This window comes from Acipenser ruthenus, chromosome 1, assembly GCF_902713425.1.
Source record: "Acipenser ruthenus chromosome 1, fAciRut3.2 maternal haplotype, whole genome shotgun sequence".
Taxonomy (NCBI): Eukaryota; Metazoa; Chordata; class Actinopteri; order Acipenseriformes; family Acipenseridae; genus Acipenser; species Acipenser ruthenus.
In genome coordinates, this window is record NC_081189.1 from 103326550 (window position 1) to 103396379 (window position 69830).

At 39.0% G+C, this 69830-nt stretch overlaps 1 protein-coding gene across 2 annotated transcripts; it reads left to right on the forward strand.

The window, feature by feature from the left end:
• The first annotated feature begins 23557 nt into the window (after nucleotides 1–23557).
• On the forward strand, nucleotides 23558–60594 carry LOC117421516 (cytokine-dependent hematopoietic cell linker-like). 2 transcript variants are annotated; one of them, XM_034036013.3, is made up of 18 exons: nucleotides 23558–23720; nucleotides 32428–32477; nucleotides 42899–43062; nucleotides 47042–47103; nucleotides 47582–47627; nucleotides 48505–48558; nucleotides 48798–48826; nucleotides 49175–49194; nucleotides 49447–49554; nucleotides 49852–49873; nucleotides 51128–51146; nucleotides 51843–51902; nucleotides 53188–53251; nucleotides 53801–53841; nucleotides 55752–55870; nucleotides 56326–56403; nucleotides 57031–57186; nucleotides 58928–60594. In XM_034036013.3, exons 3-18 carry the CDS (start codon nucleotides 42927–42929, stop codon nucleotides 59069–59071), a joined length of 1158 nt encoding a protein of 385 aa, XP_033891904.3. In that variant the 5' UTR covers nucleotides 23558–23720; nucleotides 32428–32477; nucleotides 42899–42926; the 3' UTR covers nucleotides 59072–60594. The 2 variants fall into 2 exon arrangements, with proteins under 2 accessions (XP_033891904.3, XP_033891905.3); XM_034036014.3 differs by lacking the exon at nucleotides 23558–23720 and adding an exon at nucleotides 31852–31912.
• The last annotated feature ends 9236 nt before the right edge of the window (nucleotides 60595–69830 follow it).

Genomic DNA, 69830 nt, shown 5'->3' on the forward strand with positions numbered 1-69830 from the left:
AAGAATTACTGGGAAACAATACGCTGATTTTACACTTCACAATTGTTTTGCAATACATTTCTCCCTCTTGTAATAGTGTGGAGACTAAAGCCACAGTTAAGAATGGTTTGTGTTCCACCTTATAATGAGTTATATACCAAGACTATACTGCCTTACAACTAGTTCTATGGCATAGACGGTCACCTTATAATGGGGGGCACTGTATTACCCAGCTAGTCATTATTATTATTATTATTATTATTAGAAATAATTTATTAGAAATCATTTATTAGAAATTCTGTATTCAGGATGAGTCCACTGAGATGCAAGCACCTAGTTCATAGGGACATCCTGACGGCAGCAGCATGACATGTTACCATAAAAGACAATCAATAGATCAATTATATAGACAGGCACATTATCAGAATTTGAAATCAATCACAAACAAAACTAAATCCTTTAAAACTGCTTGTTTAAAAGTACAAAAAAAACCCCTAAATATCAGTTATTCCAAGCACATGATTCTGTGCAAGCAAATAAATGAGCATACCAAAATCTGTTTGGAAAGTCAGGGAATGATGCATAACATCTGTAAGACAATAGCCTGTGTGAGTTGGGATCAGGAGATCAGTCAAATAGGAGCAGTCAGAGACTGTACAGTTAAACACAACTGTTAGTAAATGTACATGATGTCTCATGCTCAGAATAGTCCAGTTTAAATATTGCATAACACATTGATATGGTACACAAAGATTACCTTGCAGAAACCAAGCTTTCATTTCAAATGTGCTTCTGAGGAGTCTGTAATAAACATCCACCCAAATGAACACACATACCTTTTTACTCTACACAGAAGAAAAGTGCATGCACACATTGTTGGCACACATACTGTACATGAAATGTTTTGTACATAAATAAATGATTTACAAGAAAATGTGTTATTAATACTTCAGCATAAATTGAAGATTTTCATCACAGGCAAAACACTACATGCAGAAATAGTGGGGCCTGTACTATACTTTTAATGGGCTGTGCTGATACCCCCTTCAAGATGAAAAGTTGAACTACAAGATGCATACAATATCCCTCACACTGACAACTGTATGTTTTTAATCAGCTATCTGCATGCAACTTTGAAGCATTTTGCAATATATTTTTCAGCGCAATGTCTCAAAAACAGATGTGATGAGTGTCTTGGTCCAAGTTGGATAATACTCAATAATAATGCCTTGTGGTAAACCCTTGGTCAAAGCCAACCATCTGTGCAACATTTTAACTTTGGCCAAATGTACAGTATGTAACAATTCCAAATACAATGTTTGTGGCAGTGCAGTATATGTAACAAATATTTCCCAAGAGATATTTCCACAAAAAGATCAGAAATTGGATTCAAAAGAACATGTTTCCAAGCAACCAAAAAACAATGAAAATGATTCTGGTTTTCAGATGTGATGATGTAAACAGGCCAAGAACACACACAGTGATTGGTTTAGTTTATGTGCAAATATGGTATGGAAAAATGTGTACAAAAAAGAGTTAAGGGAAAGAGATAAAAAAAAAAAAAATCCTAGGTTTCATTGGTCAGCTAAAAATATTCCCAGAGGGTAAACACAGGGCACGCCAAAAGCAAGTTTGTTGTTTCGACCAAAAGGGAACATTTTCAGCTAACTAACAAAACCTAGGCATCTTTAATTAAAATTCTGTGTGACAGTTTGCCTATCTTTTATAAAGGTAGTAATCTGTCAGTGAAGACTACTGTCTTGACTAGTGACTACTGTCAATGATCATTAACTTATTTAAAAACAAACACAAATCCACTTTCTTACCTCTTATTTGCACAACCAATATTATTACTGATCTGGTATTTTATACTTCAATTTGTAATAGGCAGATATCTCAAAGGCAGCACTTTAAATGCTCTAGCACTCAAATAGCCCAATAGTCTAGGAGCAATCAAACTATGTAACCTACAGGAAATGATCTAGCCATTTGTCTATTTTGTTGTCTTTGAAATATTAGCATATCTTAAATTAACAACAAAGAACCAAAAAATCCTCAGCACCATCGATGGAATAATATTAATATTAAGTCTTAAGAAAGTGGTAGGGACATTGGTTTAATAGCATTGGTTAGCACTCAAAACCAAATCACAATTCAGCATAATAATCATAGGATACATTTGCAGACAGATTAAAGAAAGGAACGCTAAGGAATGGGTGTTGGAAACACTCACCCACTATAACAGTGGTCCAAGAGGGTTGTGGTAATATTTTGCCGCAGTTTGTACAATATTATCACTCTTTTTTTTTTAATATCATAATTGACTTTTTAATATACCTTTTAACACTAGAAGGACTGGAGATATACACACTCAAGTAATATCTGTTAGAAACAGTGTTGGAACATAAGAACATAAGAAAGTTTACAAACGAGAGGAGGCCATTCGGCCCATCTTGCCCGTTTGGTTCTTAGTAGCTTATTGATATCAGAATCTCATCAAGCAGCTTCTTAAAGGATCCCAGGGTGTCAGCTCTAGATAACAGGAACCCATCTAACTGTATTTACAATTGTGACAGTGGGCTTATACTCTGTAGTTTGATTTTGAAACCTTCGCTATAAAATGTCTATCAACAGGGAGCAGTTCAAAGAAAACAAGGAGAGGAAAGAGGAAGAAGACGACGATACATGCCAATGCAAAGAATCACCACCAGGAGTCAGACATACCGGTAATCAACTTATCTGACTATACATTAACTAAGGAACAACAAACAGTTTTGAGGAAGGGCCTTTCTTTTGTACCCACTAATACATTGAATGCCTTTAATCTAAAAATAGACTGTTACAAGTTCTTTAGACAATTGCATTAAAAATATATATATTGCAACAAAATGTACAGGTGTATTTGAATGTAATCCCTTGAATAAGTTTAAGAAATTTTTTTAAAAAAACAACATTTTTTCCCAGTAGGAGTTCTAAATCCTATTATAAATACTTTTTCCAAACTGGTAGAAAAAAACTGGTAGAGACCATTAAGGAACCACAAGAAAATAAAACGATGGTTATTAAATCTGTTGATAAAGGTGGCTCCATTGTTATTCAAAATGCAGATGATTATTTCACTGAAGTGCTTAGACAGTTAAATAATAGAGATTATTATGAGCCCACCAACAAATCCAATAACACGTCTCAAACAGGAGAGAGCTAGCAACTTGATAACACAGCCAAGGCTAGTAACTTGATAACACAAAATCAATATGATTTTCTTAAGATAGAATATAGTTTCAGGCAGATTCAATTTCTGAACCTTTAAGTCTATTCATTGATTATTTCATTAAAGAAATTGCAAAAAAAATACAATTTTATCTCTCAGATACACGAGATGTTATCAAATTACTAGCCCAATACGCTGTTCCTGCTGAATTTTGTGGTTACATTTGATGTGGAAAGCCTATTTAGCAATAAACCACACAAAGAGGGATTAGAGGCTCTGTCATATTTTCTCTTAAAAAACAGTGATTTACCAGCTCAATTTTTGTTGGAATTAACTGCATTTGTATTAAGATCAAATTATTTTATGTTTAACAATAGGTTTTACTTACAAACTCAGGGTACAGCAATGGGGTCGTCTTTTGCACCCAACTATGCAAATTTATACATAGGTTATTGGGAAAACTTCTTTATTTATGACAGGGCATCTTCCTTTGCAAAACATGTTGTGTTGGAAATGATATATTAATGATATTCTGATGATATGGACTGGCTCTGAAGCTGATTTAATTTTATTTATTGAATACATTAATACTAACAATCTTAATCGAAAGTTTACAAAGGAATATACATTTTTTAGATCTATCCGTTTTGATTGGTAGCAATGGCACATTGGACACCTCGAAAAGCAACCGATAGAAATATGATTCTGCATGCGAAAAGTGATCACCCTAAACATATGATTTCCAATATACCATCTGGGAAATTTTTACGCTTAAAACACATTTGTAGTGGTACAGCAGATTATAAAATAAAAGCTTTGGGCATGCAGAACCATTTTCTATCTAGATGATATAACAGCTTAACATTAAAAACGTCCTATAATAAAAATGGAAAAATTGAAACAAATAGATCTAATAGAACCAACCAAGAATGTCTAATCTAGTGATGAAAGAATTACGTTTGTCATGGAACATAATCATATTTCCAATGAGGTTAAAAAAATAATTTTGAAAAATTGGACAATATTGCAATTTGATCCTCAACTTAGTTCACTACTACTCCACCGAGATTTTGTTTTAAAAGAGGCAAAAATATGAAAGATTCAGTAGTTCGTTCTATGTATAAATTGCCTTCTAGTGGTAATTGGCTAATGATAACAACACAAGGAAATTATCATTGTGGCAAATGTGTACACTGCTCTAACACTCATAACACTAAGCCCCAGATTTATAAAACGATTGCACATGTTTTACGACTGTTAAACGGGTACTGAGGGTTCTGAATTCTTGGATGGGATTTATAAAATACACGCAATGACACACAATTAAGACGAGATTTGCAAGGACAGTGTCTCTGTGTGCTTTAACCCTTGATGCATATGTAATTCTGTACGTGCATATGTAATTCTGGGACGTTTCTGAATGAAACCACTAAAATTGGGAGGGGATTTTGCAAATGAGGTCTATTAAATCTTCTGTCTAATTTATTAAAGCTGCCGGTAATTGCTGGTCTCGTATTTGCTTGATTATTCTAAGAACTCTGAAAAGCAGGTGTTAATTTGCTGCAGTAAGACAGTAGGCTATATAAAAGGCAAGGTGATGTGGGAGACTTGTCTGCAGCAAGAGGGAGACATCGTTTTCAAGGACAAAGAAACATTTAATAACATTTTGCAAATAGCTAATTTTTTAACCCTTCTGATGAAGTCAATTTGTAAATTGCGGTTTATAGTACTGTGTTGTTTTGCAAACTCCAATTTTCATTACATGTTTTATAGCTTACATGACAAAAAAGAAAGTCTGCAAATAGAGAATATAGAATCCATGTAAAAAAAGGTTCTTAGAGGCACCGAAAAAGGTCTCCCCACAGTGGCAAAGCAACGTTCTAATGAGAGCCTTTACTTCTAGAGTGTAGGCATTATTATAAGAACAGTGGAGAAGGTTAAAAAAAAGATGGAACGATATTCCGAGGCACACTAAAGAAAAAGTCTCATATACATGTAATACAATGAGGGCTCATCCTCCACCGTTATTTTAGTAATGCCTACTGAATTTATGTTTTGCAATATGGTTCAGGCAGTATGTTAAATTTGAGTTTGAAATAAAATGGTAAAAAAAGGACAGAGGGACAGATGATGCAGTTAGTTTGTAGCTAGAGCAAATGCAGTACAGCTGGTTGTAGGCACATCTGAATAAAGTAGCTATATTATAGACCATACAGATATGCTTTAAAATCACACATAGAGTCTAATACAGACATACATAAGAAATAGGAGAGTTGTAACTGCATAAGAATTTAAGAAGATATAAGTCGTAGTTAAACTGAAGACTGTTCGTATGAAGCTGTATGGAGTTATTGTTGTTGAACAAATTTCTGTACAATAGAAGGACTTTCCACCCGTTTGACTGCCATGGATGTAAGTACATATGACTTATTGTTTCTGAAGTTTGAAAAGTCTATACGCCTGGAATTATTCTATATGAAATAAGAAGTTTAACTAATATGTGAAGCGCAGTAACTGGATGGTGTGTCGTAATGTATAAGCAACCTACTACAAACTCTGAAGTGGTACATCTGTTTATTAAGAAGCCACCACACATTCCATATTTTATTCCTTTGTCCTGGTGATGTATTTTGAGCTTGTAACACAGCTTCATGTGTTACAAGTACTGCTTGTATCAAAATCTCCACTTCCATATTGGTAAATTTCAGTTTTCGCTTCCACGCATCCTCATCACCACGGCTAGTACCAGGCTGAGGTCTTTGTGTGCCATTCATTTTCTTTTGGAATGTGTAGCCTACACATGCAGGGTTGACCCAAACCCGCTATTTATTATGAAAGGTGTGTAATTCTCCACCGCTAATTGCAGTGAGGGGTATTTAGATTGTTTGATTAAATTGCCTGCTTCACCTAATTAGTCTTATAAAATAGGTCGTTATTTTGACGCTGAGTGCGGCCGTATTGAACATGCACATTACGTGGCTTTTTGCGATCAGTTTTTCCCCTTTATAAATTTGGGCCTAAGTATTTTAACCATCCATAAACAGGTAAAAAAAAACAAAATTCCGGGATTGATTAATTGTAATACAATTTATGTCATTCAGCAGGTTCAATCCCAGGTGCTGTATACCTTGAGCAAGGTACTTTACCTAGATTGCTCCAGTAAAAAAAAAACAACTGTATAAATGGGTAATTGTATGTAAAAATAATGTGTAAAAAATAATGTAATTGTATGTCAAAAAAAATAATAAAATAAAAAAAAAAGTGATATCTTGTAAGAATTGTAAGTCGCCCTGGATAAGGGTGTCTACTAAGAAATAAATAATAATAATAATAATAATAATAATAATAATAATAATAATAATAAAATGCCCATGCGGCTTAGCATATATTGGTCAAACAAAAAGGAATCTTAAAATTCGAATAGCGGAACATAAGGCAGCTATTCGTAATCATAATTTAGATTACGCAATTGCCAGACATTACCAAAAGATGAAGCATGGTTCAGCATCCAGTTTGAAATGTATTGTTCTGGAAAAAGTTTATGTGCCAGAAAGCGGGGGGCATATAGTAAGATTATTATTGAGAAGGGAGGCATTCTGGATATTTACTTTAAAAAAATGGAGCCATACAATCTCAATGAAAACTTAGATCTCAGTTCATATTTGTAATTATTTTTATTAATATAGGAAATATTTTCAATATCTATAAGTATTAAAGAAATGTATGATCACATTAATATCTATAAGTGTTAGGGAAATTTATGATCATTTTTTGAAAAATTTTAATTAAGGATCTCATGTGAAGTTTTATTTTATATTAGTAAATGCAATCTGATTAAAGTCTCGTGGTGACTGATTGGAGATTTGAGAATGATATAATTAATAAGATAGGTGGCTCTTTTGTAATTAGACTAAGCGATAATACTTTATGTTAAGGTGCTGCTTATTAATGTTTTAGAGCGCATTATGTTATAGAGTTTTAATAAAGCATTATAGATGGTTTATAACCATGCAATAGCCATAGACAGAATTATGTTTAAACATCCCAAAGTACAATAGGTGGCTAAAAACTGTCCCCTTTATAAAAACGTAATTCTGTCTATGGCTATTGCATGGTTAAACATCCCAAAGTAGAATAGGTGGCTAAAAACTGTCCCCTTTTTAAAACTATAATTCTGTCTATGGCTATTGCATGGTTATACACCATATGATGCTTTATTAACACTCTATAACATGGTTATTAAGAATCTCTTAAATTTATAAATCATTTATAAAACATTAATAAGCAGCACCTTAATATAAAGTGTTACCGACCAAGCTTTAATACTGGATGGAAATTCATAAGATATGCCCTACATCATTTTTTTTTAATCTTTACCAATCATGTTGTGATATATTTGATCTAATGGTATTGAGAGTACCCTTTTGTAATTAATAAACTTTTGTAATTAATAATGTTTTACCCAATTTGTAGATTTAATTATACTAGTAATCGATCTAAATCTCTAATTTAATATTACATATGAAGATGAGGTATATCAACAGATTGTGCTCCAATTAATAACAAGGTCTGAACATATGAAGCCCCTCCAATACCTGTTTTCTAGTTTAAGTCTTGTTGTGATAGGTGGTAAATGACTCTTCAATTGGTAATAGATTAAAAATGAATTATAACTGTTTTAGTGTTAGTTAAGTTATTTGTTATGGCATTACATTTTACATCGTGCATTTTGGCCCTTGGCCAGTTGTCTTTTTCCTGATCTGCCACTCACAAAAATTACATTGTGCACCCCTGGTCTAGATAGATAGATAGATAGATAGATAGATAGATAGATAGATAGATATAATAATGGCAGGATGCACCATTTCTCCACTGGCTTTTACTATGGCAATGGAAGTAATCATTAGGGCATCAAAATGGGTAGTGGGAGGAGAGCGCTTGGTTTCTGGAATGCAACTACTACCAATTCGAGCACACATGGATGACATGACAACCATGACTACAACAGTAGCCTGCACTAATCGGTTATTGGGCAAATTAACCAATAACATGAATGCAATTCAAGCCCACTAAATCAAGGAGCATCTCTATAATTAAAGGTAAAGTAGTAGATAAAATGTTCTACATTAACGGTGAGGCAATACCAACAGTGTCTGAGAAGCCAGTGAAAAGTCTTGGGAGATGGTACGACGGGGATCTAAACGACACAGTTCGTGTGGGAGAAGTTAGACAACAAGCAGTGGAAGGGTTGAAGAGCATAGACAGCAGCACTTTACCAGGCAAACTGTGGCCACTGACTGTGTATGAGGTTTCTTTGACAACAGTAGAGAAGCTGGAAGCTTTAATCAGTTCATACATCAGGAAATGGTTGGGAGTTCCACGCTGCCTCAGCAGAGTTGGACTTTATGGTAAAGGAATACTGCAGCTACCAGTCTCCGCTCTAACCAAGGAGTTTAAGTGTGCCACGGTTCGATTGAAAATGACATTAGTAGAGTCACGTGACAAATGCGTAAGGGAGGCAGCACCTGTGTTGAAAACTGGAAGTGGACGGCAAAGAAAGCTGTGGAAGATGCAAAGGCTGCCCTTCGAATTGGTGATATCATGGGGCAAATTCAGCATGGAAGAGGGGGTCTTGGTCTCAGTTCAGCTCCTCCTACGTGGCACAAGACAGCCCCAGCTCAACGGAGGAAGCTGGTAGTCAACGAGGTACAAAAGCAGGAGGAGAGGATGAGGTCCGTAAAGGCCGTTTACCAGGCCAAGCAGGGAGAATGGACGAGATGGGAGAGTATGGAACAACACAAGATTGGCTGGCAAGACCTATGGTCAATGGAACAGAGTAAGATCAGTTTCCTCATCAGGTGTTCTCCCATCACCACAGAACCTAAACCTCTGGGTAGGAGAGGATCCCTCATGTCCTTTGTGTTCATCACCTGCAATATTCAGGCACATTTTGACAGGATGTAAGGTGGCTCTTAGCCAAGGACGGTTTACTTGGCGCCATGACCAGGTGCTGCGATGTTTGGCCTTAGCATTGGAAGACAAGCGCAACATGACCAATAAATTGCCACCAGTCCCATCAAAACATTACATACAAAAGACAACATTCCTCCGCCCAGGAGAGCAACCATCAAGAAAAGGTGTTAAAACCAAGCCTCGCTCAGGACAACTGGAAGCGGCTTGAGATTGGAAAATGCTGGCAGATGTTGGTCAACGGCTTATTTTTCCACCTGAGATTGCCACCACTAACCTTCGACCAGATATTGTCTTGTGGTCTGGATCAGCACGTCTTGTTCACCTGGTAAAGTTAACAGTGCCATGGGAGGATGCTGTAGATGAGGCGTATGAGAGGAAGAAACTGCGGTATGCTCAACTAGCCACTGAAGCGGAACAGCGAGGATGGAGAGTCCGGGTTTACCCAGTGGAAGTGGGTTGTCGAGGATTTGTGGCACACTCTACAACCCGGTTTCTCAGAGATGTCGGATTCAGTGGCCAAGAGTTGCGTCGCACAGTGAAGAACTTATCTGAAGCAGCAGACAGAAACAGCAACTGGCTGTGTTTGAGACGGAAAGATTCTGGTGGGGGATCTCAAGCACAATAGAAAGAAAGAAACACTGATGTACGGGTAAGTAAGCTGGGCTAAGTTGAGTGGGGGACGGAGTGGGGTGATGCTGGGATGCCAGAATCACCGTCGAGCCCTCTTGAGGTGTTGTGGGCTAGTCGATGAAACACTGAGGATGGAAGGTGCCCACTTGAAGACCCCAGAGATGTACCCTACTTAGCCCAATCCAGACGGTTGTCATGCTGATGCACTGGGGAGACCGCACTGTGGTTGATCCCCGCAGTCAGCATCACAGCCGTTGTGTGTGCTGATGCGCTAGGGAGGCAAAATAAGCTGATCCCTGGAGCCAGCATTACACTTCAGCCATCAACACCAGGCATAAGGATCTATACTTCATCATATGGAGAAGGATATCTATATCATCATATGGAAGGAAACGCAAATGGATGCTTCGTCTTAGTTGGTGCTTATCTTGGCGAGAGCCGAGTTCAAATCAGCATGAAGTTTTACATCTACTCTCATGTAATGGAAATCAAAACAAAACTGTATTTGACTATGTTTGTTTTGGTACATTATCTTTTCCATGCTGTTTGCCCCAATAGACACCTGCAGGAAATATTTTGTTTTATTATCTAAAGAATTGCTTGTGCAATTGTGATAAAACTTGCTAAGGACACTGTGCTGGATAATCATAAGCCTAACACAAAAAGAACACTAGAAGAAAGGAAAATGTACAAAACAGAAGACAGCTTCAATGCTCGTTCATTCCTTGTAGCCGACTGATCTCAAAACTTTGTCAAGGCAGGCTAAGAAGGATCTCACCGATTTCAGCATCAACAACATGGCTAGATAACCTATTCCATACCCTGACCACTCTCTGGTAAAGAAGTGTGTTTTCAGTCTTTCTCCACTTAATTTCCTCTGGTCCAGGTTTCAGTGCTGTGTTTATACAATACAATACAATACAATACAATTTGGTTTTATATAACGCTATTCATAAATAGCATCCCAGGGCACTTTACAGTAAAAACTCCTCAACTCTCAACTCCTGTTAAGATTTTAAAGATTTTAGTCAAGCCATGCTCTAATTCATCTTTGTTCAAGGTTAAATACATGTAGTTCCCTCAACCAATCCTTGTTCCTTTAAACCCTGGGATTAGTCTGGTTGCTTTTCATTGGACTCAATGTTTTTTGTAATGCATTGTCTAAGGCCACAATGTTTTTTGTAATGCATTGCTGAGGTTGATTGTTAAACGGTAACCTAGAAAGCAATATAGCTAAACGGATTGAATAATCTGGTACTTTGCAAATACCTAGACTTGAGTGAGAGTTTGATCCCAAATTTACCCTGAAAACTCAAGAGATTTATTTGTTTAATTTTCAGTGACAGCAAAGTAGGTCATAAACATCTCTGTGTCAGATTCATAAAATTCTGCAGTGGTAGTTTAGAGTCATAAAACACTGTTCAGTGGTTTCAGGACAAAACTGCCCAACACAGAATATGTGTTTAAATGTTTTATTTATGATAATGCAAATGCAAAAGAATGCGAGGCATGCAGAGGTTGACTGGAAAACAATTTGGCATCAAACCTGCTTGTTATGAGGGACCACTACCTGGCCATTTAGATGAGGCAGGAGATCCCCTAAAGATTGTGCAGGTTCCAATGCCGCAGGATAGATTTAAGTATGGAGCTAAGTTAAGCCTTTTTATGAACGTTGATGTCAGTTCTGATATATAATTGATGTGCTTTTGATGACCACTGACCGAGTTGTTTGATGAGGTGATCTGGAATTCCGCAATGGGAAGCCGATGAAGCTGCTCCTATTCGAAAAGAATGACCTGAGTAGTTCTCTGCTAGAAACCCCGATCCGAACAGGATCTGGCGGAGGTGAAAGATAAACCAGTGGTGGGTGACGATAGTTCCGTTTTCGTTTACAAACAAGGGATCTGAACTTGAAGCACCTTGCAACAGATGAATTTCATGAAAGGGAGAGAGGGATTCGTAAGGACTTACTGCATTTAGTCTGAAATAATAAATCAAGTAGCCTTTCCTTTCTTGATCGGTTTTGCTCTTTTTAAAAGGATGATCAGAGTATCGTTTGAGAGAATAGGTAAGTCATTTACGCATGGATGAATGAGAGAAGGCCAAAGAAGGCCAAGAGAAATAAAACTTAAGTAGCTAAATTGTCTGAGTGGATGAGGATAGATTTTTTAGCCCAGGAAGACCCCCAAGGAAATATAGCTACTGCAACTGGGTACATTTCATACAATGCAGATCGGAATTAGGAATAGATTTAAACTCTTCAGGCCAAGAAGCAGCAAACCATTTCCCATTGAAGTACCCTACAAAACCATGAAAAGGAGAAACATCAGTAAAAAGCTGTAAATTGTCGGGTCGTAAAAGACATTCGTCATAGAAAAAGTTATTCCATAGGCATAATTATTCACGACAAGAATCAATGGTAATAGAATGAAAGAGAGAATGGACAAATGAGGCAAGCTGAAGATGATATGAATAAATGCACAACCCTGTGGAATAATTATCATTGCTTAATTAAGGTGGCCGAGAAGAGACAGAAGTTCGCATCTGAGAGCCTCTAAACAAAAACGAAGAATTAAAATAACGATTTTATTTGAGAATACTTAGACTCTGTGGGGGGGGGGGGGGGGGGGTAGCGGGGGGGGGGGGGCATAATGAAAATCAGTGACTAAAAATCATCAAGGAGATGAAGCAGGAAGGGAATGTGATAATTGTTTAACAAGATCCATCAAAAAGCTTCTGATATGGTGTTAAATATTTTGGACTACTTCTGCATCTGAGCGTTAAATGTACTGAAAAAAAAATTGTTATGCCACTTAACTCCGAAAAGTCTCCAATAGCGAACGATCTATTGGCATAATTTTGAAAGTGTTACAAATATCTGCTTTCCAGAGTATTTACATGTCGCCATACTTAGTGGGTGTGGCAAAGTGGTTTGCAGTGTGCAGGTGTAGAGGTGATGCAGTGCTCAAGACAATGACAAACAACAAAGTGGTGGTTTATTTATAATCCAAAGTCTGATCACAACAGTAAAGAAATGCAGAGCTGGTAATACACAGCGATGTGTATTGCACAGTTCAATAAACAATGGGTTGCAGTCCCGAAATAAGACACTAAATACACACACAAAACTCAGACACGGTGACAAGTCCAAAGTGAGTGCTGTAGTGCTCGTGGGGAAATACAATTGTAATCCATGAACAATGGTGCAGGGTTGTCTGGGTTTGTGCTGCCCTTAAGTGACATCTCCGGATCATGTTAGCTATCTAATAAATAAAAACACTCACGGTTATTTTATACTCGTCCTTAACCATAAACAAAGGAACAGATCATCTAGCCACGTCCCCTTGGTTCCCCTTTGTGGTCCTATGTTGGACCAGGTCCGACATTACAATTTTCCCTTTCCGTTCTGATGTCGGACCCTGTCTGACATCATCAAAAAGACGTAAAGCACAGGTCTCTACTAGTTTTTTCTCTGGAAAAAGCCAAGAAAACCATTCAATGGCCGAGTGAGATCGATAGGAGCTGAGAGAAGCCAAATAAAAAAGAAAAAAAGGGGGGCAGATCTGAGCAATACACATAGCCCTGCCACCACAGAGATAACACGGCCATAAACAAACAAGATAGCTGCTTCTGCATCCAGCACACAAAGAATATCACAGACATTTGCAGAGCTTTTTGAGATGTTCTAGTAATAAAATAATGACTTATTATCGCATTATTGAGGAGTTTGGTGATAAAACGAGTGATCAGGATATGATTTATCGGTATGCACGACTATGAAGAGGTATGTGAAAAATACAGTGAACAAGGGGTGGGGCAGGGCTGGAGATGCAGTACTGAGTGTCCTGTTGATATACAGTGCCTTTTAAACCTGTTTACTGTTAAAAAAAAACAGCGCGTGTAAAATAAATAGCGTGTGTGAAAATAAATTGGACCTGGCCTGAGATGCGCTGAATAAATGGACCGCTAAGGGTTAATGTACCGCAGTTGTGCCCCCTTTTTAGATGGCTGACTTCCACCTAACCCTGGGAATGAATTGTCAGGCCAACCAGTCCAGGGCAGTCTGTTCCCTTTATACAACGCCCTCAGAGGTCGGGAGAGAGATTTATCACCAAGTAGAAAAAGGAGGTGTGTCGAAGGGACTGATCATGAAGTTGTTATCTAACTCTGCAGTAAAGAATCTACTGCTGCAGGATCGGAAATGGCAGATTGAAGATTATTGCATAACATGGGGGAAGGAGTATTTCCCAGTTGAAACCCTGTTAGATAAACCGTGAATCAAATAAGATACAAACTGAGGATCAGGGTGAAAAGTTAATTTGGAAGCAAGTGCTTGAATTGTGGAATTTTAGGAACGTCATTTAGGAACGTCTGGTTTGGGAGGTTTGTATTTTTGAGTATGAAGATTTGGGTCGACGGGGGCATACTGTTTGGGAGTGAGCTCCTCCACAATGTCTGCAGATGTGAAAGAAATTGCAAGAAGAAAACGTTGTTTGCCTAATAAAGCGCTGCTGTCTATGCTCTTCAAACCTTCCACTGTTTGTTGTCTAACTTCTCCCACACAAACTGTGTGTCCTTTAGATCCCCATCGTACCATCTCCCAAGACTTTTCAGTGGCTTCTCAGACACTATTGGTATTGCCTCACCATTAATGTAGAACCTTTTATCTAGTACTTTACCTTTAATTATAGAGATGCTCCTTGATTTAGTGGGCTTGAATTGCATTCATGCCCATTCAATGTTATTTCTTAATTTGCCCAATAACCGATTAGTGCAGGCTACTGTTGTAGACATGGTTGTCATGTCATCCATGTATGCTCGAATTGGTGGTAGTCACATTCCAGAAGCCAAGCACTCTCCTCCTACTACCCATTTTGATGCCCTAATAATTACTTCCATTGCCATGGTAAAAGCCAGCAGAGAAATGGTGCATCCTGCCATGATTTCTAGGCATTGCCATGTAGTGCTGAATTCTGAAGTTGAAAAACTAAATTGCAAATCTCCAAAGTAGGCTTTCACTAAATTTGTTATTGTCATCGGTACACTGAAAAATCAAATGCTGCCCAAAGAAGTTCATGTGGCACTGAACCATATGCATTAGCCAAATCCAGGAATGTCACATGGAGCTCCTTCCTCTCCTTTTTAGCTGATTGAATTTGTTGCCAGATCGCATTGATGTGTTCTAAGCATCCTGGGAAACCTGGAATGCCTGCTTTTTGTACTGAAGTGTCAGTGAAGCAGTTCTTTAATAAGTAAGCTGACAACCTTTGAGCAATAATGCTGAAGAAAACCTTGCCTTCTACGTTTAATACGGAAATAGGGCGAAACTCACTGATGCTTGTAGAACCTGTTTTTCCCATGGCACTTTCATCAATTTCCACAGGATTCGTAGAACTCCTGAAGCACTCTTGTACACTCTGTACGGAACTCCATTAGAGAGGATTACCCCCTTGATGTTTTCATAGCTTGCTCTACTTCTTTTTTTTCTTTTTTTTTTAAATTTAGTCGTTGCCAATTATTTTTATTATTTTCTCCCAATTTGGAATGGCCAATTATTTTATTATGCTCAGCTCACCGCTACCACCCATGCGCTGACTCGGGAGGGCGAAGACGAACACACACTGTCCTCCGAAGCGTGTGCCGTCAGCCGACTGCTTTTTTTCACACTGCGGACTCACCATGCAGCCACCCAAGAGCTACAGCGTCGGAGGACAACGCAGCTCTCAGGCAGCTTACAGGCAAGCCCGCAGGCGCCCGGGCAGACTACAGGGGTCGCTGGTGCGCGGTGAGCCGAGGACCCCCTGGCCGACCTAACCCTCCCTCCCCCTGGGCGACGCTCGGCCAATTGAGCGCGGCCCCCTGGGAGCTCCAGTGCTCGGTCGGCATAGGAATAGCCTGGACTCGAACTCGCGACATCCAGACTATAGGGTGCATCCGGCACTCTACGCAAGTGCTTTTACTGGATGCACCACTCGGGAGCCCCCTCAGCTTGCTCTACTTCTTTCCACTTAGGTGCACAGTCCTCCATTTGATATTCTGGTGGATTGATTGGTGGGATGTCAGAAGGAATTGACATAGGCTCCTGCCTTTTTTAATCTGTATGTGTTTCCTCCAAATATCTCTCGAGCTCAAATTTAGATGCTTTTAGTGTGACATTTTTCTCACTGGTGAATAACTGCTTTACATATTTGAATGGGTCTTTATAAAAGTTAGTTCTCACACGCTCCTTCTTTTTGTAACGTTTCTGTAGGCACTCAGCTCTGTGCAATGTTGCAAGCTTATCTTTTATAACAGATTGAGTCCCTCCTTCCTTCTGACTTTGTTCTGCTCTTCTCCATTGCTTCCTCAGCCGCACTTTCTCTAACTAAGTGTTCAATCTCCTGCTGCAGTCTAGACTTTCCAGGGATAGTTTGTACTTTTTCCTTCCTTTTTTCAACTCCATACCTCTTGTTTCTATATGCATAGATGATGTCCCCAAATTTATCCAGTTTCTTTTCAACTGTTCCACTTAACCTTTGCAACGCAAAACAGAGATCTATGTTTACTGTGTCCCACGCAGTTTTCTCACAAGCTCTTGGCCATTTAACTCCAGGCTTGTGCCTCTTATGCTGGTTTGTCTGACCAGGTTCATAAGGATCATTAGGTTAATCACTAGCTATATCCATGCAAGTCCTCCTCATGTCTATGACAGGGGTGCTGATATCCTGCGAACTGTGGTTTGCTTCCTGTCGCTGTATTTCATTCGACTGACTTGATTGACTTCGTAAGAAGTACTGATCAATGCGAGGCCCTTGTCCCTTCTCCCTGAAGTACTGAATTCTCCCTTGATGAATCTTCAAACCCCTGACCATTGTCACCTTGTTCCATGTCTTTGCTAACTGCAGATCTTGAACTAATCTTTTGTGAAGTACACTCCATTCTCATATCCGTTTCCATTCCTAAGACATTAACCGTGTTGTCCAACACTGAGTCATCTTCCGCCCACGCTCTTTAATTTCTTAGAAGCCTTGGGCGGGTGTCACCAGCATCCTGTAAACACAGAGCTGGATACTGCCGAAAAGGATAACTAACCCTTGCCAGCCCCAATGGGGTCTCTTTCCTCCTTTCAGCCGTCTCTCCAGGCTATCACAAGGTCTTTCCCTTGTTGCCAGCTGCACTATTCACAGCAGTCACTGGACGTATCCAGATCTTCATGATTTCTATTACATGAGGGTAGATGCTGATTTGAACTTGGCTCTCGCCAAGATAAGCACTAACTAAGACATAGCTTTACAGTAAACTGTGTGGAGCAGTGTGGAGTAGTGGTTAGGGCTCTGGACTCTTGACCGGAGGGTCGTGGGTTCAATCCCTGGTGGAGGACACTGCTGCTGTACCCTTGAGCAAGGTACTTTACCCAGATTGCTCCAGTAAAAACCCAGCTGTATAAATGGGTAATTGTATGTAAAAAATAATGTGTAAAAAAAATAATGGAATTGAATGTAAAAATAATGTGATATCTTGTAACAATTGTAAGTCGCCCTGGATAAGGGTGTCTGTTAAGAAATAAATAATAATAATAATAATAAACTAATGTGATCCATCTGCGTCTCCATCCATTTGAGTTTCCTTCCATCTGATGATATAGATATCCTTCTGCCTGGTGTTTATGGCTTAAGTGTTTTTTTGCCTCCCCAGCACATCAGCACACACAACGGATGCGATATATCAGCAGATTTTGGCAATTGTTGTACTGTATTAACTGCTGTAGCTTGTAAGTTCTATATAAGTAACATAAAAAAGGGAATAATGTAGGTGAAATGCCGGGTAAAATTCCACTCACAGTTGAAATTAGTTCCTAAATGCTTGAGACCGGAGATGCTTGTGTTGTATTTTTCTGCTTGCGTAGCAGAGTGTCCTTGAACATTCTGTTGGGTGCATCCCATGTTATCAGATAAGTATGGTAACCACTGGAGGAGCCTGGAGGAGGCTGTGTGCTAGTGGCTATAAATATCAAATGAAAAGGTGACTCCTTTGTAATCCTCTGCACCGTGGAGTTTACCCAGCATGTTATGCTAAACATGCTGTAATACTATGAAGATTTCAACTGAATAAAAACTATTGTTGAGACACAATTAACAAGAGACTTTGTGCATTTTTATACACAACTACACCTACAACTAATATGTAAATACACAGTAATTAGAAACACAGCTGTATGAAGATATACAAACTTCTTGGGTAAGTTGTGAGTCATAAGGGAAAGAATTTAAGTCAGTGATCAAGATTTCATAAATCTATTTCAGAAACAGAAGGCACATCTGGAATTTACAAAATCACTTTGTTAAATAAATGATCTCAATGTATGAAGCTCCATGCTCGTTGCATGTATAGTAGTTCAAGTGCATGTATTATATATTCAGGTACCTGTAAACAGTAAGACAGGGTGGTTCAACTTTAAAACCAGTCAGCAGGAGAGGGAGGAATGAGTGTAAGTTGCATGCACTAAATGATTTAATTTGGAAATACTGAAATTGAGAAAGACTCTTATGTCAAAACATTTTTCAATTCTTTTAGTATCTCTTACATGTTCCTAGTTCCTTACATGTTCTTGTTGGCACTGATGAAGTTTAAGAACTGTGATAACTGATCAAAAAACAGATTCAGGCATTTGCTCCTCTTCGCTCCCCCTTGTGCCAACCCCTCCAGGTGGCAGTATATATTATAAAATTAGACTACGACACACGCCTAAACCTGCGACTTCCTGAGTGATCAATGCTCCAGGAAATGTACAACCACACTCATATCAAAATGCACAGAAATATACCACTGGTCAGTGTAACAACGGCTGGACTGACTTCTGGTATGTTCGTGTTTTGTCTTCTTTGCATAGCCATGTGTTTTATTTATTTAAAAATTACGTAAACGCTGTATTATACGTTAATAGTATTGGTGAGAACGTTAATATAAAATATGTGTAATAACTAGACCTTGAGTCAATATCACAAGCTGCCTTTTATGATATGCAATGTCACTTTTTTATATACAATTTGGTAACACTCTAACACAGTAGATGTTTGTAACCAAGGACTGTATGAGTCTATCACAAATATTATGTTGATCATAACAAATACATATACCTGTTTGCAGGACATTTAGGTGATAGGAAGGTTGTAATCATATGTAGTATCAATGGCTAGTTTTAAAAGCATATTTTTAAAAATGTTTCTAAAAAACTAGTCTTGTCTTAGATATTACTGTAATATTACAATGTCGACTTTAAGTAGCAAGACAAAATGTGTGTTGTTGATGAGGGATATATATATATATATATTTTTCAAATACAGTACAGTATACCTTAATTTCAACTGCAGACATTTAACAGTATACTATTTAACAATAAATGGTAACAGAAACAGAATTTACAATCCGGTGCTGGACTATATTCACCCCTGTAGTATACTTATATGGTATTTAATTTATACCTTATAACTTTTTATAATTTTATAAAAAGTGGAGGGGCAATAACTCTGTCTTACCCCCAAATTCCACCTATATTTTACCATGTACTCATTAAATGTTTTTTCTTGAACATTTTGTATATATTTCCATATAGAATAAAAGTTAGTACCTTATACAGCATGTACCTTATAACAGGCATTCTTTGGACAGAAGTCTCATGTACCTGAATGCTGCTTAACTTTTTCTCTATTGCTACTCCTCTCGCTTTGTCAGTTTGTGTAAATGTAGAGAGCCCTTAATGAGTCCTGACTTACAGCAAAGAATAAGCTTGCTTCTCAGAATCCTACTGGAAGGTTACATTGTCCTGCAGTGGAGAGTTCACCTTTAAATATGTGCCTACAATCTGTATACTGGACAATTTCGAGAGATGTTACATTTTACGATCTTCTACCATAAGGTATAATTAAGGTGACCAGGTTTTTAAGTCCTTAAACGGGGACAGTATGGAAATATTGAAATAACATCCAACATACAAGCTATGGGGAAGCTCTAGGGTTTTTATTTTCACTTTGGCAATGTTTGATCTAATATCATATTGAATCGAATGCAGAGACTCATGGTGATATTCAGAGTGGAATCTTTTACTTTCAACACTTTTTTGGTGAATTGATGATCTTATTGCCTTTGTAATTTCATTTCTACACCACGAGTATAGTTATTACATTGCATAGTAGAAATTCAATAATATAAAATTCAGAGATTCTCAAATCTTGTCCCTTTTCTGCCTAAGAAACTGCATCTCTCTCTCTTTCTCTATGCTATCCTCCAGTGTCCAATCTGCAAACCAGGCCTTCCTGTATGAACATTACATATCTCAGTATTTCTATTTATTAAATGGTTACTTCATAGAATCAATTTATTTCTAAATATTTACTTTCTTACCATTTAATACGCCATGGTATTTGTTCAGTATATTTTTGTCCTATTGCAATTTCTGCTTGGATTAATAGATACTATGAAATATTTTTTTTTCAGCCACTTTCTCCTATTACCTAAAGGTGATGAAGTGTGTAAAAATATCCTATCTTTCGACTGTGCGCAATAAATGAAGCCCACTACATCACCCATAATCACCCCCCCCTTCCCCCTTCCCCCTTCCCCCTTCCCCCTTCCCCCTTCAACAGATAATCAGCTTTTCAGAGTTTTGTTTAGACGATACCCTAATTACAGAAACAGGAATTTCCTTCTGAAGTAGTTATTAAGTAGGGTATGCCTCTTTTGCTGAAGGAAAAACATATTTGTCAATGTGTTGTTTTTCTCCTATTAAACTAATAGCAGTGATAAAGTAAAATACTTATAAAATACCTTATCTAGCCATCACACGTATGCAACAAATCGCATAAGGCTTAAATATGAGTATTCCATTTTCTCTGTTTTTTTTCTTAAACTTTGCGAGATAAAATATACTATAATACATTTAACACCAAAATAGAAATAAGGGGTCACCAAATTAAAAAAAATAGATGTAGCCTGCCTCTAAGGTAGGTTATTTAGATATTTTTAAAAGAAGAAAGGTCAAATTAAATGAGGATGTGACTCTTTTTTTATTGTTTTAAACCATATGTATCATATACAGTACTCAGCTATCAATGTTAATACATTTTAAAGACATGAAATGAGCACATGGAGACCTGAATTTATTGTATTTAATTATTAATAAAAATAACATTAAAATGTATAGGCTACTTCAGAAATAAAACAAGCTCTGAAACTTTTAAAATATTTTTTACATTAGTTTCACAAATGTAAAAATAACTAGCTCACAAATTATTTTGTATTATTCACTAGCATAAGTTTCTTAGAGTGTACCTGTGGTGAAAGTGAATATACTGTAATGTTCTTCACATCTGTGAGTGAAACCCAACTCGGGAGACCAGATGGGATTCCAAACTCGTTCAGTTTATTAATGAACCACTGAAAGAACAACAAATCCCTGTTTGGGTCGGGTTCACGCCAAAATAATAAATGCACTAATTGCCGTCACCTTCTCTTATCTTATGGCTCTCTCACTCACTCAAACTTTCTTCTGTCTTCTATCCAGTCTCACACACTTTCTACTTCACTACGCTTTTTAGACTTTCTTTGGGGTTGTGCCACTGTTTCACAGGAAAGGCCCTGTCTTTCAGCCTCTCGTTGTGTCCCTCACAGTCGCACAGTAACCACTCGCTCTCAAGTCTGCGCGCCTTCTCCTCCTCGAGGCTCACCCCAAAACTCGTCCAAAACGGGAAGTCTGGTCACTTTAGGTATACATGCCCATTGTAAAGCACCGGATCACTATAGTCGTATCAGAATATTTCAAAATCCGATTCAGGGCTTGACACCAGTGGCGGTGCTAGCTGATTGGTGGCCCTAAGCAGCAATATTTTTTGCCTCCATCCCTTTTTCAGTTTTCATTTTGTATTACCCTCTCCTTTAAGTTCTTAATTATAACGTTGATAAACCTGTCGATTGTGAAATTAATTTAGCTAATACGTAACAGGGCGTGTGACACCGCCTCAATTAGGCTTGTAATGATAACGATAATAATCGAATTATCTATCGATTGTGACCACACGATAACAAATTGATAATATTTTAATGAAATCGAATATTCCATGAAATTAACAACTTGTCTCGTATATATTAACTTACTGTCAAGGACGTAATCTGTGTTGTTGCTTCTAAAAGTTAGAGAATATGCGTCTGTTAACAAATACAGTCCCAACTGTAGCCGTTTGTCTTGAGCGAAACTAATATCACTGGATCGTAGCTTGACATATGTGATCCAATGAAACATTGCAGGTTGTACAAAATAGTTTGCCACCATCACCATGTTGAATGAAAAATTATTGTACATGATCCGCTGCAGTAATTATTGTAGATTCTTTTGTATTCATTTTGGACACTTGCTTAACAATACCAGTTGAGATCTGAGATGAAAACTTTTATAGTTATAAGAACCTTTTATATCATCCGGTAGTAAATTCCAAAACTTGGCACCCTAAATTGAGAGAACTGCCTCTGTCTCTGCTGTCTCTTCTTTACTGTTTTGTTCTTTGCTTGTTTGATATTTTCCATTTCGCAATTCAAGCAAAATAATTCATAATACACGCTCACATTTTCATACTAAATAGCACTTAATAGTACTGTACGTGCCACTGTGCACCATACTCTATTCGCAAGACAATCGCTTAACCTTCAACATCACACCCAGCTTGTTGAGGTGGCAATGCCTTCACAATGTGCGCTAATATTCAGGAAATGAAGGGTGTGTGTGTATATTTCACGGCATAGCCTGTGAATGCCTGTTTGTGTCACTCTGCCATCTACTTGAGAAATGCTCAAGCTTTAAAATGATACCCTACTTTAGGTGGCACATCCAGAGTATCTATGTGACTTCCCCCTTAGAATGTGAGCTAATATTCAATACGTAACTTCAGCCCTCGAATCAGGAATATGTAACTAACTTCAGCCCTTGAATCGGGAATTGAATTTCAATTTAAGATGTGCTGTTTTTTGTCCTTGAGTAAATTGAATTTCAATTTAAGGTATGCTGTTTTGTTGTTAATAGATGAGTTTTTTGTTGATAATTGAGATTGCATTATATTATTTACTTTTTGTTACTTTCACCTCTCATACAATTAGGTTCGACGAGTTAATTTGGTTATACACAGGTTTTAGGAACAAAAGAAAAACCATGGCTCTGCATTTTCTTCACTCCAAGTTTCTATCACACTGAAATGTCAGCTGGCTAGCTGCAGTACAGCAGGCAGATCTAACTTTTCTATTTAACATTTTGTTGAAAATCTTTATTTAATTGTGCTTACTGTTTTTATAGGAAATGTTGGTACCTTATGCTTCTAGTCACACCTTGAGATCAGAGAATGCTTTACTTTTGGTAGTTCCTAGCAGTTCGTTTCGTTAGCGTATTCTAGAGCTGGATTGATTGGTGAATGGCTTTAAAAAATATATATTATTATTATTATTATTATTTATTTCTTAGCAGACGCCCTTATCCAGGGCGACTTACAATCGTAAGCAAAAACATTTCAAGCGTTACAATACAAGTAATACAATAAGAGCAAGTTTTTATTGTGATTTGTCAGACCTTACCTATAAATGAGTCAAGGCTTGGATTGCAAATGTAAGATAAGAGGAAACATGATTGTATTGAGTGACTGCTATGCAGTCAAAGTAGAGCACTGATAATTATCAGCAAATATGTGAATATAGATGGTAATCAAAAAGGAAATGAGCTAGAGTATAGCAAGGGAAACCACACAGGAACAAACGACCTTGTGATGCTGCTTCGATCACAGCGGTTTCTATTAATACCTACATATTACAGCTTTATTGGACTGTACAATGAAATGGAACTTTAATTTAAGTTTGATTGAAGTGAACACTTTTAGAATGCTGCAGAAATTAGGCTCTTGCTGCTTTCCATGAGGTATGTACCTGAAATAACTGAATTGTGCTTTAAGTTGCAGTGCAGACATGATGTGCATGATGTGTTTGTAATCTTACCAGTATATTCCTTTGTTTATTATTTTAATGAATTATGCACATCATATTGATTTTAGAATGATATAGTGTTTACAAATGTTTTCCATTTTCCCTTTCCTTCTTTATTTATGCCATCAGTGCTTAACTCATATACTATCACAGACAGTGGTAAATGGAATCAAGGATGGTGTTTGTTTTAGTTTATTTTTCTTTATTCTTTACAATGCTTACATGCTTTCATTATACAATGCACAATGTGTTACATCTTACCAAAGTAATATCTGACAGTTTTTGTGGTCATCGAACATTCTGCCTTTATTTTCAAAATGTATTATCAAGCGTTGACGTGGCTTGATAAAAGTGCTGTACAGGCAGGCAAAACAGAAAGAGACAGGAAACCGCCATATTTTGCCCAAGCCACAGTCACAGACAGATGTATTTTGATGGTGTATGTGTTGTTGGTTTTAAACAGGTCTAGTTTTGCGCTCCTGTCAAATAAGTGCAAGCCTGTGAACGTGAGGCTTGCAGGCAGAGCTGTTTTAACCTATTATGTTTTTAAAAAGAAAGTACATGTTTGCTATAACATGTGGTTCTTTAAAACCTGCACAAGTGAGACCTACTGTACAAAATCAATGGAAGTGCACAACAGTTTGTTCAGAAGACTGGACCCTGTATATTTAAGGTGAATATAGATTATGTCTCCTGGTTTAGAATACATCACGTATGGTTAGAGTCTACGTTAATCCTTTCTGCATTTACACCAAAATTAAAAAAATAGACAGCTGATTATTAAAAAAAAACAAAGAACAAAAGAAACCCTCTCATAAAAAAAGTTGTCTTGTAACATGCGGATGTTGTACCTGCCTCCAGTGGACTATTTTAGACGAGACATGGAAGATTAACTTATGTAGTACAACGCAGGTTAAAAGTTTCATGATTTCTTGTATTTTTCATCTAGGGGAGTTCCAGATTGTTCTACAGTACAATGAAATACATTTTTACTTCCCTTTATGGGCCTGATTTTGATGAAATGTGGTAAACCCCTTCATGTTGTGATTTTGAAGCACTCTTTTGATAAACTGCTCACTCAACTGACCAATAAGATACCTGGGGACCCACTGTCAGGTATACAATGGTATTAATGGGCCCCCATGGTTGGCATCAAGTGTACTAACCTGTTGCTGATTTTTAACGGCTGTTATCTCAACCATTTTCTTTTCTGCTTAAAATTTAGTATAGCTGTGTTTACTGTTGGTCTACTACTCATTGCACTCCTCGCTCTTACTATAATGTGACAAAGACCTCTATTCAAACAGCTTTATTCAGAGTTATTTCAAGTTTTTGTTTTCAAAGTAGTCTTTTGCTATTAATAGTGTGCTTGACTTAGTAAAGAATGCAACAGCATTAAAAACCACATTTCACATTCAAAGTGTATTTGTTGACATTCGGGGGTAGGTTTACCAAAGTGTTGTGGCTGGCGCAGCAGTCGAAAACCAGTTGCAAACGGGTCGGAAGTCTAGGGTGAAATGTACAAAACATGTGCAATGCTATTAATGACTTTTTAGGGAATGCTTTGCTGCAGCAGTTTTTTACTTTAAAAAAAGCTTTAGCAAGGGGCTACTGTATGATTATGAAAAGCTTTTATTTTTTTTAAATTTAGTAATTGCTAATTATTTTATTATTTTCTACCAATTTGGCATATCCAATTATTTTTAGGCTCAGCTCACCGCTACCACCCCCGCACTGACTCAGGAGCGGCAAAGACGAACACATGCTGTCCTCTTGTGTGTCGTCAGCCGACTGCTTTTTTTCACTCTGCAGACTCACCGTGCAGACACCTCAGAGCTACAGCGTCAGAGGACAACGCAGCTCTGGCTAGCTTACAGACAAGCCCGCAGGCGCCTGGCCAGACTACAGGGGTCACTGTTGTGTGATGAGCCAAGGATACCCTGCGACTGGACCATCTTAGTACACCTATCCCTTGATCTGCTTTGTTGCTTTGTTATTCAGAAAAAGAGACCTCACTTGTAAACTGCATTTAAACTGAAATGGCCCACCATCAAGTAACTACATTAAGAAAGAATTGGAGACATTCCTTACATTCACAAGCAGCCCGAAATTAAGCATTAGTCAGTCCAGAAATTACTTCAATATTAGGAACAGCATTTCAGACAGAGGGAGGACTTCTAATATTAGGTTTAACATCTGTCACCAAATCTGCTGTAGAGAGATCTCAATTGATCCTTACTGTTAGCTGAATTTATTTATCAGATGTTTCATGTTGGAACACACAAGGTAGTACATACGGCAGATCTACAGAGGAATAATAATACATTCTATAATGTTGATGTTTTGCATAGCACTATTAGAGAAATAGCAGTTACTGTTTGAAGGAATGGTAGTTTTTATCAGAGACAATGTAACAACCAGCAAAGTGAGTGAAGTAAAGATATTCCATCCTGCTGTGCTGGCAGTGTAAAACTCGGGAACCAGTGGCTTGAGTATTCCTATTATTATTTTTAAAATGGTTATTTATTTAAGTTAAATAACGTTAGGTTATTTACCGTAACCCTGGTTCCCTGAAAGAGAAGACATTGTCTATTAGTAGGTATTTTCTGAGCTTTCTATACCAGAGCTATACTAAACCATGGAGGGCCTTGTAAGTCAGAAGTAAGATTTTGAAATCAATTCTGAACTTAACAGGCAACCAATGCAGTGTTGACAGAATGGGAGTTATATGATCATGTGATGGAATTCTAATTCTAATCCTGGCAGCTGCATTTTGAACACACTGTAACCTGTGAAGTACCTTGGCAGAATCACCAGCAAGCAGGGCGTTACAATAATCAATTCTTGACGAAATAAAAGCATGGACTAACTTCTCTGTATTTGACTGAGACAAATAAGGTCTTAGATGAGAAATATTTCTTAAATGAAAGAAAGTAACCTTTGTGATATGTCTGACATGGGTTTCAAAAGTCAGGTTGGAATCAAAAATTACACCAAGGTTTCTGACCTCTGTGGAGGAGCAAATATCAAAATTGTCAACGGTCAGACTAAAATGAGCACTTTTCAGAAACTGATACGGAGAACCAAGCAGCATGACTTCAGTTGTGTCACAGTTTAGCTGTAGGAAATTTTGTTGCATGATCCATAATCTGATTTCTGCTAAACAGTTAGACAGTGTTGAAACAGCAAAACCAGTGTCAGGATTAGTCTTTAAGTAAATCTGGGTATCATCCGCAAAAAAACATAATAACTAATGCCATAGCGATTAAAAATATAGCCAAGAGAATAACAAATAGATTGTGAATAAAATAAGTCCCAAAACAGAGCCCTGTGGGACACCAGATAGAACTGGACTTACATCAGATATAAAACCACCAATTTTTACAAACTGTTCTCTGTTGGTCAAATAAGATCTGAACCACTGGAGAGCAGTGCCCGAGACACCTATGTAATTCTCCAAGCGATATAAAAGGATATCATGATCGATAGTGTCAAACACTGCACTTAAATCCAATAGAACTAGGATAGACAATGACTCTGAGTCTGCAGCAATCAGAAGACCATTGCCCACCTTGACAAGGACTGTTTCTGTGCTATGCTTGGCTCTGAAACCTGACTGAAAAGGTTCATAAAGCTCATTACATTGCAGATGATTTTGAAGTTGTTTTGATTTTTACTACCCGTTCCAGAATTTTTTTAAGAAAAGGCAAATTAGAAATTGGCTTATAATTATGTTTATTTAACAAAGGTGTAACAGCTGCAAGTTTAAAGAGAGAAGGTACTAATCCAGATTTCAATGACTCATTAATGATATTAGTGACATACGAACTGAGAACATGGAAACTAGTTTGAAGTAAAAAAAAGTGGAAATCGGGTCCAAGGAACAAGTTGTACGTTAAGATAGCTGCTAAATACATTAAATACCTACCAGCATCAAGCAGTTCTTGCAGAAACTGCAAGATAACTGGCATGGGGCAAGAAACTGGGTCATGACCTCTAGTCAGACACCAATTCTGAAAATACTTCCACTTAAAGGCATACAGCGACCTAGTGGAGTCTGCCCTAGTGCTCTGCAGAGTACCCACAACCACATCCGATAGCCCTAGTGCTGTCCAGCGGTACTGTTCAGGGACCAGACCCATAATTTAAACCTGCCTGGTTCTGGATGCCAGAGAGTGCCTCTCGTCTGACTGAGGAGATCCAGACGAAGCAGGATCTCCCAGGGCTCGCCTTATATGAGCTGGCATAGGGTCAAGAACCAAGATTCTCCTGGGCCACCGAGGGGTCACAAGGAGAACTGTCACTTTCTCTAACCGGACCTTATCCGAGAAGTCTGGGAGCAACGGTACTGGTGGGAACGCGTAAAGGAGGGTCCTGGGCCACTCATGGGCTAGGGTGTCAACGCCGAGTGGACTGCCTAAGCGCTGGAGGGAATACCACAGGGGGCAATGCGTCGTCTCCGGCAAGGCGAAGAGATCAACCTGCGCTCCACTACCTGAGGGTGGAGTCACCACTCTGACGGATGCGCACCCTCCCTCGACAGGAAGTTCGCTGCCCGGTTTGTCACTCCGGGAAGATGCATCGCCCGTAGGGACAGCAGGTTCCGTTGTGCCCAAGTCAGGAGCCAGAAGGCGATGCAATGCAAACCCCAGGGACCTGAGGCCGCCCTAGTGGTTGACATACGCCACCACTGATGTGTTGTCCGTTCGGACCAGCACGTTTTCCGTGCAATACCAGAAGAAAGTGCTGGAGAGCCAGAAAAACAGCCTGCAGCTCCAGCATATTTATGTGCAGGCCTATCCAACGGCCCTACCAGGTGCCGCGGACTCCTTTGCCTTCCCAGACCGCCCCACAACCCAAGTTGGAGGCGTCCGTCATCACTACTTGGCAAGATACCACTCCCATCCTCACGCCCTCGCGCAGGTGAGAGGGCATCTTCCACCATCGCAGGGCCGCGGAGCATGTGTGAGACATTGTCAGCCGACAGGGTCTGTCGCGCTTGGAGTGTAAATGGAATGCATTAATTCACATTTGAAGTGGGCGCATGCGTAATAGACCCAGCTCAGTGGCTGATACGGCTGCGGCCATCAGACCCAGCAGTTTTTGGAACCGCACCAAGAGGACCTTCGATCCCTGTTGGAACAGGGCGAGGCAACCCTGAATAGCTGCTACCCTGTCGTCCGACAGGTATGCGCGCATCGTACTGGAATCCAGCCGGAGCCCAAGTACGTCGTGCACTGCACCGGTATAAGCCAACTCTTCACATTGTTGATAGTGAGGCCCAGCCTCACCAGATGCTGCATCACAATTGCCGTGTGGGCCACTGCTGTCTCTCTCGACTGAGCACAAGGATAGCATCCACGCACTTTGAAAATGTATGTGGAGCTAGGGAAAGGCCGAATGGCAGCACAGAGGATTCGTAAACGCTTCCCTGGAAGGCGAAGCGGAGGTACTTCCTGTGCTCCAGACGAATGGGAACGTGAAAATATGTGGCCCGTAAGTCCATGGTGGTAAACCAGTCGCCCGGCCGGACTGACTGGAGAATGTACATTTGGAACCTCCTCTCTTCAAGAACTTGTTTAGGAAACTCAGGTCTAGGATGGGGCGAAAGCCACCATCCCTCTTAGGTACCAGAAAATATCTCGAGTAGAACCCCTCTCTGCAGGAGGTGGGGTCTATGAGATGAATGGCTCGCTTGCACAGCAAGGCAGCCACTTCCTTCTGGAGTACCGAGACCTGAGGAGGGTCCAACACAGATGTGTGCGTGACTCCTCAGAAGGGGGGGCGGTCCCAAATGGAACTGTAGCGCGTAACTGTTGTGCACGGTAGCGAGCACCCAGGTGTCCGAGGTGCAAGCGCGCCAGCATTGCAGCTGTTGTGCGGCGAAAGAATGGGTCTGAGGCCACAAGCCTTCACCCCTGCTGGGGCTGCTGAGGTTGGGACCGAGCACTCTGAGGTGGTTGCCTAGGACAACGGCCCTAGAATTGCCTCCTGGAACGCTGTTGCGTGGACACACCACGCCCTGTGTTTTGCGGAGTGGCTCGGTTGCCCATCGCCGCTGTGGCCTGTAGACGATGCCTCAGGTCATCCAGTGGGGCTGTGGGCACCGAGACCGTCCTTGTGATGGTACGTGCCTGGGGAGCCTGCCAATGGCTCGACCTACCCAAGAGGAGAGCACCTCCTCCATAAAATCAGGGAATGGTGGGAAGGGCTGCGTTGTGGGAGCCACTGCCTGTGTCCAACGCACAGACCGGTGAGGCTCTACTTGTATCGCCCAGGGGAATAAGTTTGCAACACGCCCCATCAGTGCCGACATAGCGTTGGACAACGGTGGCAAACTAGTCTCAGAGGCAACCTCAGAGCTAGGTTCCTCCACAGTAGACGGCATTGGCTCCTTTTCCTCCTCCATCTCCGTGGGGAAGGAGTCCTCATCCCAGGAGGCCGCTAAGGATAGCATGTCCTCCTCTGCCATCAAAGGCTGCGACTCCAGCTTGGCCTGGGCTCCCAAGGAAGACCCAAGGGGCGAAGCTGGTGCGGGTGGTAGCGGGGCCGGGACCTCTACCGGTGCCGCAGGAGCTTGCTGCCTCAACAGTAGCTTAAGGACCTGGGCCATCTTCTCCTTGAGGTAAATAATGTCCCTCGCCTGCCTTGAGTGCTTCACTCTTCTCGTCTACAGAGAGGGGGAGTGACTATGAATTGTTGGCACAGGAGCCTGAGCGCAGGGGATCTCCTGCGAGGGGCTCTGCAAGAGTTGGAGGATGGGAGACTGAGCATCTATCCCCATGGCCCTTTTGAGCCCATTGCGACGTACTCATGCACGGTCTGAAAAGCCGCGCATGAGTCGCAGAAGTCCTCTCTTCCCATGGCCTCAATTGGACCCCTAGGCACCGCACGCAGAGCGAGTGCCTATCATTGAGTGGCATGTTCGCCTTGCAAGATGTGCAGGCGTGGAATCACGGGATGCTCATCATGGCTGTAGCACACTGAGTGCACCAAGCACTGTGAACACTAATTGCACCACCTTACACCGAGTAGCGCATGCACTGCAGTGCTATGCGCACTGAACCCTCGGAGCAATGTGCGCACCAAGCACCGAAGCGCTATGCCCACAGATTGCACACACACACACACACACACACGACTACAGTAAAATGGAATCTATGGCTATATTATGGCTATAAGTTATTTTGCTTCAAAAACAACACTCATTCTTGAGGGATTATAAAGATTTTCGCTATACAAAATGTTTTGAATAATTTTTTATTTATATAATTTTTTAATGAAAAAAATACAGAATGACATACATATTTAGTATTTAATTAGCATATTATTGCACACACATTTTACGCATGTTTAGAAGAAAATATATATAGGTTACTAACAACAAGACGATATAAACATAATAGGCTAAATGTATTAAATGTAGCTGGTTTTATTTATTCAAGCAGTGATTTGAAAATATGGTTGTAATTGGGTGAGGAGCCCTGTACAGTGTTTTGTTTATTTATTTTTAGAACGGGGTCTCCCTCTCCGCCCCTGTGCAGTTTATTATTTTGTATTTGTCGTTTATTATTATGATTATTATTATTGTATTTATATGACGGCAAAGCGCCGTCGGTATTGTTTTTGTATTTATTGTATTTAAATATGACAGCATAGCTGAGTGTTTGTTTGTTTATGTTTCATACTGTTTACCCGTGCAGAATGTGACCGGGGTATTATTAAATAATTGAAAGGTAGTTAATCCCTCGGTCACTAATATAAAAGCCTGCAGCTCTCTGCACTGGGGGTGGGTGTTAGGAGCGAGAGCGAGAAACAAGAAACGAGAAACGAGAAATGAGAAATGAGAAATGAGAAACAAACAAAACTTTATTTAAAATTACAGGATCAGTGAAGGCTATTGCTCAGCCTGACCTGGGTTTTGTTTATTTTTGTGTTTGTGATTTTATTTTGTTTAAGTGTTTTATTTTGCTCTGTGAGCACAGTCTTTTTGTTTAAATATTTAATTTTTTTTTGGTATTTGAATAAATGGCGCGCCGCGTCTTTGAACTGCAGTACTGCCTGGTGTTTTCGGTTCCTGCTTCTGACCTGACGTCACCACTCGTCCACCCTGTCACAATGGTATATGTACGTAGTAGTATTAAATTGTTTATTCATTTGATTGTGTTACAGGGGAGTGTTTTCAGCGCACGTAGCTATAGTGTTTTGGTCCTGAAAGGGAGTGTTTTGAACGTGAATTCCAAGCGCAGCAGAGTGTTTTGAACATACGCTCATTACACTCTAGAGTGTTATCAACTTACATTCAAAACAGTCTACAGTGTTTTATACTGTGTAGTGTTTTGGGCGTCCTACATCGGGTCTATTGTGAAATACTTTGAACGTTTTTGACTGCACACTGACAGATATGCCTTAGGGGTGTACAGCAAGTGAGATCCAGAGGTTGGGAAATATATCTAACACAGACCTGCCGAACAAGACATGACAAAATTATTTGCATTTTCTGATGTTTGTGAATAGGGCACAGGGTCTTTATAATTATACAATATCACAGATTGCTAAATGACTAATAATAAAGGGCGTTTATAATCCCATAATGTAAAATTAAATTAATATCTAATACACATATCTTTTCTATGCCATAGGTTCTGCCCAAAGCTGAATTTATCTGCAAGAGAGTTCCAGTATAGTAGAGGTGAGTATTGTTCACTGGGAATATATGTAGATGTTTAATTAGGTATCATGCAGGCAAAATAAAGACAAATAGTATATTATGTATGGTTACAGGACATTATTGCACGTCCATTACTGTGATCCCACCACCGTGTGACCCAGTACAGCGCAATCCCACCACCGCGTGACCCAGTACAGCGCAACCCCACCACCGCGTGACCCAGTACAGCGCAATCCCACCACCGCGTGACCCAGTACAGCGCAACCCCACCACCGCGTGACCCAGTACAGCGCAACCCCACCACCGCGTGACCCAGTACAGCGCAACCCCACCACCGCGTGACCCAGTACAGCGCAACCCCACCACCGCGTGACCCAGTACAGCGCAACCCCACCACCGCATGACCCAGTACAGCGCAACCCCACCACCGCGTGACCCAGTACAGCGCAACCCCACCACCGCGTGACCCAGTACAGCGCAAGCCCACCACCGCATGACCCAGTACAGCGCAACCCCACCACAAGCAACGGATCCAGTCACATGTTTATTATTTTCATTCGCTATGATTCCAAAATAATTCCACACTTCTGAGTTACATCTCGAACTGCGCTATCTTTTGTTTCACCTCGTTCACAAACATTTTTAACATCACCAAGTAGACGTGATAAAAAGATCTTGCGATGTATCAAACAAGCGAGAACAACACTTAGTCAGCTGACTCCTCCCTAATCGCCTACCCCGCGTGTACCTGACCCGATGCAAGACTATGGGGAGTTACACCTGGAACTCAATGTTATGCGCAATGCCGTGCAAATAATCACATAGAGCATGGCAATTGTGGGTTACCTCACCCTCCCCTCTGGTGGCAGAATGCCAGCAATAAGCTGCTCCATTTTCAGTTCATTGAGGGCCTGTTCCTTTTTTATTACCCCAATGAACGTCCAAATGGAGGGGTGTCGGGATCCCAGAAGTTCCCCGAAAGCGCGGTGCTAGCCTTCCACTGAATTGTTTGTGTGTGGTAGATGCTGCTCCACTGCATTGTACAGCTCCACATATCTGAAATACAGGATTATATTTGAGGCTTTGTGTACAACTAAAATGTAGATAGCCTCCGGAAATAACATTAATAATATGAAAATAACTTGTTTAGGTTATACATATTATTTGAAGTTTAGTGCAAATGTTGTATGTTTATAGTCTGTGGGGGGAGGGTGGTTATTGTTAAAAAGAACATGATTGGAAAGGAAATCAATATCAAAGGTAGATCCTGTCCTGCTGTTTTTATTATTATTTCTGTATTGATTTATTTAGCAGCACCGTATCAGTGATATAGCTTATCAAATGGTGGTAAAGCTGTTAGGGAAATACTTTATTTAAACTTTATTCAACATGTTCTGTATTAAGGTGGCTTGTTAAGGCCATGGAGAGAAGGGGGGGGGGGGGGGCAAAGGTCTCTGTTATCTCGTGATCACGAGTTAAGTTATCCCAAGATCTCGAGAAATGTTTCCTGAGATCATTTATCACTATTTCTATTTTTAATCCTATGTCACATTTAATACACATTCTAAAAACATTCAAAATCCTAAAAGGTATAGACAATGTCGACCCAGGGGACTTTTTTTACCTGAAAAAAGAAACAAGGACCAGGGGTCACAAATGGAGATTAGATAAAGGGGCATTCAGAACAGAAAATAGGAGCCACTTTTTTACACAGAGAATTGTGAGGGTCTGGAACCAACTCCCCAATAATGTTGTTAAAGCTGACACCCTGGGATCCTTCAAGAAGCTGCTTGATGAGATTCGGGGATCAATAAGCTACTAACAACCCAAACGAGCAAGATGGGCTGAATGGCCTCCTCTCGTTTGTAAACTTTCTTATGTTCTTATATATACTGCAGCTGTGTTATCATGGGCTGTTAATAAAATAACAGCATAAGCAGACTAATTCACTATGTTTCAACATTAAGGATTCCTTGATTGGTGTGAAACAATACCATGAATGGTTAGAAAGGTTATCATGTTAATGGTCACATTTTTTTTTCTTGGGGTAGAAAATTAGTGCAGTACATTAGGTGCATTCATAACTATATCTGAACAGCCTTCATCACACTGATTGATTGATAAGCATATTTAAAGGATTCATGTTAGTAATTTTTTGGTTTGTTTGGTTTACACCCTGCCTTGGTGACCTTTATTAAGCCAAGCATTCAAAATGTGTGTTTTTCTTAAATTGCCTTTTTTTTTCTTGTTCCTAAAAATGAAAATGTACAGATTTTATTATTTCTGAAAATCTTCCATCTTAGAATGTAGATCTGATTAATCTCTTTGAGGTCCTTTTCTTACTATACATCCAAGATAATCCTTAATTTCACTAGACAAATACTGAGATCTACAAGTGTGTAAGATTAGATGTGTTAATTGCAGTAACCCCCCCTAGTGGTAGTCAGTTGTTCAGAAAAATGAGCTGGCGATCCAGTTCATCACAATCCGTGCAATACATTAATAACTACTATTGCTCTATAATTAAGTGAAATAATGTTTTTATGTGTACTTTTAGAGTACTGTATTAAATGTTGTCATGATTAGCTACTGTGCAACTGAAAACTGAGCTAAATACAAGCTGATTTTTTTTAAGAAGTAAATTTGCAACTTTTTAAAATGAAACAGTTGTTATTAATTTACATAGACATACAATGTACTTTTTCGGACAGCACTTCGGCGCAAAGAGCCTTTGTCAGGCCAGGTGAAAACATCGATCGTAGAAATAATAACACGTATGTGTTAAGGACGGGTGTCTCTAAACAAATCCAGTTCAGTTTTATAGAGAGGAGAAACGTCGCCACCGGAACTCTTTTCCCATGATGCATCGTATTGGCGGGGACGAAAAAAAAGGGGGAGTTGACTATCTTGTGTATATAGAAGATCTTTGCTGAGACTGAGACTGTCCATCTGTTGTTGGGCGACTTTGTTTCCCGCTTTGAAAATTCCACCTACACATTTCACCAACATGCAGCCACTCCTTCCCTTCTATCAGCAATGCAAGGTGCTGGACGCATGCGCTGTTAAATACTCATCGATTGTTCCCCCAATCAGCAGCCTGTCCTGTGACCTCTATGACGTACTTTGACAGTAATTTCACACTCTATCCAACTCGTAATTTTGTGAGTTGTACTCGTAATTTTATGAGTCGTAGTCGTAACTTTGTGATTTCTACCCGTAGCTTTTCTTGAGTCGTACCCATAATTTTCTGGTTTGTACTTGTAATTTTTTTTTTTTGAGATGTACTCGTATTTTTGATTTGTACTTGTATTTTTGATTTGTACCTGTTATTACAAGTACAAATTATTTTTACGCATACAAATATTTTTGACAGTGATCTCCCTCCATACAAAGCAGGAGTTTTGGGGGGGGGGGGGGGGGGGGGTTGCGGCCACACTTCCTCGCCCTTCCGTTAGGGGAAGTGTGACAGAGATCGAATGAGTCTTAGTGTTAGATCTCCCTCTCGACCTGTGAGAGCACGGTATACGAGGAACAGAGTACCCTTAATGAAATGGCACGACAATTTATTCCGTAGGGTAGATGGAAGTCGGTCAGTTCGGAAGGGGGCGGAGCCATGGCACCCGAGCTCAGTGACCCAGACGGTAAGCGGCGTGGCATCCGAGGACTGGAGGAGCGGATGCGCTCGTTAACCTCGGGGTCATGGGCGAGGGTATAAATAGGGGGCATGGCTTGAGTGATCTGTTCCTTTGCATATGGTTAAAACATATAACCGAGAAGGAGCCCGAAACGTGAACGCGACCGTGAGTGTTTTGTGTCTGTGTCCTAACACTGTGTGTCTTGTGTGTTATTGTCTCACTAAGATTACTGAGCACGATCCGGAGCTGCAGCCGCAGGCCAGCGAAAACCCGGACTTCACCACTCACCTGTCTCACTTTCGGAACTGTCTCTGTGTTTGCACCTTTTAACACTTGTATCACGCACTGTCTTTGTGTACGTGTTTAGTGTGGGTGTCGGAACGGGACTTTGGGGTTGCGGGTCAAACCCGTAGGATTATAATTAGAAGTGATACACGCCGCTGTATCACTTCCAGCACTATTATTATTTACAGGTTTTGCCTTGAGGCTCTGGACATTTATTAAATTAAATAAACACCCTTGCACCTGTACCAACGTCTGTCCGTGTGATTATTCTACACTGCACTCACCTGCACGTCATTACCACTTTGCCACACGTGGTCGTCAGAAGTAGGATGGACTACGCAACACTGTCGGCGCTGCTGGAGCAGCTGGACAGCAGACGGGAGGGGGAGGAAAGACGGAGAGAGGAGAGGTACACCGCGTTGATCGAGAGGGTCGGGCTGGCAATACCTCCCACAGCATCAGCGGAACGCGGCTTCATAGCGCCCAAAGCCAGGACGCATAAAATGACGGCGGATGATGATCCAGAGGCATACCTGGTGGCATTTGAGCGGCTGGCTACCACCGCGTCATGGCCCCGACAGTTCTGGGCAAGCCAGCTGGGACCCTGCCTGATTGGGGAAGCGCAGGCAGCATACCAGGCAATGGGGGATGACGACGCCGCTCAATATGACCTGGTAAAGCTGGCTATTCTCCGCCGTCTGAATATTACGGAGGAAACGCACAGAGTGAGGTTCAGGGAGTACAGGAGGTCCCCGAACGTACGCCCCAGGGTGGTCGCGCAGAAGCTCTGTGACCACATGATACACTGGCTCACCCCGGCGCTAAAAACAACTGCCCAGATGGGGGAGGCCATCGTTATCGAGCAGTTTTGTCATGTGGTCGGCGCCGAGACCCAAGGATGGATACGGCGCCACAACCCCGACACCCTGGAACAGGCAGTCAAACTCGCTGAGGACTTCGAGGACTCCCTGGTATCCGCCCAGACCAGGCTACTCACCCCGCTACCTCAACGGAGCAGCCGAGCCCCACCTCCTCTCTCTGCTCCATCAGCCCCACCACCAGGACCGGGTCAACGACCTCCGAGAGCACCAACCCCAATGGGCGACCTTGCCTCCTCTTCATGGAGACCAAGGTTGGCCCCCAGCGGGGGTAGAGGTGCTGCCCCTGCCCCGTTGCCATACCAGCAGCGGGACAGACCATTTAATACTGTGCCCTCCTTTCCCCCTACCTGTTTTAGGTGCCGCCAGCCGGGACATCAGGCTAGGTCATGCCCATCTGCGATGGAGTGTGACGTGGCCGTCTGTAATCTTGCATCTGAAGCGGGTAAGCGAGGGAAAAATGGTCGGGAGGGGCCTTGTATTGTTAAGGTGATTTTTGGAAATGTGAAGACCCATGCATTAGTGGACACAGGGTGTGGTCAGACCTTAATTAGAGCATCTCTCTTGGGCGGTATGGTGTGGCAGCCACAAGGTCAGGTGGCGATCTCCTGTATCCATGGAGACACGGCAACATACCCCACAGTAAAAGCATATTTATCGGTCGGTCCGATGAAACGTTCCCTGGTAGTTGGGGTAGCGGAAAGGTTACCACATCCCATTATTCTGGGTCGGGACTGGCCCAACTATAAAGATTTATTGAAATTAAGGGCAGTCCCGGCCATACACGCAAATGTGGCAGAAAAAGTAGAAGGGGAAATAATTGGTAATGTTTTTCCCTTTCAAGCGGAAATGTTCTCTTCCCTGTTCCGGCCGAAAAAAACAAACAAAGAGAGAAGGCTGCGGAAATGGGAGGGAGCGTTAATGAGACAAGGCTGGGGGCTGGTGGGAGCCTGTTATAACGGTGAAAAACGTCAGTCGAAGGGGGTCGGAACGCAGTGTGACCGAGAGGGCGAGGTTACTGGGCCATCAAGGGCAGATGTTACTCCTGCCCCGCTCAATATACCGGACATGTGGCACTCGAATGTGAACCTAGTGTGGGAGCAGGACAATGACCCATCACTGGTGCACATTCGGGGACAGGTCCGGTCCATTGAAGGTAAGGATGTTGAAGGCGCTGGGGCACTAGTATTTCCACACTTCATTATCAAGGGGCAATTACTATATAGGGTAAACCTGGCCGCGGGCACAGGACATCCTGTAACCCAATTATTGGTTCCCCCGTCTTGTCGGCTGGAGGTCATGAGGCTGGCGCATGATATCCCTTTTGCGGGGCACCTCGGAGTTGACAAGACAAGGGAACGGATATTGGCTCGATTCTTTTGGCCAGGTGTTTATAAAGAAGTGTCGAAATATGTAGCCACATGCCCAGACTGCCAGAGAGTAGCGCCGGGTCGAGTGCGCCCCGCCCCTTTGGTCCCACTGCCGATTATTTCCACCCCCTTTGAACGCATCGCAGTGGACATAGTCGGCCCTTTGCTACCTTCTGACTCCGGGTATACGCATATATTAGTGGTGGTAGATTACGCAACGTGATACCCAGAGGCAGTTCCATTGAGGTCCACTAGTGCTGCTGCGATAGCCAAAGAACTAGTGCAGATTATGGCAAGAGTAGGGATCCCCAACGAGATATTGACTGATCATGGAACTAATTTCTTGTCAAATACGCTACAGCAGGTATATAAATTACTAAAAATACGTCCCATCAGAACGTCGGTTTACCATCCACAGACGGACGGTTTGGTGGAACGTTTTAATCAGACTCTAAAGGCGATGCTGAGACGATTTGTGAATCAGGAGCAAAAACATTGGGCATCGCTCCTTCCCTACCTCCTTTTTGCAGTGAGAGAGGTGCCGCAGAGTTCGACAGGGTTCTCCCCCTTCGAGCTCTTGTACGGCCGACAGCCTCGCGGCATCCTCGATCTGTTGAGAGAGGGGTGGGAGGAGCACAAAGGCTCGTCCAAAAACGTAGTGCAGCATGTGCTCCTACTGAGAGATCGCCTAGATTTGGTCGGTCGTTTGGCCCAAGACAATCTCAGATCGGCTCAGCATCGACAACAGCAGCATTACAATCAAAATGCATTAATCCGAACTTTTCGACCGGGAGACAAGGTAATGCTGCTACTTCCCTCAGCGGAATCCAAACTATGTGCTAAATGGCAAGGGCCATATGAGGTGATTCGGGCTATAGGAAAGGTGAATTATGAAATTAAACAGCCCGATCGCCGTAACAAAAAAGAAATTTATCACATAAATTTATTAAAGCCCTGGCAGGCAAGAGAGGTGTTATTTATAGCCCCAGGCAATATAGAGGATGATTTAGGGCCCGAGCTAGAACCCTCTAGCACAAAGAACATTTCGATGGGGGAACAGTTACTTCCTGATCAGCAACGTGAACTACGCAGGTTAATTGAGGAATTTAGCGATGTTTTTTCTAACACGCCCGGTAGAACTAACCTCGCTGAATATGACATTATCTCTCCCCCAGGTGTCACAGTGCGAGAGAGACCTTACCGGGTCCCGGAAAGTCGACGGAGTGGCGTTCGCAAAGAGGTATGGGACATGCTCGAACTTGGGGTGATTGAGCCTTCCAGGAGCGAGTGGTGCAGTCCAATTGTGATAGTGGCCAAAAAGGACGGCACCAACCGCTTCTGCGTTGATTTCCGCAAGGTAAACGCTATTGCCAAGTTTGATGCGTATCCCATGCCTCGGGTCGACGAACTCCTAGATAGACTGGGGACGGCGAGGTTCATCTCCACTCTGGATCTGACGAAAGGATATTGGCAGATCCCGTTAACTCGTAGGTCTAGAGAGAAAACCGCATTTTCGACACCAGAGGGGCTGTTTCATTTTACAACCATGCCGTTTGGGTTACATGGTGCGCCTGCTGCCTTCCAGAGACTGATGGACCAGGTTTTACACCCACATCGTGAATATGCGGCAGCGTATATTGATGATGTGGTCATTTACAGCTCCACCTGGCGAGAGCATTTGGCTAGGATCACAGCCGTCCTTCAGTCTCTAAGGGCAGCCCGGCTGACAGCTAACTTGCGAAAATGTGCGTTTGCCAAAAGAGAAACACAATATTTGGGATTTGTAATGGGGAATGGCAGGGTGAAACCCGTTGTCTCCAAGGTCCAGGCCTTGGTAGACGCGGCAATCCCCAAAACCAAGGCTCAAGTGCGGTCGCTACTGGGGTTAGCCGGTTATTACCGCCGCTTTATCCCCGAGTATGCCACAGTGGTTAATCCCTTAGTTGACCTCACCAAAAAGAGCGCACCAAATTTAATTAAATGGTCAGAAGAATGTCAGGGGGCGTTTAATACTGTTAAGCAGAGACTTTGCCAGGCCCCTGCTCTCATCACTCCAGACTTCACTAAGAGATTCATCCTCCACACCGATGCTTCGGATGTCGGTTTGGGTGCAGTCCTGTCTCAAATGGTAGGCGGAGTAGAACACCCTGTTTTGTACATAAGTAAAAAAAATGCTCCCTCGGGAGCGCAACTACTCCGTCGTCGAAAAAGAGTGTTTGGCCATGAAATGGGCTACTCACTCTTTAAGATACTACCTGCTGGGACACTCATTTGATCTTGTCACTGACCACGCCCCACTCAAGTGGTTAAGCACAATGAAGGACAGCAATGCCCGGATAACTCGGTGGTATCTGGCATTGCAGCCCTTCATGTACCATATGGTACACCGTGCAGGGAAAGACCACCAAAATGCGGATTATTTTTCCCGGGAGGGGGGAGTAATGGGAAAGGTAGGGTTAGCCGAGTGTTCCTTCGGCTCCACTCTGAGCGGTGGGATATGTGACAGAGATCGAATGAGTCTTAGTGTTAGATCTCCCTCTCGACCTGTGAGAGCACGGTATACGAGGAACAGAGTACCCTTAATGAAATGGCACGACAATTTATTCCGTAGGGTAGATGGAAGTCGGTCAGTTCGGAAGGGGGCGGAGCCATGGCACCCGAGCTCAGTGACCCAGACGGTAAGCGGCGTGGCATCCGAGGACTGGAGGAGCGGATGCGCTCGTTAACCTCGGGGTCATGGGCGAGGGTATAAATAGGGGGCATGGCTTGAGTGATCTGTTCCTTTGCATATGGTTAAAACATATAACCGAGAAGGAGCCCGAAACGTGAACGCGACCGTGAGTGTTTTGTGTCTGTGTCCTAACACTGTGTGTCTTGTGTGTTATTGTCTCACTAAGATTACTGAGCACGATCCGGAGCTGCAGCCGCAGGCCAGCGAAAACCCGGACTTCACCACTCACCTGTCTCACTTTCGGAACTGTCTCTGTGTTTGCACCTTTTAACACTTGTATCACGCACTGTCTTTGTGTACGTGTTTAGTGTGGGTGTCGGAACGGGACTTTGGGGTTGCGGGTCAAACCCGTAGGATTATAATTAGAAGTGATACACGCCGCTGTATCACTTCCAGCACTATTATTATTTACAGGTTTTGCCTTGAGGCTCTGGACATTTATTAAATTAAATAAACACCCTTGCACCTGTACCAACGTCTGTCCGTGTGATTATTCTACACTGCACTCACCTGCACGTCATTACCACTTTGCCACAGGAAGTAACTCAGGAAGCAATCTGCAGCAGCGCACAAATATGCTGATAAAAGCCTAGTGTATTAATACAAAACAAGGTTTTAAAAAGTAAACGTCAAGAAATAATACAAATATTTAAATAGATCAAAGCAAATCTGGACCCGTTATGGTTATAAACCAGTTGAAGGGAATGTATATTTTAAATAATTTGTAAGCATTTCCTTATCAATAAAAGTAAGCGTTATCATTAATGGTTTACTTTACTGTACGTTAATATATTAATAAAAATGCTATAATTTTGTAGCAAAAAATTCAAATTTTCAATGCAATGGCATTTGTTTACTGCAATAAAATGAGATTTAAAAAATCTATAGCAAAAGCATAATAAAAGCATACTGAAATCATGTTAAAAATCTTAAACAAGTTAATTCAAGAAGTTTAAACTTTTGAATTCATACCACCGTCCCCAATTTTTGAAACTGTGTAACATAATGAGTGCTAGAAGCCACCTGAATGTTTGTAAGTCACTTCTGATTGAGTTCTGTGTCAAATAGCATAAAAAATTAAAAACAACAATGATTAAAATGCCAGACTACTTACAATCAGTACAATCTTTATATTGGTCATGACATTTTGGAGTAAAAATCATTGAGAATCTTGCCCAATGCCTACTACAGTATTAATATTGTGTTTAAGACTGTTTTAATTATTCAAGTCAAGTTTGCAATTTGTGAAACCTTGCTCAGCTGTTTTAGAGAAGGTTTACAAGTTCATTCTCAATTTTAAGAGAATGTTTCTAACATATTTTCTAAAAGCAGTCCTTAAAAATAGTCAGCGAGACAAAAGTGTCTAAAAACATTCCCTGCATTTAAACAGTAACCCTTTTGGTGAAAAATAGGAAGAATGTACTGCAACTTAACACAGTCACACAGTTTTGTGGCTAGGGTCTGAGATGTTTCTGGAGAATATATTCTGCCAGTATAATTTCACAGCAATTTTGTCTGTTTGTTTGTTTGTCTGTTTTAACAGGAGTGGCTTTATAAAGAATGTGACTGACATGGACAATGAAGTGGATTCAGATTATGAATTGCCTGATGAAGATCAGTACAACACTGTTGAAGACCCAGAGGAAAGAAATCATGTCAGAATTCCACCAGTCAGACGTCCGAGGAATGCAGACGAAGACTATGCAGGTAAACGCTTCACGCATAACCCTTTGCAACAAGCTCATTTAGTCCCAGGTCTGAAAATGATAAAAAATACATCAAAAATAATATGGATTATAATATTTATGAGGCAAAATCTTTTTATATTTTTCTCTTTCTAAATAGCCATACTTCTAAATAGAATAGAAATGTATGTAGCCATCAAGGGTGTAGTGCTGTGGGGTCGTGGGGGAGCGCCACTACCGTACTTCACCTGTAGAATATTGAACTGTTTTGCTCCTATTAATATCTGGAGATATACATGGTGTATACAATAAAGTGAAAACAATAACCGTAAGAAACCCTTGAGAGATAAATAATGAAAAAAGTTTGAATATAGCATGCCTGGTCTGGAACAACAGGTGTGAATAATGTAGAGAGGTGAAGGGGACCTGTATTAACGCTGTGCTAAGGTGTCAGCCTTTTACAATTAGATGTCATAATTGGAACAGTTCTTATTTTTAGACCCATATATAAGAAATAATGTAGATAAAATAAGCTAAACATTTACTTAAAAGATAAAACTCAATCGCAACAAACAAATAAAGGGTACCTGTGGCCTTACACATCTTTTTTTGCAAACGGATGCACTTCTGTTTCAAAACCTCAGTCTCATTAGCTCTTAAGCGGCTGCAATAGGACAGTGAAATGAGCTGATTCTGGACCAAACCATTCAATATACGAGAAGGGGGATTGGGGGTGTGTTATGCATAGTATTAATAATAATAATGACTGTTTTAATCATGTGTGTATTAGTGTATGAAACTGGTTGTGAAAATATGTACAGTATTTATTTATTTATCTTTAATATACATAACTGAAAGTCTAGTTGCTTTACAATAATACCTCAATACCTGATTGTCTGAATTTGTAATAAATTTTGGTAGATTTGTTATCCCTTTCAAATACGGTAACTACTAGTGATAAATTGCGGTTCTGTTGAGTGTGTGGGGAAACGGTGGTTATGTTTCCAACAGCTTTTTTTAAGGCAAAATGAAAAATGTTAATCTTTTGTCACTGTGCTGCTGTCACACTCTTTTTTGGAGTTGTATGACATGGCTTGAAGAAGACTTAATATAATAATAAGAAGACTTATTATTATATTACAACTTGAACATTATCCTATACCTGCAACAGCAACTCAGTAAAATCTGTTTTCAATGATCAATATTGTTTTGAACAACTTACAGTATTAGTTCCTTGTGATCATGGCACAATATGAGAACATGAATAGACTAATAAGATGCAAACCACAAGTAAGTGTCTTAACCACTGCACGAAAGAGCAAGGCTTCTCTGCATAAGCAGTATGGAGCTTTTAATCTCAGAGTTCAGAATGGCAGTGCATCACACAAAAGTGCCCATTGGGTAATAATAACCATTTAGTATTCAATATGCATTACTGTGCCATATTTGCTAAAATACATACAGTGGTTTGCAGAAGTATTCATCCCCTACCAATAATATCACATTTTGTTGAATTACAAATAATTTATGCACAGTTTTTCAAACAAACTTTTTTTATTCAAAGCTGTAGTGTTTAAACTGAACACTGTTATATGAGGAGGAGGTTAAATGTCAGCAAAACTTGCAAAGAAAATGTACAAAATGAAATTTACTGGTTGCATAAGTATTCAGTCCCTTAAGTCAGTACTTGGTAGAAGCACCTTTTGCAGCAATTACTGCCATGAGTCTTTTTGGATAGGTCTCTACTAGCTTTGCACAGTAGGATGGTGAAATTTTTGCCCATTCTTCACGGGAAAATTGCTCCAGTTCTGATAAGTTTGTTGGGGATCGTCGATGGACTGCAATCTTCAAGTCTCGCCATAGATTCTCGATTGGATTCAAGTCAGAACTTTGACTGGGCCACTCAAGAACATTAATTCTCTTCTTGTTCAACCACTCCAGTGTGGCTTTGGCTTTGTGCTTCAGGTCATTTGCCTGCTGAAATGTGAATTTCCTCCCCAGTTTCAGAGTCTTGACTGACTCAAACAGGTTTTCCTCAAGGATTCGCCTGTACTTTGTACCATCCATTCTCCCCTCTATCCTGACAAGCTTCCCAGTCCCTGCTGAAGAGAAGCATCCCCATAACATGATGCTGCCACCACCGTGCTTGACAGTTAGGATGGTGTTGACTGGGTGATGTGCAGTGTTGGGCTTGCGCCAGACGTAACGCTTGGAATTTAGATTGAAAAGTTCAATTTTTGTCCCGTCTGACCACAAAACCTTTTTCCACATGTCTGCAGTATCATCTACATGCTTTTTCGCAAACTCCATACGTGCTTTAAGATGAGGCTTTTTGAGTAATGGCTTCTTTCTTGCCACCCATCCACACAGGACAGCATTGTGTAGGGACCGGCTTATTGTTGATTTGTGAACACGGACTCCCATCTCAGACACAGAACTTTGCAGATTTCTCAAGGTCATTGTTGGCTTCAGAGTGACATCCCAAACCAGTTTCCTGCTTGCCCGGCTGCTCAGTTTGGGAGGGCAACCTGATCTGGGTAATGTCTGGGTGGTATGATGCATCTTCCACTTATTAATGATGGATTTCACTGTGCTGAGAGGGATAATCAGTTCCTCTCTACCACTTTACCCCTGACTTGTTTCAAAAGCCCCTTGGTCTTTACGGTTGCTTTGTTGGATCACACTATGAGTTGCAGCTTCAAAGTCTTTATATACCTGAAGGAAATTATCTACAAGTTAAACCACTTTGAGTACACATAGGCTGAAACCATTTCATTAATTTTGTGACCTTTCAAACTAATTTGCTCCTAAGCTGATTTAAGGCTGTAGCAAAGGGGTTGAATATTTTTGCAACTGAGATTAATCTGTTTTTCCCTGTAAATCTTACTTATTTAATTCTATATGCATTTTTTACTTTATCAATGTGGAGTAGTTTGTGTAGATTCTACATGTAACAGAACTGGCAGAAGGCACAGGTGTCTGTTGATTTGATGGACAATGACACATGTGCCTTCTGCCAGTTCTGTTGTCAGTTCAATGCTTGTCTTCTTTCTATTCCTTAAGGATACTATCTTCAAGTATTTCTTATCCTTGTTAGACAGCGTTTTGGGTCTTCCAGTCCTGGGTTTGTCAATTACAGATGATGTTTCTCTGTACTTGTTGATTATGCTTCAGATACCACACCTTGAAAATAGAGTGATGAGAGCTATTTCACTCAATGTTTTTCCTTCTTTATGCAAGTCAAGGTTGTTATAATAGTAGAAAACACTAGTGGAGGCTTTGAGTTAACTTGTTGATGCTCATAATGCATCAGAGTAGAAAAATACAACATGTCTAAGACTTTTGCACAGCAGTGTATATATTATTATTATTATTATTATTATTATTATTATTATTATTATTATTATTATTATCAGTAGTAGTAGTCCTGTTTTAAGTGCTGGTGTGGGGTCCTTCTTCTGCTTAGCACCCCCTAAACAAAAGGGGGTGCTAACAAAGCCAACACTTAACTAATTATAACAAAAAGACCAGTAAAAGGACTGTAAATTAAATGTTCAAAGAAAGAATAGAACCAAAAGAAACAGTACAGAGTACGCCACTTAGAGCCCACTGGTCGACACAGGCCGCCATGTCACCAGGGGACTCCGCGTAATCCTTGAACAGACAAGGGTCCTGAACATGGCCCTGCAGTTAAAGAGATCCTCCCTGGTGATCTTGCGCTTCCTGGTCTTATAAATGGCCAGTTTAGCAAGACCTAGGAGCAGATTCAGTAGTAGTAATATTATTGCTGAAATGCTTAAACATGATAAGAAAAACTCATGTATAGTGCAGTCATGAATGCCATCTGGTGGTGTTTTAAAGCATATATGAGAATAAAATATCAGTGATATTTCAATGTTATTACATTAAAATGTTCACTTATCAGTGAAGATTCTAAATAACATAGTGAAAACCTTTTGTCTGACATGGATTATCTTTGTGTTTTTACTTTTGTTTTGTAGACAAAAGGGTCATGTCATATGCTGCCTCGCATTCCCCACAGAGTTCATCTCCGGACCTGAGCGTAAGAGTTTATTAAATCAAGCTGTACACCTTAGATTGTGAATGTCATCAGCAGTGTAGAAAGTTCATGTAAAGGAACAATATGCATTTCACATTTGTCTGAATTGGTTAATTATTATTTGTGTTTTTGTTTGTTTTATCACTTTTTTAAACTTAGTTTAAATGATAAAAACTGAAAATAATTTTGAATATGTATGCTTGCATACGGTATGTTTGAAGTACTGTCACAATACTAGACCATAGGCAATGTATGCCTAATACACATCTGGAAGTATTGTTTGTTTTTTTGTAATGCTATTAATAATACTCATATTTAATCACATTTAAGAATGCAGTCACCTTGCATAGAGCAATAATATCTAGAAAATATGATTTATATTAGTAGGAAGGAACTGCAGACTACAATCTGTCTTTAGTATTAGTATCAGAACAAAACAATGGTTGCAATATGTGAGAAATGTTATGTTAATTTATTGCAGAAATTCAGAAACATACCCCCAAAAACACCAAAAAGAACTGTTCCAGGTACTATAACTTTGTATTTCATTTAATGTTATTGTATTATACTGCTGTTGTACAATGTACTCTTGCATTATGTATGATATAACTTTCAGATCAGAACTGTATCTCACAGCCTACCTTTCTCTCTACGCTATATCCCAGACTATTCGATTATATTTCTCAAACTGTTCCTGTTTTGCCGATTGGTGGTTGACTAGCTTATTCCCCCCAATGATATCTGTATATGGATTTTAGATACCCACAGGTATATTTGAACAGTCCCAGACCCATTCAAGGGCAGAGTCTGGGTACATAAAGAGTAAGTAGCGGGGTCCTGAAAATATAGTGTTACACGTCCCCATGTGTTGCTACAATTGTTTAAATAACATACCTATAATTTTCTTTTCGCTGTTAACACTCTGATAACTTTTTACACTTATAACTTTAAAGTGGTACGGAACAGAAAAGCCAGAGCACGTGTTATGTTTTTTTTTTAAATCACTCTTCCTGCAGTGACAGATCTCAACCCCCAGTGTACTAAAGCAGATATTTTAAAAAGTAACTATAGTTCTTCCCAAGGGGCCTTTAGTTTCCCACTATGAGCCAAGGTCTGCAGTCCATATTCGTTTTATGAATCAGACTTTAAAGTTCTATGTGTAAAAAATTGTAAGGATATTAACAATGAAAAGAAAAATAACAGGTACGTTACTTAAACAGTGGGGATGTATAGCGCTATATTTTTCAGAACCCTGCTACTTATTCTTTAATTAAGGAAACAGTTTCCACAACACTAAAACTGAGAGTACTATAGTAATAAAGATTACATTTTACTGTGTCCCAAAAGTGTGTAGTGATGTTCAGGTGTAAGTTCCATGTGCTTATCCTTCAAATCCTTTTTTAGGTCCATCTGTCAACAGGAATTTAAAACCAACCCAACGTTTGCAACCACCAACAGGTACAGTAATTGTTTTCTAGAGATACTGGGGTCTCATGAATTGATCAAAACAGGTCTATGTGTATCCTGGTTATGAAAATCAAACGTGCAACAGGGAATGTAAGTTGCTGTTGTGAAAAAATAGGGTATATTTAAAAACAATAAGCCATGGTCCACTACTGTTGGGATCAGAGTCTGCTGTCACATCTATTGGCTTCAATATATTTTATTATTAACTTTTATCTACCTTTTTTATTCAGGCGAAACAATTAACACACAGTATGCTAAGGTAAGATTTGCTTTTAGAGTGATCACTTTTAAAATTGTATTTGCATTGGAATTGCTGTAAACAATGGTCCAATTCAGTAATTTGTTTTCATATTGTAAACAGTTCATCCAGTCTTCAAATAAAACTGAAGGGCAAAGACTGACCTTTTCTGACTAGACTGTTGAGATGTGCTTACTATACTGCACTGTACTGAATAGCTACTTTTGATTATTATAGTGGGGTTATAGACATATCTACTACATGAAATACCAGAAGAAAATGTTTGTTGATCAATATAATATACACTGCCTACTGAAGGACATTGTCTTAGCATGATTATATTGTTGTTTTGTGTTTTTTTTCCCCTAGAATCAGTTGCCTCCACCTAGGTAATATTTGACACAAGATATACTTTTTTCGTTTATGAATTTACTGTCATTACTAATACTTTAAACAAATAGCAAATGCAAAATACTTGAATCCATTAATTAATGGTACTTTCCTGTATGCTTTTATGCATTGTTCTTTAAATAAAGTTTAAAATATTTTATGCCATTTGCAATTAGATAATGTCCCCATGGTGTGTCCATCCTGATTCATCCTGGATAATATACAGTATATTAATTTATGTGAAACTTTAGGCCTCCAAGGACGTTACCTAAAGTACATCAGCCTCTTCCTCCAGAGCCAGGGATCAGAACATGGGATCAGGAGACTGAAACAACAAAGGATAAACCATGGAGGCCAAGGTACATCATGACAAAATCAACTGTGGTGCACTCAAGTACTGGTTTCAGAAACCCAGTCAAGTATTTAGTTGTCTAAATATGCTGTTTCCATGTACGTATATCTTCATACACAGTGAATTGTGGTAATCCTGGGCAACTTTCAACCTCTGATTAAACTATTAAACTCGCCAGCAACTACAGTCCCAGAATACAACACTTCTAGATCATTCTAAAGGCCACGTGCACAAGACAAATAGCCTCATCTGCCTAATATTCAAATTAATGTTTTTCTAATGCTACTATTTATTTATTTTTCAGACCTGCAAGGAAACAAAATTATGTAAGTTAGAATTATGTACTTCTGTGTGATTTTTAAATAGTTTTGGAAAGAGACGTACACATTTCTACTAACATGTTTTAATTTATTAAACATTCCAAAGGCAGAGTGCACATAAGGCTTAAAAAAAACATTGTTACAAAATAAATATTCACATGCAAAATGGTATTTTTAAACATAGCTGCAGTTAGTGGTCAGTGAGTTCCATACACTTATTTTTAATGTAGATGCTAATGACATATAGTTGTGTAGCTGTCAAGCAGAGTTGAGTCAGAAACTATTCTGAAAGTAAACACTTCATTCAGTTCTGCACGAATACAGCTGCACAGAACAAAGTGAACATACAGATACAGACAAGAGAGTGACCCAACACTATTAAAATACTTATAGCAACAGCACTGAAAAACACAAATATAAATGTAATAAAAATACTGTAGACATTAATCAAGGTTAAAACCAAGTATATATAAATATATATGTGTGAACTGGAGAGGAGGCGTGTAGTGGGAAACTATGGCCCCAGAGGGAAGAACTATATTTACCAACAGGGGACTATAAGGCCCGAAGCCAGGGGAGGTAACTATAGTTCTTCCCGACAGACCTTTAGTTTCCTACTAAGAGCCGAGGTCTGCAGTCCATACTTGTTTTATGAATCCGTCAAGAAAGTAATGTTTTTGAAGTTCATAGCGCATCGTTATTAAAGATTTTTTGGCATAGAACTGTCCTTCTGGCTTTCTCACTGCGACATAGAATTCTCTGAGGAGTCCATTGAGTTTGTGTACATTTTGTTTATTTAAATTGTCAAGTTGGATATATTTTAATTTTAGGAAGTCAGCTATAGTTACCTGCGTCCCCTGTTGGTAATATATAATATATAATATATAAATACATGAATGCATCCTGAGCCATTCGAAAAAAAGGCATAACTTTTTACCCATATTTGACCTTGTACCCATATTCGCACCCCGAGACCACTTTAAAACACAAAATGTCTTGTTTTCAATCACTCGACAACATGCACAATTCGTGGTTTTTAGGCACTTTTAACAAATCTGTCTCTGTGAAGATTTACAATCATCCTCCACCAACGGGAGCACCATCTCGGGTTTCTGTGACAGTTTATAAACTACTCGACCATCTGTTGTTCTATTATATATATATATGTGTGTGTGTGTGTGTGTGTGTGTCATTTTCTTCTTTTGAGATAATACATTAAATTAATATAGTACTATGTTATTTCTTTGTTGTTTTTTAAAGGTTAATGATCAATCCAATGGTAGGTATATATATTTTGTTTAGCTTATATGTTTGTAAATCTGCTATCACCACTTGTTCACCTGCTGATATCTCAAAAAGCACCACCACTTAAGGTACTCCAATAGCTCCCAAATAAGACTACTTTTCTTAAGTATTTTAAGAAAGAAGTGTGTAGTCTTTGATTCTGTTGATCATGTTCGATAATGGTCAATAGTCAATTTTCATTAAATATAACAATTTTATGGCCATATACCAGAAACATAAATATATATATACCACTACTCATTTGTTTCACATATTGCAAGCAATTCTATCTGAGATGCCATTACCTTTACAGTATGTTTCCAGTCTTATTTGCACAATAAATTGATGAGATGATTTGGAGTATTTATTATGTTATCTGACCAAATTTGGTACATATTATTTTTTTATTTTTATTACCCTATGTGACGGGTTACACTCCGCACCTGTATATTATTTTGTATTATTATTTAAAGGTATTGTTTGGTGTTTAAAAACACAGTGTTTTTATATTATTGTTGTTTTACAGCTGGATGGGGGATTTTAACCCTCCATGCTGTAAAACAATTACAGTACAAAAACATTGTGTTTTTAAACACCAAACAATACCTTTAAATAATAAAAAATAACATACAGGGGTGAGGCGTACCGCATCACTCCAATTATTTTATCCCTGAGTTTCTCCCCAATTTAGAATGTCCAGTTACGTTACCTCCCCGCATCAATTCACCACAACAGCACAAGAGAACTAATGGTAAGTGGGCATCTTCAGATCCAAAGACCAAGACAGTGATCTTGTTACAGCCAGTAACTCAAAAGCAGATGTCGGCAAGCTACTGGGGCCGTATTCACAAAGCGAGTTCCCTTTTTTTGTGTCTTAGACTTAAGTCAGTTTTGCAGACTATATAATGAACGAGTCTTAAGTCTGAACCACAAAGCAATTTTCTGGGGGTCTTAACTTAGACCGTGTTTCTGTCCTCGTGTGACATATCTTCAGTATCTCCCGCTCATGAGAAAGCTGCCCGCTGTCTAAAGGAAAATTGTCAGTTTGGCTCCTTCACTGGGATTGTAAGTTAAGAAATATAATCGTATCAGAAAATATATTTTAAATATATACAAAGTCAAACTAATATATTGTAAAATAGGATTTAATATTTTCTATTAATAACACATTGTTATAATTATATTTTAATATTATAAATACAGTTATGTTTTGATATGTTGAATTATTTTACAGTGATTAGGCTATCTCACAAATTATACTGTTATCCGCTTGAGCTCACCAGATGCCTAGCCAGTATAGTGTGCTGTAACGCAATGAGCAAAAACAGTCCCTGCAGATTTTAACATACATTTATATTTTTATATATATATACTGTGTGTATGTATATATATATATATATATATATATATATATATATATATATATATATATAATTAGAGTCATCCTCGGTTAACTTGACTGGTGGATAACTCGACTCCTTCGCTTAATTTGACAGACTATTAAAAAGACTAGTGGATAACTTGACACTGTCATTTCATGTGACTGACCTCTGACTGGAAATGGATCGTTCGTTCATTCATTCGCAACTACCAAGTGCAGCTGTTTTTTTTTGTTTTTTTTTAAAAAGGCTAGCAGCGCATGGATATACTAGTGATTCGTCCCTTTTTGAAAAGAATTGCCAACCCATGGTGATATACTGTAATATCAACACCCCCATGTGACCTGTTTTTACCAATCAGGATAGAGTATTTAAGAGACCCATTTTATAAATAAATATAAACATTTTTATATGTCATCTATAATACAGTGTGGACAGACACACAAAATCATCGACAAGACTATTTTACAATGTTTCTTTAACTTTGCATGGGTGCTTATATTGTTTTATTTGATGATAGCTTGCTGTCACAGGAAAAATACACGGAATGCAAATGTATATATACATTAAAACAATGAACATATTTATTAATATTATTTACACAGTAGATATAGTTAATTTAGAATTGCTTGCTGTTAATGTGATTTATCTCCCCAGTCCCCGGTTCAAGACCTCTTTTTACACCTCCTAGACATTCACAGGATCTGGAGTTTAGACAAGGGTGAGTTACAAGGTATGGTTGATGAGTTTAGCTTGAATACAAGCAGGAGAATACTATTGGTTTGTCTTACTATTTTACTTACTTTGAGTTAATTTGAAATGTGCACTGTTCTGTAAGGTATAGAGGGCTACCTCAACAAGGGTTTAAGTCTGTTTTTTTTTTTTTTAATATGGTTTAGTAACATTTACTTAAGATAAACAGTGATTTAAATGAAAATACACTACCAACCATCATTATCAACATTCCTTATTTGTATATTTCTTTCTGTAATTTCACGGTGTAAACTCGGTTCTCTATTAGTTCAGAGGAATGTGTGATAGTTTGTTTTCTAGAATCACCATTTCTTAATTCTAACATTTTCAGTGGAACAGGTAGAATACTATATATCATTTTCAATGTATTAATCCTTACTCTGAATAGCATACCAAGCTTTGAAAATCAGGAACAAGTGCAAAAATACTTTTTCTTTTTAATATGTCTATATTAAAAAGAAAAAGTAAATGTAGGGAAAAAAAGTTGAATTTGTTTTTGTTTCTTATTCTTTGTTAGTTCCAGTACAGCGTTGAATGATCGAGCATCCCCGGTTTCAGGTAAAGTATTAACTTAAAGCTCTCAAGATCTTCAAATGTGACACACCACCATTTGACATATAACAGATCTGTGTTTTTCAGTTCTTCTTATAATTAGTAGTGATAATTAAAAAACAGTTTTCAACATAAAACAAAATTGAATAGTATTCACAAATTCATGATTTTTGCAGTTTGCAAAAAAAAAAAAAAAAAACTTGAGGCAGCTGAAGATTTTCTGGATTTTGAAAGTAAGCCATGGGAAAATAAACACATATAATTTAGTGTTAACTATAATTGTGGAACACTGCAAAATGCATGTTATCATCTATACATTAATTATTTTTAATCAGGAAGCCATAATTTGCAAAAAATAGGGATGCACTGTTCTGCAACAATAAACCAGAGCCATTTTTATACATCCTAATAAAGCCACAGAAAATAATTATTTACTGACCCCATACAATAATCCAGGGTTTCCCAGCCCTGGTCCTGGGGACCCCTGTGTCTGCTGGTTTTCATTCCAATTGAGTTCTCATTTACTTAATTGAACCCTTAATTGAACTATTCATTAGCTTAATTAGTCCATTATAATTATTTTCAGCTTTTAAACAGGTGGAGATTTCAAGTTAACTATACATTTTTATAAGTAATTTGAAAATTGGCAACTTGTTATTAGCTGGGAACAATTAAAAATGTCTAATTAAGCACTTTATTAGCTCAGTTAAGAGTTTGATTAAGTAATTGAGAACTCAGCTGGAATGAAAATCAGCAGACACAAGGGTTAGGGTTAGGCCAGGATTGAGAAACCCTGCAATAAAACATGTAATTGCAATAACTGGGTTAACCACTAGATGGCACTGGTTCTATTGTTTTGTTTTCACTTGTCCTCAATTTTAAAGCCAACAGAACAGTGGTGGTAACTAAAATAATCAGAAAGACACATTTTCTGTCAGGGTACATACATACTGATTTGTAAATATATACCATATAGGTCCAACTATATACCATATTGTAAATATATACCATATAGGTCCAACTCCAAGTGACACTGGCAAACAGATGCGACCACAAGTCATATATAAACTAAATTGGACACATAGGTAATAACATTTTAGCATAAATGGAAAAGATGATTCTTCAGACATAAATATAGCAAGCTTACAAATGGTCCTAGCTAAGAATTTGTGAAGTCACAAAAATAATTTTCAAAAATTGTCCCTTATAAACAAACGTTCACTGCAGTAAAGCACAGCGAAGTGTAATAAGGAATAAAGAAAACATAGTATAGCACTGGTACAGTTAGCATTGTGAAGCCCAAGAGGTAATATAAAGTGTATTAAAAAGGGTGGCAAACCCTGGTAAACCCTGATAAATGCATAGTATAACCATGGAAAAAAGAATGGGAAAAACTGCAAAATGACCATGGAAATGCAGTGTGGTAAACTTTCATCATTTTTATTAGACACAACAAAGAGACAACTCTGCCAAAATTATAAAACAATCTTACTAAAAATATAGATTCTGGAGTTTTTATGCTTCAAAACAAAAATGATTTGAAGTAGAAATTGGTTTATGTGTAGATGCTTATGGAAGCGTGAAATGTTCCAGGAGCAACAGTGTGCAAGTTCACACCTAGTATCAATGAGTTAAAGCTGCCTCAAAGCAAAAAGCAAGCAAGTAGCAGGATCTTAAAAAAAATATAAAAAGCAACTTGAAAATTGGACTGTGGTAATTTGTAATACCTAGATATGACCATTCCACTATAGGTTTAATAGGTAAAATAAAATAAATAGCCACTGTTGGACCTGGAAGTAGGTTCTGTTTACCAATTGTAACAATTAAAAAAAGTTTGAATAGACCTGGAGTGGAAGGGCCAACTTTGCCCATCCCTGCATTACATCATTTTGGCTCACTATCTTGTTATTTCACAGGTATAACAACACATAATTCAAGATACATCCATGAATGGCCTGAGACGAGAAATGACATGCAAAAGCTGAAACCTACTGATCTGCAGAAACCCACGATACCCAGCAGCACAACAGCTCAGGTACAACACACAGTATTTCTTTACTGAACATCATTTCTGACATTGCTGCAGTGTTTCTACGTTATGCCTGAACATCTTTTTGCAAAAACGTTGCGTATACGTTGCTACAATCATGGGGTTTCCATGTGGGGCAATTTACATGTGAAATGGTGAGGCGCGTGCACGTTTGGGAGAATTACTCGTGTACCTAGATCTCGGAATCTGCATACTCGAGCAGAATGAAATGGCCCACATAAGGAAATCTAACCAAAGGGACCACATGTCCACATTTTCGTGCAAATCCATTGAATGGGGTCATAGTTATTAAAGTACAGAAAATGGGGTTTAACATTAAACTGCCTTAACATATTCATAAGAATACTACTGTATGATTGAGAAAATGGTATACAGTATATAGCTTAAAACTTGACTGTGTGACTATTAACATGTCATTATTGCTATTGTTTTATGTTCAGGGTTCCAACAGGCATAGCTGGTACATCGGAGCATATGATCGGTGTGAAGCTGAAACTGCTTTATATAGGATGAGTGTGGTAATATATATCTTTTTTTTTGAGGTTGAAGAAATTGCAAGAAACACTGCAAATGTGGAGCTTTTCTGTTTTATATCATTAATGATAAATAAAATAGGCACGTGTGCTTGAATAAAATAATGACAAATTATCAATTTAGTACATGAGCATTCTGAAATCTGTCTTCTGCACACAAAGCTAGGATCACATCTTGGTATACGCTAACCACATTAAGAGCAAATTTCAGTTACACCATGGTGCATTTTAATATCCTTATCTTGGTGCCATATAAACATTTAGGAAACAGCAAGTGTTGGCTAATCTTCTACATATTTAAATTATTGATATCGTTAGATTAAGGATGTGAGATCGGTAGTGTTTTGTTCACCACTTTTCTTGGATATTAACTGATATTTAGCTTCCACATGAAACAGGAAGCTAAAACTCCATTGGACAATTGTATACCTCAAATTGTATTGAATATTATTTATATTGGACAATTGTTTTAAGAAAGTACACAAAAATTGTAACAAAGTATGTAACTAGACTAACATGACCTACCTGGATGATTTCAGTCTTACATTTAGCCTACAGTAACGATAGATGCATATCAATTAATAGGAGTATTATTGCTTTGCTGTATTGCAGGATGGGGCATTTCTAGTACGAGACTGCTCAAAGAAGATTGCTGATGAACCATACGTCTTAGTCGTGTTTTATGAAAATAAAGTGTACAACGTTAAAATCCGTTATCTGGAACAAAGTCAGCAGTATGCACTTGGAACAGGACTATGGGGAAATGATGTAAGTATGCAGTACACTTGTAAACAATCTGGTGTAATAGCTATGCCTTTTTTATCAATGCTGGTCCACTCCTCAGTGACTGTAGCCATGTTCTATCTCCCCACTGAGGTTTGTGTCTGTGATAACCAACATGATGGGTAGAGACACTGTGGTTTCCCTCTAATAATCTGTTCTGAAAGATCAATTTGTGGAACCTGGGCTGGGACCAAACCAACTTTGACAACCCACTAATCGCACTTAACAAAAACAGTATTTAATAGTGTTTTTTTTTTTTGTTTGTTTTTTTGTAAGTATCTTATTTCTTCTACTCATAAAAAGAAAACGCTATCAAATACAGTTTTGTTAAGTGCGATTAGCAGGTTGCCAAAGTTTTGATTTGGTCCCAGCCCTGGTCTGCCTGGACGTGTGGCTACGCTTGTTTATCTTCTTCTCTGGATCTGATATTGCATGATTAACTGTTGAGAGGAAAACATTTATTTAGATATTTTGTAGGAGCAATAGATAGTTTAGCTGACCAAATTAGCTTCTCAGAGAAAGTCAAATCTATTATTATTATTATTATTATTATTATTATTATTATTATTATTTATTTCTTAGCAGACGCCCTTATCCAGGGTGACTTACAATCGTAAGCAAATACATTTCAAGTGTTACAATACAGGTAATACAATAAGAGCAAGAAATACAATAACTTTTGTTCAAGCTAGGTATTAGCTAGGTACTGTATTGTTTGTTGAAACATTTTTAATACAGTCTCTTTTCAAAGTGAGGGCTGTTAATGTAATCTTTTGGAAAGCAGTTTTTTTTTTCTAGTGCAAGTCCTGTGCAATAATTCATTATAGCAGTTACTTCTACCATTGTATCTGCATTTGGTTACAAAATTCCCATTGGATCCAGGGTCTTGTTAAGGGCCCTTTCAACATAATTAAATCAATGGTATGCATAGCCTTTATAAGTAAGTAAGCAATTGTAATAAACAGGACGTGTACCTTTCTTAAATTAGTTATTATATTTCAATCTTTTCTTGCCATTTTTTTTTTTTTGCCAATTCCATCTAATGGCACTTGTTATGTGCATAACTGTTTTTTAAATATGTATAATATTTTAAGCATACCCGTTATTAAACTTGGATTATTTCGCTTCTGAGTAAGCCATCTTCTCTTTCCATTTGGCACTACTTTCCTTGCCATCGAGTCAGAACATTTAATTGTATAAGATAGGCATTATTTGATTGAATTGTGATTCTGTTGGGATTTGACAGGTGGATGTGGGCAGAAAGTGCATTTTGTTATAATACCCCCAGGTTTCTATTAGAGATGCTACGTTGCTCAATATTTTGAAATCAGAGTAAAGACTTACTTTTATGGTTTAGCCTTTTTAACCTGACTTGCAAACATTGTTTTTATCTGTTTTATTTTTTTTTATTTTGTTTTATCTATCATTCTTATTCATTTATTGTTTTCTTCAATTGTTTTATTTAGATTTTTTATTGCTATTATTTATTGATATTATTTATTGTTATTTTGTAATGTGTACTACTTGATACTGCAAATACTGTGATATGAAAGGCACAATATAATCGAAATAGAGCAAAGGGTTGTGTATTAGTCAAGCTATCGGATATATTTTGATGTTGGTGAATTTATTAATTGCAATTATACCAGCGTAATCAAGCCATATTGGCAAAATAGTTAAAGTTTGTAAATATGCAATAATATATTTTTCTTCTTTTTCTTACTAGACGTTTGATTCCATAAGTGACATCATCGAATTCCACAAGATATATCCAATAATACTTATCGATGGGAAGGATAAATCAGGGACTCAGAAGGAGCAGTGCACCTTAACTTATCCTGTTACTGAAAATGACATCAAAAATATGTGACTTTCAAATGGCCGTTAACCAAAACATCCAACCTATGAAAGCAATGTCATTGATTTTTGTGTGAAACAATTAATCATGTCAATCTGGTTACACACAAGAGAAATGTTGTAAATATTCACTACAATAAAAGGATCTTCCTTTTAAAGGGTTTCAGAACACTCTGTAGTGTTTTACAAGAAACACATTACTTTACTGTTGCTGTATCCGGAGTTGTCCTTATCAGGATAACATACAGTAGCCCTGTGTTTGGTTTTATTTTTCTTCATACATTACATTGTACTCAGATCAAGCTACCTGTTTCAACAATGCTGACGCTCTGATTGGAATGACTCGCTATCAATTAGCACGTTTTATCATAATTATATTTTGAATTTACAAAATCCGGTTTCTGAGATACAAAGCTTTTTACAATATAGATACAATATTTTTTAAGTAAATACACATTCCTTAATCGTCACGCTTATACTGACTTGTAGCCTACATGTTCATTCAATTAATGTTAAATCTATAAAGGTAAAGTACTGCATGTTCCGTAACTGTAAGATTAGTTAGGTCAGAATACCGTGTTGATCATGGTAGAGAACATATTTCTAGTATTACGCATCATGTGCTATTTTTCTGGTCTATGTATATTTCTAAGTATTTATGTAATCATTTATTAATATCCGAAGCACGCTTTATGCAAAGTGGTGCGTTTTATAGTTTCTTTGTTTTTTATGTTTCAGTGTTTAAAAGTTCTCAATGCACAAAGAAAGTAAAAACATCACTTTCATTGTTTAATAACCTTATTGCAATTTGTACTTAGATTTATTTCTGTATTTCTTTTATTATAAAATTAAAGAGTAACATGTCTTTGAATTCAATTTTTCAATCTTTTCCCTTAATAAACATATTGTATTTACTCCATAAAATAAGATACCCCCCAAAAAGCCAAGAAAAAAAAAAATCTTGAATGCAAGTCATGTAAGTTGTAATTTGATTTCAACTCTTAATTCAAAACGAATCACGTCAAGATTTCAAGGGGCCAGCATTAAAACTTCTAGAGGGTTCAGAAAAAGCATATTTACCAAAATAACTAGTCTTTATTATTAGGAATGCTACAGAAGTTGTAGTTAGTTTTTATATGCATAGGTTTTATTATTATTATTTATTTCTTAGCAGATGCCCTTATCCAGGGCAACTTACAATTGTTACAAGATATCACATTATGTTTACATACAATTACCCATTTATACAGCTGGGTTTTTACTGGCGCAATCTAGGTAAAGTACCTTGCTCCAGGGTACAGCAGCAGTGTCCCCCACCTGGGATTGAACCCACGACCCTCTGGTCAAGTCCAGAGCCCTAACCACTACTCCACACTGCTGCCCATACATAACATGATTAAAAATGATGACTCCCCTGGAGAAGTGCCTAGGGGTGGTACCTTATCTGCAGGACAGTTAGTCTGATATGTTGTTATTGAAAAATAAACGTGTACCAGGTTTGTTCCTATGCTTCCAGGCTTTTCCAATTGATGTTCTTTCAATAAACTTTCTATATTGTCCTCTTCTACCATGTGCACTTCTTCCTCTAACTAAAAAAAACTGTGTTTACTCTTGCTGCAGCTAGACTTTAAATAAGACTATCAACCATATTAAAAATCACTTGAGCGTTACTGTAGTGCTCACTTGTGTTTCTAAAATTTGAGCATCCATTAACTTAATAAAACTAAGCAATTTAGTTTTGTCACCAATATACTGTTGTATAGCGAGTCCAGGAATGGGTTAGACAGTAACAGCACAAAAGAAATTACTCTACAGTCATCCGTTTTCTTGTGGGTTTGTCTGGGAACCCTGCCATGCTTAACCTCACTACAACCACAAGTACTTAACTACCAAAATATCACATTACTTTGAAAATTGTTAGTTATATGTAACTACTATATATTTAGTAATGTTTTTTTTTTTTTTATGCAGTTAGATTAAAAAAAGGGTGAACCACATTCATATATAAATAGCAGAGATGCCAACTTATGAAAGGAGAAAATAGTAGCCGAACGAAGCACAGCACACCTTTTTTTTTTTTGCACTTCCGCAGGTATATGAATGAAAATCGACAGAGGATAGTTTGCCTCTTCGAACTTCACCAAACTCTAATATGTTAGAGCAGATGTTTCCAGGCTGGACCTTTGGTAACATGTGTTGCTAAGTTTGTCAGGTAAAAGAAGCTTAACAGCTGAAGTAGAGGTTGCCTATTGATTCTCAGTCCTCCTGATTGATAATTGGGTTGCGTCACTATATATATATAAAAAAAAACAAGTCTATTACAAAGCTCAAGGTCTTTCAGCCAATCAGAGAACAAATACCTTTAATACACAGCAACAGCACAAATCAAAATATACCCGCTGCAGCTACTGTGCATGTGCTGGGTCAGACTTTGTTAATTATTCATTTTAATTTAAATATAACCAAGTTGACCAGACATACAATGATCTTAGATTTTAACTTATAAATACAATTTACTGATTGACAATTTGTTGTCTTAAAGCATTGTTGGACAATTGCTTTACTTAAATGTACAAATCCTAAGGCTTTTAAATAAAATCTATTTTCTTCTCATCTGACAGAGGTTTACATTAAATTAGTCTGTATACATTTGAAAATGAAATAAATAAATACAAAAAAGAGAGATCAGTAATCTGGTTGGATACGTTTACATTAATAAATAGGCTAAACTTTTTTTTTCAAATCTAAAAGACCTCTTTGTGTCCAATAATTACTAATGGTCTGGTAATCTGCAGAAAATATGCTACTAGAATTGCACAGATCTAAGGAAGCACCCTCCATTATTATTGGACACTGGGGTGCAGAAAGGTTTCTTTGAGAGTGACAAAAGTTGGAGTTTCTACAAAAATAAAAAATGAACACATGCACCAAAGTTGTTTTTTGCGAGTAGGTTTTGCCTCTGCCCAAATTCAACATTTGCACCACTGGTTTCAGAAGCTGGGCAATGTCCAATTGCAGCTCTTGAAACAATCATTTTGTGTTTGTTTTAAGGTTTATAATGTTAAAAGAATGTAATGCCTCTTGGAATTAATTTCAACACCAACTGCTGTGTTCCATTTTCTGTTTTTACTTCCAACACCTGTGCATAGCAGTCTGGAGGAACAACAAACTGAAAGGGGGCGACAGTGGTCAAGGCTGTGTCAGGCTGCACAGGCCCATTTAATGGTGTTAGAAGCTCCTCTTGAACTTTACTAGAGCACACACCCATGGAGTTACATATCAGTTTATCTGTGTTTGGGCTGACTATATTTTCAGTTGCATCTATTTCAGTGTTTTGTACGTCTGCAGTAGCATTCACTTCTGTGTCATAAATGCAGGTTCTATCAGTGGTTGAAGAGAAAGTATTAATACCAGTCCAACTCTCTTGCTGAGGGATACAGATGATGCTTCTGCATTTTTGACTGCTGAATCATCAGAACATTCCTTTCTTTTTTCATGAACTCTTTGAGTATGCTTCACAATATAATCATTACTTACTGCTCCGTAGTCACAGAACTCTGTGCTGCTATTTTTGAAAGGCAATAGAGTCATTCTGTGTCAAATTAACCAAATTCATCTCAGATTTGTACTAAACTTTTAGTCTACATCATGCTGAAGTTGTGTAAGGGAGGTTATACTGCTTCCATTTGGACTTCGTTATGTAGGCCCTATATTGTATTTACAGAAAATTAAACTGTTTAAAACGGTTTTATGTCAGTCATATATGTTAGTATATGTATTGTTTCCCCAATAAAAAAAAATCAGGATGCATTTGTTGAGATTATTTCTTCCCAATAACACAATTTGCTATTATATAAATATATACAGTATCAGAGGTCGCGTTAACGCAAAATTGTATGCAAAATAAATCCATTGGACGCACCGAATAGGAAAGGGACGCAGACATGCATATTCGTGGTAATCCTATTAAACTGCAGCAAAATGACCATAAAATACTTGCTTGTTTAAAAAAAAACAAAAAACAAAAAAAACTCTTCGGTAATATAACAGCCTTGATTAAGGTACGCTCCACTTATGTAGGCGGCAGCAATAAGCCGCAATATAAAGAAGGATATTTTAGACGTTTCTGGCGCCAGACCCGTGTCTGTGACGATATAGCGAAGCAATTGTCAATCGGAAGTTTTTTTGCTAAGCAGTCAGCATCTTCTGACTACAACTGATTTCCCCCATTGTAAATGCTCCGGCTAAAGGAACAGGAACTTTGCTTAAAAGAACACCTTATTGGCACCGATAGTGATTCGTTCACAACTGATACAGTAATGTTGTGTAAACCTAATACCTCATTATCATCAAACTGAAATTAAATTGATTTATTCAGTCTTTTGAAAAAGCGACTTGCCATCGCGAGAGCGTCTTGAGGCACGCCGATTGGTTTATTAAATCTTTCCAGAACCGCCGTCATATCATTAACTCGTGTTGTATTTTGATTTCCGCAAGTGCACCTCTTGCTACAAAAAGTTAGAAATAGTTCGAGCTCTGACAAGTAGCTGAATCAGACACAATTTGACGTTTCTGAATGGGAGATGAAGTACCCAGGGCTTGTTTATCAAGACAGCAAGATGTGGTGTATGTAAAAAAAAGCTGCTGAGCAAAAAAAAATGCATATACACGCAGATGTACAAATTTTCAAGAATCTTTGCTTAAAACACAGACACGGCAATGCTGTTGCTGTTATTGGAATGCAGAAAACGATGAAAACACACGTATATGAAGAAGGCAATAAATACTGTTTAGAATCCCGTCTCGTTGTCATGGGATCAGTCTATTGTTAGTATATACTGGCATAAAGAGTGTGTCTGTATATTCATATGTATATCTATACACATACAGAGATTGTTTAAACTATGATATAGCATAGAGTTGAAACGTTTATAAAAATGCACATCCCTCGAGTTTATTAGCCTTTGTGTTAACAACTGATTGTTTAGTATCTGACGGATGGGACGCAAAATTTGGGGCACGTGCGTTTCAGGAACGCATTAACAGAAAAGCCAGCGCGACCTCTGCAGTATATTTCAGCTCTTGCACAAGGCGGTGGTACTGCCCTAGTGTTTCACGTTGCTCATTATTATAGGTTGAATCCTCGTTCTTCTTTTTCTTTCTCTTCTTCTTCGGAGCAGTAACCATGCAGCAGCTTGCACCCGATCCATATTGCCTTAGGATTATATCCAAATTTAGCAGAAGGGTCATTCTACGAAAATGGTGGCTTTTTGAACAGCCAACTTTTAAAAAAATGTAATTCTTTTTTTTAAACCAAAATTTATAGTCAGATAATAGTTAACCCCTTAACATCATAAATCAACATAAATGACAACTTAATGTATTTTGATATTTTTACTACATTACATTAAAAAATGCTTGTGCTGCCTTTTTGTCACTGGTGTTACCAATATTTTAGATGACAATTCAGGCTTTCCAGAATATAATTTGACTATTTAATTTGCATATATAATCAAAGAGAGAAAAGGTTAATGATAATATTAAGAAATTGTTTTGATTAGTAATAATTTACTTTAAACAGGTATGTGTAAAGTTCTATTGTGTGATATTGTTCTATTTCTACTATTGTGTTTTTTGTTGTAACATTAGAAATAATTGAGGACGAGTCATCAAAATTCAGATTTCAGAAGATGTGTTGATTTAATATGAACAATAAAATGAAGGTTATTGGTCAAAGATTAAGACCAAAAGATGAAGCCTATTGACTAAAATGTGTCTTTCATAACACAACATTGTCATACAAACATCTAAAACATGTCCACTAGAACATTAGAAACAATAACATTGAACGCAAACTAAAACTGGTTTTCCCAACAGCACTGATACGAACATTTTGTATGCAGTAAAGCCAGTTCACATCTGCCACTTTCACACATTCAGGTGCTCCTCCAAGTACTTCCAGATACTGTGGTCAATCTGAACTGATCTATTGTTCACTGGCAGCTGCTCTGGTATCAAACAAACAATCTGGTCATCCCCATACCAGTTGATATCATCTCTTGGGCTTGGCCAGTAGAACTTGTTGACTCCATTCCTGTGCATGCACTTAACTTTGACATTATGTTCTTCGACCTCCAGTATAACGCCAGGGTAACGCCAACTTATGTCGTTATATTTTAGGATGCCAGGTGTGATACTTACAACCTGGTGCATTTGCATGGTTCCTTTTATGGTTACCAGAGGTACCCCAGACATCTTCTGTGCCTTTCTTTCCACCTCTTCCTCGCTGACATAATACAACTGTATTTGACTGCCAGAGTCCCTCAACTCCTGGTAGAAAGACATTGCATCCATTATGTCTCTCCCGTGTCGGACCAAGAGGTCGGCTGACCTCTTTAATGAAACCCCCACTCCATCCGGCGCACCCTTTCCGTGACTGGCCTCGAAAAAGTTCCACGTAGTCCCCTGGAAGCGCTTCTTGTAAGGTTCTGTGCAAACCATGTAAAAGTTGCCCTTTTGTTTATATTGTGTGGCAGGGCCATCACTGAAGAAGTGAAGGTTTTGCATGGCAGGGTACTGGTGTTTTATCATGTCCAGGATGGGGTCCAGGTGAGCCCATATGGTTGCTGGATCATGCCTTCTGCTGGGTGAGGGTGCAGAAGGAGATGGGGGGCTCCTCCGCCACATAGAGGACACCAGTGTGGAGCGTCACTTGCTAGTGAAGTTTTCACTAAAGTCTATATGGATCAGGCAATCATTGGTCAGGTTTTCCCTCAGGGTCCGGTAGATGCTGTACTGCCATCTGATGTTGAACAGATGTCTCCTGAATTTAAAGTCGTCATGTCACTGGTGACCACATGAATGAGTAGAAGTCTTTTGGTTTTATAATGCAACTCAAGAAACTAAGGCAAACTTTGCTAAGATGTCATTCTGTTTCTCAAAGTGAACAGCCTGATACCATGGATAGGGACTCTAGAAGTACTAAAAATAAACTTGGAAACAAAAATAAAACTGTGAATTGTAATGAAAAAACACCTGATTGTTATAGAGAGATATTAATTATTTCCATAAAATGCAAACAGAGGATCTTTTATCAAAACATCCTGAAGAAATGCCTGTTTCTTTCCAGCAAATGTGGTTTTATTTCCGAGGATATGGAACACACAGATATGCATCCAGTTTGCCATATAGAGAATCAATATACAAATATGGAAAACCAAGTGGATAAAAAAAAAAAAAATTCAGATAACGGTGAGGAACACTATGGAATACAGACAAAGTCAGAAGAATATCAATGTCACAAACACCTTTTTTTCCGGGAGACTTCACACAGTTGAAGAAGCATGTGTCGCAGCATGATGAGATTAAGTTTACATGTTAATACGGTAATCATACGCCAACAACAAAGGGTGATTCTCAGCGCCATTTGGTGCAACATACTGGAAAGTTCCACTATAAATATGAGTAGGGCCCTGTGAAAATCGCGATTTCACGGGCTGCGCTGAAATCGTGAAATTAGCCCAATACCGTGATTTTTACAATATTCTTAAGAAATAAAAATAATTTCATAATTATTTGTATTTCATACAAATCAGTGCTGTGTAGTGATTATGTCATGTGACTATATGCATTCTAAGTGGGAAATTAAAATACTACACACTGTAAACAAGAAAATGGATGTCTCTAAAAAGGCAAAAAATGTGTCTGCATCAGATCACGTAAAGCAGTATCTAGCAGGAGTTTACACAGCAATGGAGATAAGCTCTTCTGTACATCCTGCAACGTTACTTTAGATCACTACCGAAACTTGTCTGTTGACAGGCATTTAGATTCACCGAAAAGACAAAGGCGGAAATCCAGAGCAGTACTGCGACTGCTTTTCTTGCAAAGAAACAAAAAACGGTGACTTCCATGTTCCAAAAGTCCACTTATTAAATTTTGACCTGACAGAGGCGTTTGTTTGCGCAAATATCCCATTTGAAAAATTGGACAACCAAAAGTTACGGAAATTCTTCAGACAGAGTGTAGCAAATGGTGGAGTGATTCCTTCATCAGCCCAGCTGAGACGTGAATACTTACCTAAAGCTGCCGAGTATCACAAGCAGGAGATTATGGAATTGGTAAAACAGTCTGGTTGCTTGTCAGTGGTCACACTGATGAGTTGACTGATGCACAAGATCAGTATGTGTTACACATTGTATTTGTTTTGCAAGACCTAAATGGTGAACATGCACCTCACGTACTAGAACTGAAAGCTGCCCCTGCAGATACACTTTACCTACAGGCTGTTAATTACAACACCGTTTCACAAGCTATTGTAAAGTGCTTGAATACCTTTGATGTTAATTTTGATGGCAGTGCATGTATCTGTATATTTGCTGTTTAAAAAAAACAATAATAATCTGTACACGTAATTAATTTTATATTTCCGTGCACATTCCACGAAATACGATACTTTACCCGTGACACTGCCGTGAATTGTAAAGAAAATTTCTACGATTTTCACAGGGCCTTAGTCATACCCACTCGCAAGTCTCAAAGTCAGCAACCAATGAGTTCACCGCGTTCAGTTATATGACTGGAGACAGACACACATGTATTCTCTCTCTATTAATACACACACACACACACACACACACACACAGGTATTCCATTGTTTTGTATATGATGTATACTATGATGTTAACCATTAGATGAAATATTTACAGAATACAGTACTTAACTGGTGCTATAACCATGATGAATTTATTATTAATAGAGTTTTAATTAAATTTTTACCAAATAATGTTTTTATTTACAATGAAGGGGAAACATAATGTTTTCATTAGAAGCATTTGTTAGACACAGTATGTTTCCTACATTGTAAATAAAAATGTGATTAGGTATTAATATATAATGAATCATGACTGTAGCAGCATTTTTTAAGTATTTTTTAAATATTTCGTCTAACAGTAAAAAAGTACAATGTGGGGCTGTCAGGGCTTGTTTTCAAAAGATATCGGCATGGACAAGTTTATTTAAACTAAGTTTATTTCTAACAATAACCTAACCCTAAACCTACGGTTCGTGGGGTATTGGGTGTGTATCACCAATTAATTCTCTAAGGGTAATACTCACTCTATTCTACTGTCCTCTCTCGCTGACCTGGGAATCTCTGGCACAGCTCTGGCCTGGTTCTCCTCCTACCTCTCCAACCGCACTTACCAGGTAACCTGGCATGGAGTAACCTCCACACCTCGCCCTCTCTCAACAGGAGTCCCCCAAGAGTCAGTCTTGGGTCCTCTCCTGTTCTCTCTCTACACCCGCTCCATGGGCCCCCTCATCGCATCCTATGGTTTCTCATACCATTTCTATGCTGATGATGCTCAGATTTTCCTCTCCTTCCCCACCTCTGACTCCACCATCCCCTCCCGTATCTCTACCTCTCTGTCTGCTATCTCCTCCTGGATGCACTCGCATCACCTCAAACTCAACCTCTCCAAATCTGACCTCCTTTTCTTTCCCTCCTCCTCCTCCCCCTCCTCTGATCTCTCTATCTCCATTCCTCTGGAATCTACCACACTCTCTCCCTCCTCCTCAGCTAAGAACCTCAGAGTCACCCTGGACCCCTGCCTCTCTTATTCCCAACACATCTCCACTCTGGCATGCACTTCGTATGAGCAACATACGAAGAATCCGACCCTTCCTCACCAACTATGCCACCCAGCTCCTGGTCCAGGCCCTGGTACTCTCCCGCCTAGACTACTGCAACTCCCTCCTGGCCGGCCTCCCTGCGTCCGCCACCCGTCCGCTCCAGCTCATCCAGAACTCCGCTGCTCACCTGGTGTTCTCTCTGCCTCGCTTCTCCCACGCAACTCCACTGCTCCGCTCACTCCACTGGCTCCCGATCACTGCTCGCATCCAGTTCAAGACTCTTGTACTACAGATGCCTTGACCAGACTGCACCCAGCTACCTCATTGTATTTTATCTTGCTCTTAATTGTATTAATACTTGTACTGTGATTCTTGAAATGTATTTTTGTTTACGACTGTAAGTCGCCCTGGATAAGGGCGTCTGCTAAGAAATAAATAATAATAATAATCACTATGTTCAGTGTTCTCACCATCCCACAACCTGTTTATGGTCACGTGGTAGTGGTGTTGAGGGTGAATGACGTCAATTATGTGAGCTACGCTGTGCGAGCCTTTGTTCTGCAGCGATATACTCTTGCACAGATCAGAGACAGTCTTCCCACAGGCTGTTAACCCATTACTGTCATTCATTTGCATGACCAAATGATGCTTTAATTAATACGTTTAGTGTTAAAAGCTGTGTTTATTTAATCAAACGAGATTGGATCGCTCGTGTTTATTCCAATTATTCCACAGATGGACATTTTTAACTGAACTATTTAATTGCAGCTTCTCCTTTTTGAATTTGCTGAGCTTATCTCTACAATAATACTGACATATTTACAAAAAATGAATAAAAAAGTGTTCCTTAAATTTACACCAAATTACATTTATTAGGATAAAAATAATAATATTAACATTTTTGAGACATTGTACTAGAAACCACATTTGCAGTAACAATAAGCATTGGTATTACCATAGAAACAGTGAAGTATTGGGCATAGCACATTTGGTTTCAATTATACTTGGTACAAAATGTCCTGTTTTCTATGCAAAGTGTACTCTCATTGTCAAAAAAGACAGAATGTGATACCTGCAGCCCCCCCCCCCCCCCCCCAATTACATTTGAGAAAAGATGAGCTTCTCAATAGGCTTATGTA

Bases quoted from the DNA above. Each gene is read 5' to 3' on its own strand.
- LOC117421516 (XM_034036013.3), top strand. From the start codon at position 42,927: ATGGACAATGAAGTGGATTCAGATTATGAATTGCCTGATGAAGATCAG. The intron at 47,104-47,581 runs GTAAGAGTTTAT...AATTTATTGCAG, and splicing joins GTTCATCTCCGGACCTGAGC to AAATTCAGAAACATACCCCC. The intron at 53,252-53,800 runs GTGAGTTACAAG...ATTCTTTGTTAG, and splicing joins GATCTGGAGTTTAGACAAGG to TTCCAGTACAGCGTTGAATG.